The sequence below is a fragment of the Ziziphus jujuba genome, chromosome 6 (assembly GCF_031755915.1).
Source record: "Ziziphus jujuba cultivar Dongzao chromosome 6, ASM3175591v1".
Classification (NCBI taxonomy): domain Eukaryota; kingdom Viridiplantae; phylum Streptophyta; class Magnoliopsida; order Rosales; family Rhamnaceae; genus Ziziphus; species Ziziphus jujuba.
In genome coordinates this window covers 7,434,888-7,506,976 of record NC_083384.1, presented here as the reverse complement: position 1 = coordinate 7,506,976, position 72,089 = coordinate 7,434,888, and the positions used below count along the sequence as shown (strand labels likewise).

At 33.3% G+C, this 72,089-nt stretch overlaps 3 protein-coding genes across 12 annotated transcripts in view; all 3 read left to right on the top strand.

Moving 5' to 3' along the window:
- The first annotated feature begins 37,975 nt into the window (after positions 1-37,975).
- Positions 37,976-48,345, top strand: LOC107434979 (disease resistance-like protein DSC1). The gene is made up of 6 exons (XM_060817848.1): positions 37,976-38,411; positions 43,212-43,276; positions 43,556-43,727; positions 43,865-44,442; positions 47,592-47,648; positions 47,758-48,345. Exons 1-6 carry the CDS (start codon positions 37,976-37,978, stop codon positions 48,343-48,345), a joined length of 1,896 nt encoding a protein of 631 aa, XP_060673831.1.
- Positions 48,346-51,753: 3,408 nt separating this feature from the next.
- LOC107434982 (uncharacterized) lies at positions 51,754-61,024 on the top strand. 4 transcript variants are annotated; one of them, XM_060818009.1, is made up of 9 exons: positions 51,754-52,028; positions 53,212-53,343; positions 54,682-54,939; positions 55,009-55,693; positions 56,665-56,814; positions 56,930-57,055; positions 58,465-58,509; positions 59,113-59,666; positions 60,216-61,024. In XM_060818009.1, the coding sequence occupies exons 3-9, from the start codon at positions 54,910-54,912 to the stop codon at positions 60,855-60,857; spliced, it is 2,232 nt and encodes a 743-aa protein (XP_060673992.1). In that variant the 5' UTR covers positions 51,754-52,028; positions 53,212-53,343; positions 54,682-54,909; the 3' UTR covers positions 60,858-61,024. The 4 variants fall into 4 exon arrangements, with proteins under 4 accessions (XP_060673992.1, XP_060673993.1, XP_060673994.1 ...); XM_060818010.1 differs by lacking the exons at positions 51,754-52,028; positions 54,682-54,939 and having other exon boundaries at positions 53,168-53,343; XM_060818011.1 differs by lacking the exons at positions 51,754-52,028; positions 56,665-56,814 and having other exon boundaries at positions 53,168-53,343.
- Positions 61,025-68,782: 7,758 nt separating this feature from the next.
- Positions 68,783-72,089, top strand: part of LOC112489416 (TMV resistance protein N-like) — a 7,339-nt gene continuing 4,032 nt past the window's right edge. For 6 of the 7 annotated variants that reach the window (XR_007238163.2, XM_048464482.2, XM_048464485.2 and 3 more), the window contains exons 1-5: positions 68,783-68,972; positions 69,060-69,542; positions 70,162-71,275; positions 71,386-71,733; positions 71,914-72,089. The exon at positions 71,914-72,089 is cut by the window's right edge and continues 700 nt beyond it. Coding sequence is in view for 6 of the 7 variants with exons in the window: in XM_048464482.2 (XP_048320439.2) it covers positions 69,067-69,542; positions 70,162-71,275; positions 71,386-71,733; positions 71,914-72,089 (2,114 nt within the window). In the remaining variant the exon portion in view is untranslated. The remainder of the gene's footprint in view (positions 68,973-69,059; positions 69,543-70,161; positions 71,276-71,385; positions 71,734-71,913) is intronic. The other variant, XM_048464486.2, reaches the window with a different exon arrangement.

Sequence of the window (72,089 nt, the reverse complement as noted above, 5' to 3'; positions counted from 1 at the left end):
ATACAGTCTGGGGTGGTTGCCTAAATTGGCCATCCGATCCCCTGGATTCGTAGGCAACATATATATGAGGCTAGCTCTACATGGACCACATCGGATCGTCGTCCCGTACGGTGTGGTATATAAAACATAGTATAGCATGACATACATATGTATATATATATATAAAATACTTGATGCTCATACTATATACCAGTGGCGCCCGAAGGTGCCCAGCGTCCCAAGGGACCGACTGATAGGGGGTTAAAGAGAGAAAACCAGCATCCAGGCCGCCCTGGCGTCCTAGCAGCGCCGATGCTAAAAACTCAATCCCAACCATGGAGGGGGGCGGCTATGGCCAATATCAAACTTGCCTACCCTCGGTCCAATGGCAACCACGGGAGAGTATAAACTTGCGTGCTCATCACTCTACCAGCACGCTAATCACATCCACAACTATAGAACATCGGTACGGGTATGGTGCATCGAAAAACAATAAAATTTTATAATAATATAATATAATATTAGAATATTTGAATTTAATAAAATACATTTAAATTTATGCACTTTCATTAAATCCATAAAATTTCATGCATAAATAAATAATTAAACACATAAGTATAGTTTCGATCACAATAATTCAATATAATCAATTCCTCAAACATTCAAATTAATTCATACTAAATGTCAATAGAACCACATACAATTCCACAAATAATTAAGCATATAAAGATACATTCTATTAGCTGCCATAATTTCACAGTAACATCACAGTAAAGTTAACAATAATTTAACAGCAATTTGAAATCTACAGCTTTCCGAATTTCAGAAACATTAATTCAACTCAATTTCAGAAACATCATCAATATAAATAGCAATTATCTAAACATTAAACATACATTTTTCAAATTACCACATTAAAATAATATTATTTATCCAGAAATGGCATCTTTCAAAATACTCAATCACAGTTCACAAATAAGGTGCCAAATGAAAGCTAAAGAGACGATGAGTGTAAAACCAACCTTCATTCGGCTCAGAACCGTTGGAGTTGACTAGAAAATGGCCAGGAAGTTTTGACCGGACTCCCCCTCCACTCATCTCACCAATGGCTTGGAATTTGGACAAATGGATGTCATTTTTGGAATCAAGGGGTCGAAAACTGGGGGGAGGGATCAACCTCAGGACTCGTGGCCGTCGGAAAATCGGCCACCCACCACCTTGCCAACCGTCGACTTTGGGCGTCGATCCCAGCGAGTCTTCCGGTCAACCGACCAGCGACTCGATGCCTGGGCTCTTCCCTCTGTGGGTCACCAAGTCGTCTGATGCGTGTAGCCGTGCGACGGCGGGAAGAGGTGCAGCAGAGAGAGAGAGAGATCGACGAGAGTGAAAAGGAAGAAAGAAAGAAGAAGGAAGAAGAAGAATCGGGGGGGGGGGGCTGTGTTTTTTCCAATGTGGGGAAAAGAAAAAGAAAAAGAAAAGAAAAAATAAAATAATTAAATGATAATATAATATTTAATTCATACGACATGTGGCAGTTTTCCATTGTGACATGCGGCTCTTTATACATGGTAACTTTCAAGTGGTGACACATAGCGCAACTTTAAAGACTCCCTTAAATATTTTGCTACCCAGTAAAACCTATCTTGGAAAACACAGTCACCATTTTACATACCCATAACTTTCCAACCGTAGGTTCGATTTAAGCGTGCTACCAGTTTACAGAATCGTATTGACGAGCACTTTCATATAATCTATGGGTCAACATCGAAATCCATATAAATAAAAAGTCAACTCCGAGCTCGTCGACCAGTCCGGAGCATATCTTGTTGCACTCATAACTTTCAAACCGCAGCTCCGTTTTCAACGTGCTACTAGTTTACGAACTTGGATTAATGCGTACTCCGCAATGGTACCTTGGTCAGTGCAAAATTCCCTTAGAAGCAAAAAGTCAACATTTGACCCACTTGGTCAACGGTCAAACCTAGTCAACCTTCGGTTAACGTGAAAATTTCTGATATATTTCGGGAATATTCTATATAAGGTCCCCAACAAGGTAAACTTAAGTGTTGCTTGGTAAGGTGGTTGTTTTTAATTTTAGTATTGTTTTTTCCCTACTTAATTTTGTGGAATTAATTTAATTTGTTTATATTAAGTATTAGTTAGTGTTAGTTACAATTTGTTAAATATTTAAGTTCACTACAAGATTTAGGAAGAAAAAAAAGACATAAATACTAAATTGAACACAACTTCAAATTGTATTGGTTTTTGGTTTTTTATTTATTTTATTTTTTTCTTTCCTTCAAATTTATAGTTGTCTAAAACCTTTAACAAACTATAATTACTATTAATTAACACATGACATAATCAAATTACACATTATCAGGTAGAAAAGACTAAACAACAAACACTAAAAACTATTCATGTTATCGAAAGACACCTTAATTAACTTGCTTTTCTTTATTTTAAAGTTAAAACATGCCCAAGTTTGTCTACAATCACCAAAACATTGTTCCTTTTATATGACATTTCGCATAATTTTAGCTGCCATCTTATGTTTTGCTTATCTGACTAAATTGGACAAAATCTTTATTTAGGATCATCCTACATACACTTATATCATATGCGTTAATTGTCCAATTTTCATGCACTAGTACGCACCTTTTAGTGATACCGAATATAAGCAGATCGCGGACTTCCAGGATCATGAACAAGAGAAGATCTCTCTCTCAATTCTGAATTTGCTATACTCAATTATTTATGCTTACATTGTTTACTTTGCTTGTGGGTTTGCAGGTTATAAACTTGGTTGCTTCCTCATCATCATCATCTTCAACTTGTCTAGATAAGTATGAAGTGTTTTGCAGTTTCAGAGGTGAGGACACCCATGATGGTTTTATTGGACATCTTTATGATGCTTTGTGTCAAAAGCATATCCTGACCTTCAAAGATGACGAAAACCTAGAAAGTGGCCATAAGATTTCAAAAATTATGGAGGCCATTAAAGAATCTAAGATTTACATAATAGTTTTCTCCGAAGACTTTGCTTCCTCGACATGGTGTTTGGATGAGGTGGTTCGCATACTTGATTGCAAGAGAGAAGGGAATGACATCATAATATCCATTTTTTATGACATAGAATCATCCATTGTACACAAACAGGATGGGAGTTATGCAGAAGCATTTAATAAACATGAACAATGTTTCAAGGACAATATGTGTAACAGCCTAAACCACCCACATGCGATATTATCCGCTTTGGGTTAAGCCCGCATGGTTTTGTCAAAACGCGTCGTAATGGTTAGGGGTCCCACCCCTTCACCTGCCAGTCCCACTGGCCCGAACCTCCCAGGCCCAATCATGATATTGTTCACTTTGGAAACTACGAGGTGAGCCCAATCCTACCCCTCACGGTTTTACTTTCCCTCATGGGAACGCGTCGCAAGGGAAAGGTATCCATACCACCTTATAAGGTATGCTTCGTTCCCCTTTCCAACCGATGTGGAACTTCACAATCCACCCCCCTTGGGGTCCAGCGTTCTTGCTGGCACACCGATTCGAATCTGGCTCTGATACCAACTGTAACAGCCCAAACCACGCGCATGCTATATTGTCTACTTTGGGCCCAGCCCTCACGGTTTTGTCAAAATGCGCCGTAATGGTTAGGGGTCCCACCCCTTCACCTACCAGTCCCACTAGCCCGGGCCTCCTAGGCCCAATCACGATATTGTCCACTTTGGAAGCTAGGTGTGAGCCCAATCCTACCCCTCACGTGATGCAAACCCGCCAGAGCTCGCACCACAGACAACTCGCTGGGGTACTGATCCGATACAGATGAAGACTGGACCAATCACTAAGGCTCAAGCTAAGAGGTTTAAGGATAACCTTGCTGCCTTTATCCATAGAGTAATTCATTCTCAAAAGGGCTTGTCCATACCTGAAGATAAAAGACCTGTTTTAAGTATCCAAGTGGTGGAGGCTAATACATCGGATACTCATATATCGGACATTTTATATCGGACACCCTTGTTTGGGACATTTTATATCGGACACCCTTGTCTCAGACATTGGAATCTTGCCTCGGACATCTGATCTCTGACTCGAAGCCTTGCCTCGGACATCTGATCTCAGACTTCGGACATCGGATGCAACTTAGCTCGGACAGACATCAGTTAGCTCGGACAGACATCAGTTAGCTCGGCCAGACACAACTTAGCTCGGACAGACATCAGTTAGCTCGGCCAGACACAAGTTAGCTCAGACAGACACAAGTTAGCTCGGACAGACATAAGTTAGCTCGGTTGAAGACATAATTCAGCCTAGATGTCAAAGTCAACTCGTTACCTAATTTGCGTTTGACTTTATTTCTTTTTAGGTTTTTATTTATTTATTTTCTGGACAAACAACTTTAGGAAGGTTTTTATTTTATTGTAAATTAATTAATTCCTAATTTAATATAAAGGAATTAATTAATCAAACTTAGATTAGGAAAGGAAGTATAGTTGCGGCCAACTAGGTTTCTTTATGTGTGTGGCTGGTTTTACCTAGGGTTTTTAGGGTTTATTTTGCTTCTTTCAAAGCCTATTTAAAGGCTTAGTTTTCAATAATAATACAACTTTGATTTGATTAGAAAAATACTTGTGAGATTAATTATCTCTTTGTTCTTTGAGAACACCTAAAACGCCATTAGAGAATTGGTTGTTTTAGCTTGACTTATCAATAGGTTTTCCATCCCCTATTGTGGCGTCTACATTATACCAAGGTTTCTAACCACAGGTTGGTTAGTGGTTGAGGTCCATTCTATTAGAACTTGAACTTAATTGAGATCCGGGCTAATATAATACGAGTTTAGGAGCAGGTCGTCCTAGGTTCGTATCATTTGGTATCAGAGACTAGTTTTGTTCAGGTTTGATCTATCTTTATTTGCTTTATTTGTTTTTGTGTTATTCTGCAATTTTAGCATTAGGTTAAGGTTGCATCCATCCCCTACACGTTCTGCATCTTAAAAAAAAAAAATTCATTCCTAGTTGAATTAGGATTTCCTAGTTTTATCGTATTTTTGTTTCGTACTTTGTTGGTTGTTCTTCATCATTGTTCTTGATAATTTTGGTTTTTGTTGATTTTCCTTTGCTGTTTTAGTCTTAAATATTTGGATTCATATATTAAAAAAAAGAAAAGGAAAAAAAGAAGGGTTTGCAGCAACATATAAAAATAAATAAAAAAAAATCGCACAATTTGAATTTTTGATTGGGAGGTCACGGGTTTGGTGTTTGTTTTGGAGTTGGAATTGCAATTTTGGTAATTATTCTTGCTACTGCAGTTGTTTATGTTCTGTGAGTAAAAAAAAAAAAAAAAAAAAAAAGAAGAGGTAAAGACGAATAAAAAAAGAAAAAAAGAAAAATATTTCGGTTTGTTGGAGTTTGATTTGTTTGCTGGAAATTTGTTTGAGCTGCTGGTTTTTTTGATTATTTATTCAATATTTGAGTTGCTGGGGAATTAAATTTGCTGCTGGATATTTGGATTTTGGGTGCTTAAATTATTTGGATTAAAATTAGTTAAAGGATTTGATACAAAACTTGAATTACAAGAACAACAACCAACAACAATTCTATATTTTTGTTCAATTTTATTCTTGTTCGTATTTGAATTTCTTTTTCAGGAATTTTATTCTTAAACTCATAATCTACTACCATCTGGTGCAGTTTTCAAAAATTCCAACGTTTTCCCATTATTTTGTGTTTTCTTGTCTGGAAAGCCGAAAAAAATTAGGATTTGTTGGATTCTTTCGGTATTGCCTACTTTTTGCTTCTGTTTTGTTGATAAGTTTAATTAAAACATACTAGTGATCTAATTGCTGTTTGTGGGTGTTTTAATTAGAACTTTGAGATAATTCATTAAGTGGAAAAAGGCAAGAGTGTGTGAGCTTAAAAGAGGGTAAAAAGTCGAAACAAGTGTGCAAACACGAGTGTCGAGTCCTTATTTGAGTGAAACACGTAAGGGAGTGAAATTGGTAAGGTCCTATTTTATTTCTATTGCATTATTATACTAACATGGCAGATTCTAGAATAAGAAGAGGAGATCCACCCTTGAGGATCAATGAGGAGGAGTCCGTAGCATTCCATGGTGATGCCCGACCTACCGGGAATGGAGATCAAGTGGACATGAGAGCTGTTTTGGACTCAATACAGCGGGTTGGTGCTCACGTTGAGCATATGAATCAAAGAATGGGGAGGCTAGAAGTTTCCCAAGGAATTCCGAACACAAGAAATAGGCAAGAATTCCATGGAAGGCGAGGCCGAGGACGAGGAGGTTGCGAGAGACCGAGAGAGGAATTTGATGAGGATCCATTCGGTGGAGACTTCCAAGAAGGTATGGACGAAACTTTTGCTGTCCAAGATAGAGCTGGCCATGGAAGATATAGGAGGGAAGATACAGATGATGATTTGGGAAATATCAAGGTTAACATCCCACCTTTTATGGGTAAAAGTGATCCCGAAGCTTATTTGGAGTGGGAAGAAAAAATGGAGATGATTTTTGACTGCCACAACTATTCGGAAGGTAAGAAGGTGAAGTTGGTAGCAATGGAGTTTGGCCATTATGCACTCCAATGGTGGACAAATGAGCAAAGCACCCGAAGGAGAGTTGGTGATGACTTGATTACAACATGGCGACAAATGAATGGAGCCATGAGAAAGTGGTTTGTGCCATCCCATTACCATAGGTTGCATCATCAAAGGTGATGCGATTCTTCCCGATCCCGCTCTACCGATAACCCGCTGGGGTGCTGACTCGACACGGATGAAGACTAGGCCAATCACAAGAGCTCAAATTAAGAGATTTAAGGGCAACCTGAGAGTATTTATACAGAGGGTAATCAATCTCAACAGAGCTTGTCCATACTTGAAGATACAAAGCCTATTCTAAGCATGAAAGTGGTGGAAGCTGATACGGACCCGGGTGACGGTTTTGGTACATTTTTGGAGTCCGGGAAGTATGAAATGGTTCCAATGCTTTATGGGTTCAATACATATGCCTAAGAGGTCATGGAATCAAGTTAAAGCAGCCTCAAATGCAATCAAAAAGGGCTTGTACGGACATCATCAACAATTTGGCCGAATTTGCTGTATTGCTTGCTGGCTTTACTGTATTTTACTGTATTAGCCTTTTCTTATTTTTCCAAGCATGGGCAACGTGTGGGACTTCATATTCAGCTTATTTGGCATCCTACAAAGCATCTAGAAGCTGATTTGAAGCTCAAAGAGGTCAAAGATTGATCAAAGTCAACTTGATCAAAAAGGCTAGCATTTTTAGTTTCCTAATTTGTTTTTACTTTTTGTTTTAGGAAACTACCATTACTTTTTGGCTTTTATTTATTTATTCTCTGGACAAATAACTTTAGGAAGGTTTTTATTTTATTCTTTCCATTGTAAATTAATTAATTCCTAATTTAATATAAAGGAATTAATTAATCAAACTTAGATTAGGAAAGGAAGTATAGTTTCGGCCAACTAGGTTTCTTTATGTGTGGTGGCTGGTTTTCTTTATTTTTAGGGTTGAATTTCGTGGCTTTGTAGCCTATTTAAAGGCTTAGTTATCAATAAGAATAAAAACTTTGATTTGATTAAGAAAATACTTGTGAGATTAATTATCTCTTTGTTCTTTGAGAACACCTAAAACACCATTAGAGAATTGGTTGTTTTAGCTTGACTTATCAATAGGTTTTCCATCCCCTATTGTGGCGTCTACATTATACCAAGGTTTCTAACCACAGGTTGGTTAGGGGTTGAGGTCCATTCCATTAGAACTTGAACTTAATTAAGATCCGGGCTAATATAATACGGGTTTAGGAGCAGGTCGTCCTAGGTTCGTATCAAAAGGCTTCAATCTTTGTCTCAAGGAAGCAGGTCCGTGGAGGATTATTACAAAGAGATGGAGATGTTAATGATGAGGCTAAATATGAATGAGGATAGGGAGGCAACAATGGCGAGATTTCTTGGTGGTTTGAACCGTGACATTGCCAACCAACTTGAATTACAACAATACTTGGAATTGGAGGAGATGTTGCATGTAGCAATTAAGCTTGAGAACCAATTCAAGAGGAGGGGTGTTAGCACACGGTTTGGAGGAGGTTCTAGTAGTGGAAGGGCAAGTTCAAGTGGCTGGAAAAACAATTCCACTTATGAAAGCAAGCTGAAGCCGAAGCTTGGTGAAGAAGCTACTAACCGGCCAAGAAGGGAACTTAAAGCCGAACCTGTAGATACATCTAATGCCGAGTTGAGCTTGGTTTCAAGGAGAGTACTTGCTGTCTACAAAGATGAAGAGCAGATACAAAGAGAAAACATCTTCCACACTCGCTGCGAAATACAAGGTAAAATTTGTAGCATGATTATAGATAGTGGGAGTTGTACTAATGTGATAAGTAATCTTGTAGTTGATAAATTAGGCTTGAAAACAATTAAACATCCAGAGCCCTATAGGTTACAATGGTTAAATGATAGGGTAACTAAACAAGCCAAAGTAAAATTTAGTATAGGTAGATATGAGGATGTAGTCTTGTGTGATATTGTTCCCATGATTGCTGGACATATACTATTAGGTAGACCATGGAAATTTGATAAAGATGCTACTCATTTTGGTCAAGAAAATAGTATTGTTTTCTGGTTTAAAGGGAAGAAGGTCAAGCTGGAACCATTATCTCCTAAAGAGGTTTACAAAGACCAATTACAAATGCAACAAAGGAGAGAAGCCGAAAAGCTCAAGGAAAAAGCAAGTATGGCACCAACGGCGTCACCATCCTTTCAAGAAGGTAAGATTGAGATTGCTGATCAAGGTAAGGTTTCTAAGGCTCATATTGAGTGGAAAGATTAAGGAAAAACCGAAAGAGAGGGGAAAGAAAGCGGCAAACCCTAGAGCTTGGAGAAGGAAGGAAAATCGGAAGGTTTGTGCCAATCCAAGGAAAAAAGAGAAAAAGAAAGAAAAGAAAGGTTAAGTAGAAATTTTTATTTGAGTTTAGGGGATATTAATAAGGTTATTGAGTGCAAGAAACCTTTGCTGTTCATGATTTATAAAGAAAATTATTTTAATGATCAAACTAACTTTGAAGAACTTGAATTGCCAAGTTCAATGATTTATCTTTTGAAGGAATTTGGAGATGTCTTCCCAAATGAAATTCCAAGTGGACTACCACCTATTCGAGGGATAGAATATCAAATTGACTTTGTTCCAGGAGCTGCCATACCAAATAGACCAGCTTATAGGAGCAATCCCGAGGAAACAAAGGAGCTGCAAAAACAGGTAAGTGATTTGCTTGATAAAGGATACATTCGTGAGAGTTTAAGTCCATGTGCTATTCCTGTTTTGTTGGTACCTAAAAAGGATGGTTCTTGGAGAATGTGTGTTGATTGTAGGGCTATAAATAACATTACTATCAAATATAGGCATCCCATTCCTAGATTAGATGATATGCTTTATGAGTTGCATGGTGCTTGCATGTTTACAAAAATTGATCTTAGGAGTGGTTATCATCAAATTAGGATGAAAGAAGGTGATGAATGGAAAACCGCATTCAAAACTAAATATGGGCTGTATGAATGGTTAGTTATGCCTTTTGGATTATCCAATGCACCTAGTACTTTCATGAGGGTTATGAATCATGTAATGCGTCCATTTATTGGTAAATTTGTGGTTGTTTATTTTGATGACATTCTAATATATAGCCAAAATTTAGATGATCATGTGGATCAACTTAGGCAAGTTTTGCAAGTTCTTAGAAAAGAAAGATTGTTTGCTAATATTAAAAAATGTGAATTTTGCGTAGATGAGCTTGTGTTTCTAGGGTTTGTAGTAAGTGCTGCAGGAATCAAAGTTGACCAAGCTAAGGTGAAAGCAATTCAAGAGTGGCCGGTTCCTACTTCTATCACCCAAGTGAGGAGCTTTCATGGCTTGGCGAGCTTTTATAGAAGATTTGTCAAGGATTTTAGTACCATAGCAGCACCATTGAATGAAGTTGTCAAGAAGAATGTTGGCTTCAAATGGGGGGAAGTACAAGAAAAATCTTTTAATTTGTTGAAAGAAAAATTGTGTAATGCACCTTTATTAGTTTTGCCAAATTTTTCTAAGACTTTTGAAATTGAGTGTGATGCTTCGGGTGTAGGTATTGGAGCTGTCTTAATGCAAAAAGGAAGACCCATAGCATACTTTAGTGAAACATTAAATGGAGCTGCCCTAAACTACCCGATTTATGACAAGGAAATGTATGCTTTGGTGAGGGCTTTGGAGACGTGGCAGCATTATCTTATGCCAAAGGAGTTTGTGATTCATCTGGATCATGAGTCTTTGAAGCATATCAAGGGTCAAGGAAAGCTCAACCGAAGGCATGCCAAGTGGATTGAATTTATTGAAACCTTTCCCTATGTGATCCGCTACAAAAAAGGTAAAGAAAATGTGGTTGCCGATGCATTATCCCGAAGGTATGTACTCTTTTCTACATTAGATGCTAGATTGCTTGGATTTGAGCAATTGAAAGAACTTTATGAGCATGATAGTGACTTTGGAGAAATTTTTAGAACCTGTTTGAAACATGGATTTAATAAATTTTACATATTTGAGGGATATTTGTTTAAGGAGAACAAACTTTGTGTGCCTAATTGTAGTATTAGGGAATTATTGGTTCGGGAAGGACATGGGGGTGGTTTGATGGGTCATTTTGGTATTTTGAAAACTTTATCCTTGCTGCAAGAACATTTTTATTGGCCTAACATGAGGAGAGATGTTGATAGAATTTGTGAAAGATGTTTAAAGTGCCAAAAAACAAAATCAACATTGAAACCGCATGGATTGTATAAGCCTTTGCCGATTCCTACCTATCCTTGGGTAGATTTGTCTATGGATTTTATTCTTGGGTTGCCTAGATCAAGGACAGGTAAGGATTCAATATTTGTTGTAGTGGATAGGTTTTCTAAGATGGCACATTTTATTGCATGTAACAAAACTGACGATGCATCCAATATTGCTAATTTATTTTTCAAGGAAATTGTGAGATTGCATGGAATGCCAAGAACTATTGTTTCAGATAGGGATGCTAAGTTCTTAAGCTATTTTTGGAAAATTTTGTGGGCTAAATTAGGTACTAAGCTTTTATTTTCAACTACTTGTCATCCACAAACCGATGGACAAACTGAAGTAGTAAATAGAACCTTATCTGCATTGTTGAGAGCATTAATTAGTAGAAATTTAAGAACTTGGGAAGAATGTTTGCCACATGTTGAATTTGCATATAATAGAACTTTACATTCAGCAACTAAATTTACTCCATTTGAAATTGTTTATGGTTTTAATCCTTTGACTCCATTAGATTTAACACCTTTACCTTTAAGTGAGCGCGCTAATCTAGATGGAAAACAAAAAACTGAATTTGTAAAGCAGATTCATGAGAAGACACGAGCAAATATTGAGAGGAGGACCGAGCAATATGCAAAGGTGGCTAATCAAGGCCGAAAATTAATGGTGTTTGAACCTGGAGATTGGGTGTGGCTGCATTTAAGGAAAGAAAGGTTTTTTGAACAAAGGAAATCCAAACTAATGTCAAGGGGCGATGGACCTTTTCAAGTTTTGGAGAGGATAAACGACAATGCCTACAAACTTGATTTACCGGGTGAGTATAGTGTTAGTGCCACCTTTAATGTTGCTGATTTATCTTCTGTTGCTGCAGGTGATGACTTCGATTTGAGGACAAATCCTTTTCAAGAGGAGGGGAATGATGCAAACCTGCCCGAGCTCGCACCACCGACAACTCGCTGGGGTACTGATCCGATATAGATGAAGATTGGACCGATCACTAGGGCTCAAGCTAAGAGGTTTAAGGATAACCTTGCTGCCTTTATCCAGAGAGTAATTCATTCTCAAAAGGGTTTGTCCATACCTGAAGATAAAAGACCTGTTTTAAGTATCCAAGTGTTGGAGGCTAATACATCGGATACTCATATATCGGACATTTTATATCGGACACCCTTGTCTCGGACATTTTATATCGAACACCCTTGTCTCGAACATTGGAATCTTACCTCAGACATCTGATCTCTGACTCGGAGCCTTGCCTCGGACATCTGATCTCGGACTTCGGACATCGGATGCAACTTAGCTCGGACAGACATCAGTTAGCTCGGCCAGACACAACTTACTCGGACAGACATCAGTTAGCTCGGCCAGACACAAGTTAGCTCGGACAGACATCAGTTATCTCGGCCAGACACAAGTTAGCTCGGACAGACATAAGTTAGCTCGGTTGAAGACATAATTCAGCCTAGATGTCAAAGTCAACTCGTTACCTAATTTGCGATTGACTTTATTTCTTTTTGGGTTTTTATTTATTTATTTTCTAGACAAATAACTTTAGGAAGGTTTTTATTTTATTTTTAATTAATTAATTCCTAATTTAATATAAAGGAATTAATTAATCAAACTTAGATTAGGAAAGGAAGTATAGTTGCGGCCAACTAGGTTTCTTTATATGTGTGGCCGGTTTTACCTAGGGTTTTTAGGGTTTATTTTGTTTCTTTCAAAGCCTATTTAAAGGCTTATTTTTCAATAATAATACAACTTTGATTTGATTAAAAAAATACTTGTGAGATTAATTATCTCTTTGTTCTTTGAGAACACCTAAAACACCATTAGAGAATTGGTTGTTTTAGCTTGACTTATCAATAGGTTTTCCATCCCCTATTGTGGCGTCTACATTATACCAAGGTTTCTAACCATAGGTTGGTTAGGGGTTGAGGTCCATTCTATTAGAACTTGAACTTAATTGAAATCCGGGCTAATATAATACGGGTTTAGGAGCAGGTCGTCCTAGGTTCGTATCATCACGATTTTACTTTTCCTCATAGGAACGCATTGCAAAGGAAAGGTATCCACACCACTTTATAAGGCATGCTTCGTTCTCAAAGCCGTGAGGTGGTGAGCCAAAGCGGACAATATTGTAAGATCTCACATCGATTGGAAAGGATAACGAAGCATGCCTTATAAGAGGGTGTGGATACCTTTCCCTTAAGATGTATTTTGACAAAATCATGCGGGCTGGCCCAAAGTGCACAATATCTCATGCGGGTGGACTGGGCTGTTACAGTTGGTATCAGAGCCAGACCCGGATCGGTGTGCCAGCTAGGACACTGGGCCCCAAGGAAGTGGATTGTGAGATCCCACATCGGTTGAAAAGGGGAACAAAGCATGCCTTATAAGAGGGTGTGGATACCTTTCCCTTGAAACTCGTTTTGACAAAACCGTGTGGGCTGGGCTCAAAGCGGACAATATCTCATACGGGTGGACTGGGTTGTTACAATATGGACAAGATGCAATAGTGGAGGGATGCTCTCAATGAAATGACCAATCTCAGCGGTTATGATTCAAAAAATTTTAAGTAAATTTCTTTCTTATTGATTTTATAATATGTATATTGTAAGTTGTCACTTATTCGCTTAAGAGACTAAATAACAGACTTTAATGTGTTATCAAATCATGCGAAAATATTATAATTCCATACCTTAATTAACCATGATAGATGATATTTTCCCTTTTATATGTTTTACTAAGAAGTGAAGGAAATCACAATTAATAGCACCATTTCTTTTTTAGTCGATCAGTAAGTGCAATATTTTAAAATACTGAATAGAAATTTAAATCATCTGATCAATAAATACCTAATTATTTATTTCTTTTAAATATTCACGAAAATTTATATCAATGATCCTCTATTTCTTTTACCCCCATTTAATTAAAAAATAAATGATCCTCTGTTTCTAATAATTGTATTTGATGATTTCTTATTAATTTGCTAGGCCCGAATACAAGTTTATTGATAAAGTTGTTGAAGATATCTTGTTGAAATTGTCTAAATACCCATCAACGTATGATCATTCCAAGCAGGGCTTGGTTGGAATTAAAAATCGGACCAAAGAAGTTGAAGGATTATTAGGCATTGGCTCAATGGATGTTCGTATCATTGGTCTTTTTCGCATGGGGTGTATTGGAAAGACCACCCTTGCTAAGGCTGTATTTTAAAACTTATACCATGATTTCGAAAGTAATTGCTTTCTTTGCATTGATAGAGAAGAATTTCAATTGAGAGAGAAACATGTTCGTGAATTGTTAAAGGATAAAACAGAAAATCTAAGCATGGAATCGCCAAGTATTCAAGACAGACTCCGACATACAAAGGCCTTTATTGTCTTGGATGATTTGGATGACGCGACATCCCAATTTGACAACTTATTATCCATGTACAAGCTTGGTGGTGGAAGTAGAATCATTATAACATCTAGAGATGTGCAGGTGCTTAGGACAGTGGCTGATCAAGTTTATGAGGTTAAATAACTTTGAAGCTTTTGAGCGCTTCCACTTGCATGCTTTTAAGCAAAATTCTGATATTGCAAGAGATTATGCTACTTATCAAAAAAAATGGCAAATTACACCGATGGTAATCCATTAGCTCTTAAAGTCTTGGGTTCTTCTCTTTACTCCAAGAGCATAAAAGACTGGGAAAGTGCATTGGAGGAGCTACAAAGTGAACCAAACAAAAACATTGAAAAAGTGTTGAGAATAAGTTTTGACCAATTAGGGAAAAAAAAGACAAAAAAGGCTACATAACCATCCAGGATGCATTTCTTGACATTGCATACTATTTTCATGGTGAAGTTGATAGAGAATTTGTTGAAAGCATAATAGATCGAGGTGGTGCTTCCAAAAAAAAAAAAGCGATCTTATTGATAAATGCTTAATAATTGAAGGTCAAAATGGACTGTCCATGCATTCTTTAATACGACAGACGGGTCAGGCTATTGTTTGTGATGAAAGCAAAGAACCTGGAAATCGTACTAGGCTGTGGAAGGCTAAGGATATTTCTAGAGTATTGGCAAAAAATATGGTAACTGCGCAAATTACTGCATTTATTTGTGTGTACTTTTGTACTAGTATAAATTGTATCCTTATCTACATGTTTATTGGTTTGATTTTCACAGAAGCTATAAAATTGAAAGCATATTATTGGATCAGTCTAAACTTGAAAATGATGTACATGTGAAATCTACAACATTCTCAAAAATAAAAAATCTACGATTCCTTAAAATGCATTGCGACAAAAGATTTGGTTGGAAAAGCATACTGTTAAGGAAACTAGGATTGTCTAGGCTGAACAAAAAGGAATCGTGCAAAATTATATATCTCCCTCCTGAAGGTCTTGAGTCATTTGATTCTAATGAGCTAAGATATTTTCAGTGGGATTCATACCGCTTTAAAGATTTGCCATCAGATTTCAGGGTAGAGAATGTTGTTGAGCTTGTAATGTGTGAGAGCCAACTAGTGGAGCTAAATTGGGATGAGGACCAGGTATATGTTATACATGATAAAGTGAATTGAATTATTTATGCACATATATAATATATCATGTTGCATTAGATGTGTATATATATATATAATCATTTTATTTTATTCTTTTTTGGTTTGTTGCAGGTCCCTGTGAAGTTAAAGAAGTTGGATCTTAAATATTCAGAGCACCTTATTCGATTCCCACACTTGAGTGGGGCTATAAATCTTGAATGTATAAATCTTGAAGGTTGTAAAAATTTGGTTGAAATTCCTTCATTTTTCAAGGATCTTCACAAGCTTAAGTATATAAATCTGAGTGATTGTGACAAGCTGAAAGGTGGCATAGAAAACCTTCCATTGAATATAAGGGATTTAAAATTGCATGGGACAGCAATTAAAAGTCTATCGGAAAGCATTTGGAAGATGAAACATCTCAAGGAGCTGGATATTTCTCGTTGCCAAAAGCTGGAAAAGCTTCCAGAAATCCCGGAGGATTGTACAAGTTCATCTCCTGGATATTTGAATATAATTGGTTGTGGGAGATTGAAAACAATACCAGAGCTTCCACCATGTTTATCTCATATCGAAGCAGGGTGTTGCACATCATTGGAGACAATATCAAGTTGGACTTGGAGGACTCCAACTGCAACAAAATAAAGCCATTACATTTATAATTTTAGCCATTGTCTAAAATTGGATACCAACTCATGCAACCATGAAATTTCTGATCACAGTAGAATTTTGGCTGCTCAGGATGTAGTTGTGAAAAAAAGACATTACGTTTACAATTTTAGCTGTTGTCTACAATTGGATAACAACTCACGCAACCAAGTAATTGCTGATCGCAGTAGAACTTTGATTGCTCAGGATATGGATGTATGTATTATAAACTAATATTTTTCTCTCTCCCCGTATACATATATATCTATATAAATATTCGTTTTCTATAAAGTGTATGTAACAAGGTGAACAACAAAATTAGCTATCCAATGTCGTCCAATAGAATACTCTCATATATATATATATATACACATCTATATGCTCTAGCTAGTTTATGAATTGGATCATTTCTACGGTGACTGAGATTAATTTATTGTCTATGTGGTACAGGATATTTCATATCTTGAAATAGTGTATCCAGGAGATGAGATTCCAGAGTGGTTCAACCATAAAACGGACCGTGGGAACTTAGTCGATATCCAGCTTCCTCCAAATTGCTTTAATGTGAATGTTCACTGCTTTTATTTTATCTTTTGCATTGTTTTTGTGTATAGTTGTTCTACAGTAGCTGAGACTCGATTCGAATTAAATTTCAAAACCAACAACATTAACAGTGATGGTGACTGTTTTTATAAGTATGATGGTAGTTTGTTGCCTCATATTGGAAGTACAGATGAAGATCATGTCTTAATTAGGTGCCACGGCTTTGATTTGGAAAGTGCATTTGGGGCAAAGTGGTTCTCTATTTGTAGCAATTTCATCCAAGCTTTTATCGGTATGTTAGTCGAGGGAAAAGATGTGAAATGGGAGATCAAAAAGTGTGGGTTTAAGCTATTAAATGGGCGGGGTTCAAGTAAAAGACGGTTGGATGATGATCCTAACATCAAATTCCAAGAAGAGGTAATTAATTAATTGAAAGTAAATAAAAAAGCATACATTCTATTGATATATCTATTTGGCTTCTTTTTTTTTGGGTTTGACCTGTATGCTATGCAAACTAGTAATTTAGAAGTCATAAAATTCCACTCTTTAGTATTGAAATGCCACTGATTATTCGTATAATGTTTTCCATATGAAGAATCTTGGAACCCAACGGACAGTTAGGCTTGAATTGGATGATATTTTTAGATTTATCTTATTTGTTATGCATGCTCTTGTCAAGCTACTCTCTTTCTCTGTTTCTTCTAGTAAAGCTTTATCGGTAAATTGATATGATTTTGTTTGCTTGTTGTCATCGAATAGATTATGTGAAGTGCATACAAAAACTTCAGCAGACCAAACACATTGATGGCTCCTATTTTAGTTTAGGATTCTCAAAAGGATATGGAAATGGAAATTTCTGTAATATCTATGCTATTGTACAAGTAGAAAATTCATGTGCCGCTTTTGTTCTCATTTTTGTTTTTAGACATTTTAATGGAGTTGGGAGAACAAATATTGCATCTTAATGCTTTCTTATACTATTAGACAAGTAACGACAATGGCCATATGTGAAGTCCCACATCGGTTGGAAAGGGGAACGAAACACTCCATATAAGTGAGTGTGAATACCTTTTCCCTTGAGAGGCCTTTTAAACCTTGAGGGCTGGGTTGTAAGAGGATTCTCCAGGCCCAAAGAGGAAAATATCTCATGCGGGTGGTCTGGGCTGTCACAGATGGTATCAGAGCCGGATCCAAATCGGTGTGCCAACGAGGATCCCATATCGGTTGGAAAGGGAATGAAACACTCCATACAAATGGGTATGGATACATTTCCCTTAAAAGGCCTTTTAAAACCTTGAGGGCTGTGGGCTATGGGGTTTATTGTTTATGCTGAGGTTGCATTTTTCCTGTTATATTTCAAAGTAGGGAATTAACAGGCCTTTAAAAGTTTGACCTGGCATTTTGCATCCGTATGATATCTATTGCATATAGTTTATTTTATTTTCTAAAATCATTTATATATATGTCCACATATTGGGAGAACTTTATATTTGTGTGTTGCTATGAAGAGTACGAAAACCAACCAAAGCCTATAACTGATGTATCAGTCTCATACTCTACAAATATAAATAAAAGGAAAATTAAAGAAAGTTCATAGACAACAACATTATTGCTGTATAAAATTTTCAATGTGTTAATTTGACTTGTTTCATCGCAAAAATTTATTTCATTGTATTTAGTATTTACTTGATAGAATTCTAAAGTTCGAGCCTTAGAAATTAGAACAAATGTAAGAAAAATGTTTTCAAACATGACTTGTATCCTCATGAACAGTTCAAATAATAATGACCATTAGTGATAACCTTCAAGTAAATATGAAAGGAGGTGTGGAGATGCTACCTCATTGGAAAGAAATTATTTTTTCTGATGGGTTTAAAAAAATATTAAGATTTTAGGCCTTGATGATCAATTGATAAACTTGGAAGTATTGAAGTGGAGACAGGAGCTATGGCTTGTCTTGAAGAGCCAATTATCAGCCGCTGTCAGTTTCTGGAGAAGGTACCGTCTGACATTGAGCATCTAACCAAGTTGAAAGTGCTTGTTGTCTGATATGCCCTGTAGATGAAAAATACAATGATTGTTGGAAAGTATCCCTTATCCAAGAAGTTTATTCAACCTATTTGAAAAGTAAACCCTTTGGAAAGTTTGGCAGATGGAGAGAATTGTCACTGCCTAAAGATTTCATTAACAGCTGCAAACTCCATACTCGTTGGAAGTAACATTTTCTACAAGCTGGTGGGTGGTTCACTCTGTTATCATGATGCGTATAAACGAATACATAATTATTGTATGTACTGTACATGATTGAAGAATTATATTTAAAAAGTTACCTCTGGATAGAAGGTAATCTGAAATATTGTAAGATGGTACTAAAAACAAAGATAGTTTGTTGTACAATCAATGCATACGACCTAGTTTGCATAAAAAAGCTAGTTTGCATCTCTGTTACAATGTATATATGAAGTGCTAAAATTGTAATGCATAATACTAGCTCTAATTCTCTTGTAAAGAGCTAGCTTTTCTTGAATGCTTTTATTTTATTTTTCCAGTTTTATTTTTGTTTTTGTATGTGGGACATAAATGCATTTCTAGACTAGTTTTGGAGAAAGAATTTGATTTTCAGTTTGAGTTTAATACAAAATGATATCTCTGCTATGTTGCTGACATTTAGACGACCTAATCGGATCATGAGTTTCACTCAAGTATATTGGTTATTTTGAGAGTTAAGATATAATGTTATGAATGCACTGTTCAAGCTATTTTGAATTTTTTGTTGAGAGTGAAATAAAAATAAAATAAAATTTTAATGAAATTAATTTATCGTAAAACCTTGATCAATTATATCAAAACCGTCGCCCAAAAAAAAAAAAAAAAAAAAAAAAAAACCTTGCCTCCTCCCTTAGCTACTCTCCCTACATTATCTCCCCCATTTCTCTCTGTGCTTTCGCTACTGCCTCCTCTCCCTATGTTGTTCTCCTTACATTCTTTCTCCACATTCTCTTTTCGATTTCTCACTACAAGTCTTCCTCCCTATTTTTTTTTTCTCTTGACTTCTACTTCCCTTCCCCCACCTTCTCTACCTCACTACTCTCTCCTTAATTTTTATTTCTTACTTTCCCTCCGTTCTCTTTCTCCCACTTTGTAACACCCCGTCCCGAACCATGTCGGAATTTTTGCACGTTGACGGAGGGTGAACGAGGTTGACCGTTGACCAAGGGGTCAAAAGTTGACTTTTTGACCCGATTGGAATTCTAGGTTGACTGAGGCACCGTTATGAATTACACATTGGCACGAGTTCGTAGACTAGTAGCACGTTGAAAACGGAGCTACGGTTTGAAAGTTATGAGCAAAACAGGTCGAGGTGCAAACAGTCCAAAAGGTGCCGGAGTTGACTTTTTCTTGTTGTGTAATTTTGTTTTGACTCTTGTATGGTTGTAAATTACTTGTCGATACAAGTTCATATAATAGTGGCACGCTTAAATCGGACATTTGGTTAAAAAGTTATGGACGTTTGAAGTTCCCCGGATACCGTAATATTTTATTATATCTGGCTTAAGTGCACAGTAACGCCACGTGTCATCACCTGATTGGTCCACGTGGATGAACAGTGTCACCATGGTGGCTTTTATTTGACAAAAGTCTCGGGGAAGAGAGAGAAAGAGAGAGAGGAGAGAGAGAGAGAGAGAGAGAGAAACCGACCGGCCGCCGAATTCCGACAAATTTTTCGATCGATTCTCATTACACGTGCCGGCCAGACGGAAGCCTCCACCGCCGTTTGACCCCTTTCCGGCCGTTTTCTGGCCACACACGCCAGCCACCCCTCACCACCTCCTCAAGTCTGGCCTACCCACCAAATTTCACGGCCACCGGACCTCCGACGTGCCGGGATCGGAGCGTTTTCCGGCGAGGGGCCTAAAATCTTCAAACCCCGATTTCTCCGCCGTCCGGCCTCCGTTTGCCTCACCGCCGGTCCCGTTGGAACCCTCTCCCCTCGATCTACAAAACTGCCAAAAATCTCAGCCAATGGCCACCGCACGCGCCGCCGCCGGCGACGGTTGCTAGTGACCGTGGCGGCTCGCCGGAAGTTACTGTTCCGATGAGTACCCAGTCGCACCGCCGGTCCTTGTCCACTGTTTCCGACCTCCTGAATCCAAATCCGGCATCCTTTTCCGCCAATTCGTGACGGTTTGAGAGAATCGAAGAGTTGAATCCCGAAAGCTTTCCGACGAGATTCCGGCCACCACCGGTCTGATCTCCGGGAAGTAAGACCGGATTTGTAATCCTCGTCGCTCAAGCTTCGATTCGGTATATTATTTGACAATTTTGGTTAACGTTTGTGTTCAACCCCTCGGGTACCGGGTATTATTTACTCGAATAAAATATTAATTTATTTGACTGTGTGTGAATTGCGTTCTAAGAGCACCGGTGAGTCGTGGAGTTGATCCCATGGTGGATCATGGTTTAATTGCGTGCTCCAGGTGAGTGACCCACCTTTAAAAATATTTTGGGCAATTAATTATGTTTAATTGGTGTTTAATTGGTATTTAAATTATGCTCATGTGGTACAATTCAATTATGGTTTTATTGTGATTTAATTTATTTATTATGCATGAGCAAAGTATATTTCGATAATAATCGTACGTGGTTTTAAGTATTATTTTTGGGCATAATTGGTTTAAATATTTTATGAAAATATTCGTTTAAATTCGTGGTTTAATTTTATAATTATGCCCACGGTATTTTATCTATTGAACCTCGTATTACGAGAAAATTATGGTTTATTTGTTATCGATGTTTTCATACCGGTTTGTTAAATAAAAATATGTGGGATGGTAAGTGTGAAAATTTAATATATTTCCCACTGTAATTTTGGTAAGAACGGTACGGTTGATTTAATAATTATTTTAGACGCACTCATACAGTATTGGTGTTCTGGTGTATGTACACGTGATTTAGCGCACAAGTATTATGTGGTTTAGCGCGCAAGTATTATGTCTCCCGTGGTTGCCATTGGACCGTGGGCAGGCAAGTTTGATATTGGCCACAGCCGCCCCTCCCTTGGCCGGGATGACGGTTTCAGCAGCGGTACTGTCGGGATGTCGAAGTGCCGTTTGCAAGTTTCTCTCTTTAATCTCCCCGCCAGTCGGTGCTCAGGATGCTGGGTATCGGAGGACATCACTGGTATATGGTGTGGTGCATCAAGTGTAATTTTTCGGATAGAAATTTCAAACCCCAAAGAGTACAAAATTTAATTATTAAAATTTATTACATTTTAATTATATATTGGGGTATTTATTTATTTATTGTTTATCAAATGGTTTGATCCCTTGGTTTTCGGGAAGTACGAATATCGGGTTTTGTGAAATTGTTTTAAAAAGGGAATGTTTCCAACAGAGTGATTAGTGAGAGTTTTGAGGGAAAATTATTATTTCCAACTGTTATTATTATTTATTAATTAATTGTTGGTATTAATTCAATTCCCCTATTTGTTACTATTATTATAAAAGTGTTCAGTAGCTAGGGTCACTCATTGAGATGATTAGCATCTCACGTTTTTAAGTTCTGTTCCCTTAGTTGCAAAGGGGTGGTAGATGTTCTTCCGGGGCGAACAAATTCTCCGCCGCTATCGTGTTTCGAGAAGTACTTTTGTACTCATTCATTTCAGTTGTACTATTTCTTTCATCTTCGTTGTATTTTCTGTTGATTAGCACTTCATGAGGCTCTGTATACTATTCGGACACTTATGTTTTATTTATGCACTGGTTTGCCGTTATTGTTGTGGAGTGCTATAAATTTGTGGAATCAATTTGTAGTAATGTGGGAGGAATAAGGGGACGATTATAGAAGTGTGTTTTCAGTGCAGGTAATTTTTTTGGTTAGTCCTACCCTTAGGGGAGGTGCTGCCGGATTTTCCGTTGGAAGGTTCGGTGGTATTTCCCTGGGATCAGGGCTTGTCTAGGGTTCCAGGGAGGAATCTTGGACGGGTCCTGACACACTTCCTTTGCTTAGAGTTTCTCTCCCTCCACTTTGTTTTCACTCTTTTCTCTCTCTACACTTTCTCTACTACACTCTTTCTAATTTCTCTTTTTAATTTCTCTAATTACAAAATTCTAATTGTCCTCCCTTTAACACTATTGTCATAGGATAAAATGGTTTGTTCCATTAAGCTATCAATACCAAATTTTGTGAAATTCCAATTTACATCCTTATTTATATCCTCAATGAAGAAGTTTAATTATAATTAGTATGCTTTATGGAAAAGTTTCACAACTTTTAAGAATTAAGAAGATTTATTCGATAAATATTGTGAAAATTTTGTAAAAATCACAAGCTTAAAATATAAGTTTTCTTCTTAAAGGTAATTTTGTAAATATGTTACTTTGATTAGTAATAAAATAATGTAATTATTTGAATTAAATAAAAATATCATATCTTTATAACAAAACCGTAAAAAATTAACATTCTTTTTTAATTTTAGTAATATTTTATTTGTGTGTTTTTTTTTTCTTCATATTTTTTTAGGAAAAAGATTCTTAGAATAGTTTTATATTACAGAAAAAACATTATAACTTGTGTTAATACAATGTCTATCTAATAATTATATATTTTACGATCATTTTTTGTTTTTTTCCTTTTCCATAAAAATTCAGTTTTTTTTTTTTTATTCAGTAAAAATTCAGTTGGTACTAAAAAACATTCTTATATTACATAAAAATTTTCATAGTCGTGTTAATAAAAGGTATATCTTATATTTATATATTTCAAGATCATTTTTTGTTTGTTCTTTTCCATAAAAAGGACTCAGTTGCTCATTAGTAGTTTATTCCCAAAAAAAAAAAAGATATATATATATATATGGAAATTCTATGGTGAGGACGGTCCGCATGAGGACCGTAGTATTAGTGACAGTTTTTCATAGTATTAACGATGGTTTTTTAGAAAATCGTCACCAATACTATGAAAAACCGTCACCAATACTGTGGTCCGCACAAGAACCGTCCGCACCATAGACGGACTGTATATATATATATATATATTTAAAAATAACTATTTTTCAAAGAATAAAAATGTGTATATATATATTGAAAATAATAAAAAATAGTTTTTTCTAGATATATTTATATATAGTTGATTACATAATAGCGTATTCTATTTTTATTTATTTATTTTGGTTTCATTTTCAAGGATATAAATGGAATTTCATAAAATATAAAATTGCTGGCCTAAGGAATAAACCATTCTACCACATAACATGAAAAAGGATTACAACTAGAAGTGCAAAAAGAAATCAATTTGAGAAAGTAGAAAAGAATTGCAATAAGAAGAAAATGAAAATATAAAAAGCATTAGAAAGCAGAGAGGGTAACTAACAAAGTCAGTAGAAATAATCGACAGAGAAAAGTAGAGAAAAAGAAAATCAAAGAGAGAAAGTAAAAGAGAAAGCAGAGAGATAAAAGAAAGAGATAGAAAACAGAGAAAAAAATTCAAGAGGGAAAAAGTAATAGAGAAAGAGATGAAGAGAAAGCAGAGACAGCAAGCAAAGAGAAATTGAAGAGGAAGTGAAAGAGAAATAGGAAGAGATACACCACACGCCACACCCACAACAGAGAGAGGAAGAGACTTGGCAATCTTCCTCCCAAATCATTATTGTTAGAGTTGGTAATCCGAATTTTTATTGATCCGATCCGAAAAATTTTCGATGCGACCTGTTTGGTGAAATTTATTTTGTGAAAAATTGGGGCTCTGTGGTAGCAGCAGAGGTCGAGGGCCGATAGGTACCTTCTCAATCACACCATTAAGGTAGTTCTAATGGTTGCTTCTCCTCTAAATACTGTCAAAAAACTATAATTGCAAAGTGTGCAAGCTTGACAAGGTTATGAATTAACTGCATAAGAGCATCCTCAGCCTGCAATTGAAAACCACAAAAAAACAAAAAAAAAAAAGGATAAAATATCATGTGCAGATTGGAAAAAGACATAAAAAAAGATAAGTCCTACTTGCTACAAACTAAAACCACAAAGTGTGCAAAGCTTTTGAGAAGGTTGATTTTTAGTCTCAAAGTCATTGATGTAATTGTAACACAACTGTATTGTATCATCCCCAGCCTGCAATTGAAAAGGAAAAAAATATATATACATATATATAATGTCAGATTCAAATGGGAAGAAAAGACAATATATCTTATTTGCCACTGTATACGTCAAAAACAAGGTGATAACAGTAATATGCATAATTTGGCAACAGAAGAAAAATGCAATTAGTAGAGATCAATTCTAAGCAAAGAAGTTTATATTTGTACTCCCTTTAAATCATTTGCAAGCCATACATCTGGCAAACATTTGGCAATGTGACCAGGAAGCAGATTATGTTATGCTACATTACATTTTACACTACCAGTGAATTCTAGTCTTGTATTCCAAGGCTGAATTTTGAAAGATTTCCCAATTACACTGTGTCTCTCATTTACAGTCCCATCATTGCAGCAATACTCGGGAAAGTAATCCAGAAAATCTTTGATTGCCAGTTGAAATAAACGGTGTGCAAGTTCCAATCAAAAGTATGCAATGTGAACCGTACCATATACTTGTTGAAACCTTTAGAACGAGTTATTACATACATACCTTGCAATAATATGTGAACGCAAAAAAAAAGACATCAGATTATACTGCCTTGAAGTAAATTTGTTCCATAACACAATTGGTATGAAAATTTTTAAGACGCACTTCGTTTGTAATCTTTCCTCCCCAGAGTAAAAGCTGCATGAATTTCATGAAGGACTGAAACAAACATAAAGAAATTACAAGATGAGGTTTAATATTCAATGTGTCAATATTTAAGCCATTGAAGTAATTTCCTCGTATATTTAACTCCAAGGGTAATTAAATCTTTATAGAATTTTTCATTGCAATCTCTTTGACTTAGTATTATATGCAATGGATTAAGATCCCTGCAAATGATCAATCACAGAGATTCCTGTTCGAGCAAACATTAATTACGCAATACAATATTGTCCAAGCTCACAATGTTTACATAATTAGTTTCCACTGCATTTCTGGAAAGTCTTACAGATTCTGTAGAATCTCTCTCTAAGGAAGTATATTTCTCACTTAAGGCTAGAGAGTATACCATTAAAAAAATAAAAAATAAAAGAAGTTTCAGAAAATGATTTAAAAATAAATGAGCAGCAAAAAGGGTTCCAAAATTTAGAGAAAGAAGAAAGCTTACAGCAAAAATTATGAATAGACTAACAGGACAAGACAGTACAGACAATAAGCCTGTATAGAACAGGAATAGTAAAATGCTATCCACAAACAACATACCGTCATCTATGTCATACTGGTTCATCTATTGCATACTGGTATATATATATATACATTGCCATTTCTTGTTTTTTCAAAGTTTTTTGACAATCTCTTATGGTCTTGATTATGATTTAATTGCTAACATTAGCAAAACGAATCTAAAGTCTGACTTTTTAATTCTTTCCCCAAATGAGAAGAAAAACAATTAGAGGAAAAAAAAAAAAAAGAAACCAATAATGCCATTAAACTCAAAAGGCACTCACTCATCAAACGGCAACATTTTCAGATTCACAAAACCCTAACGTCCAAAAAAAAATCACAAAAATTTCAACTCACATACAGCTATACATAGACACACACAATCATACAGAAAGGAAAATTGGCATGGGAAAAGAGACCTCAAAGACAGCAAGAGCTATGAATCCCTGGAGCTTAAATGATACAGAAAGAGAGAGACTTCACTGGTCACTGACGTGTATGAGAAACAACCCTGAAGTTAAATCCAATCGCAGAAATTAGAGCTGCTGACCCCATCGTCTTCTTGTTGTTTGTCGTTTCATTGACGCATTGAAACTGAATCAACGAAGAAATAAAGGGGTTTCTTAGGAAAATTAAAACAGGACAAAAAATTCATCTCCAAGCGATGGAGGAGGTGATCTGAATAAATTGAAAAGGAAAGGCAAAGTAGAATTTTTTTTTTTTTCAATTGGTTATACTCATATACGTAAGGGAACCAAAGTGTTTAAATTCAAATTATTTTACCGTTAGCATTTCAAATTCAAATTTTTTTACCTTTAGAAATTTTCTGCTCTTCAAAATAAAATATGACCCCCTTTTTTCTATTATTACTGTTGATAGAAATCGAATTGGATTCCTTAGACACTAAGCAACCTTTTGTTTATTTTTTTGGCAATAAATATTGTACACTAAACAAAGTTATTTTGCATTTTTGTAGGGTTAAGTGTTGAGTTAAGCTTGACCTTATTTTTAACAAAAGCTTATTCTGTAACAATATGTTACAAACCAGAAAAAAAAAATATATATATATATAGAATTTGAAAATAAAAATAGAAAAAAATACCACATGCCATTTTCAGATTCTTCAATCTTTGGTTTTGTTGTTGTTTAACGCAGCCACGTCAACGTGTAAGGAGGTCTTCTTCTCCATTGAAACTGATTCAAGCTTCAAGAAGGTCGACATCTGTGTTAAAACAAACAAAATATTCATCTGAATATTCAAAAGGCGATGGAGATGAGTAACTATTGGAGGAGGATTTGATTAAATTCAAAAAGAGAAAAGCGAATTACACGTTTTTTTTCCAGCAGAAGAAGCTACAGAGACTAACTACAGTGGTCTCCACATATAAGAGTTTTAGGGTTTAAATTTGAATTTGTGACCGTTGTTCTAGCCGTTGGGATGGTCTTCTCTTCATTTGACGACTAATTGGGCCTCGTTTGGGCTGGCAACATCTCAACAAGTAGTGGTGCTGTCATTCGAAATAATAATAATAATCACATGTATATTTCACAAGACTGCTGAACCAACTCTGTTTTTATTAATTTTGTCTACTTTCACTACACGAAAATAGCGATTTAGCGACGCAAAAAAAAAAGTAAAAAGAAATATACAGAGACGCATTTATACCACGTCGCTTAATGCTCTGTCGCTAAAAATATTAGCTAAACAGCGACGTATGAGAAAAGGTCGCTAAAAATGGAGAAACAGCGACGCTGTAAAACCTATGTCGCTAAATATAGATGAAACAGCGACATTATATATACGTCGCTAAATGTTAGGATTTTTAGGTACATTTAAAAATACTATATCTCTGTTTTGGCAAATATATGCGTCGCTAAATGTTATACTTTTAGCGACAAGTTTAATTGTACGTCGCTGTTGAGGAAATTAATATGTCGCTATATATATTGATGTTTAACCTTTAGCGACCTTTATTTCGCGTCGCTAAATATTATCGTCGCTAAAAGTTGAATTGGCAACATTTATGTTATGCGTCGCTAAATGTGTCATGCGTAGCCCTTTTTGCTTTTTTTTATATTTTTTTATATTTTTATATTTTTTAATTTGTTAGGGTTTAGTTTATTTTATTGTATTATATTTATTTTTTATAATTGTGTGAAAATTGATTAGAAATTATCAATACCAAAAAATTAAAATAATAAAAATGCCAAAATAACTAAAATTATCTTGATCGAAAGTAATTGGAATACAAAAATTGCATAAACAATATTTTCATAACAAAATAATTATCAAATAAATTAAAAATTATTTCATGAACTAGTTTTTGAATTGGTAACTATTGAACTATTGTATATGCGAAAGCAAAAGCAATATTAATTAAATCTCCATGAATGCATACTCGTTGAGATGGAAGTTGACATCCTCTTGTTGAATATATTACACCCTCATAGTACTGCATGAAAAAATTAATAAAATTATAAACACTTATGCAAAATAAAAAATATTAATTATTAAAAAGTAATTTAGTAGATGATATAGAGAATATTACCGTTGTTTCTTAGGAAAGCAAATAAAAAAATTAATTAAATGTCATAAATATTACTTCAACCATAAGTTAATAAATTTACTTACCAATTTATTTAGAAGGTAGTTTTACTTACCATGGAGATCTCCATGAATTGCATACTCATTGAGATGGATTGTGAGTCGTCGTAGTATCGCCAAGAACATCTTCTTTAACCAATTCTTCTTCAACAAAAGTATGATATTGTGTGGAGTTAAAACAACAGACCATCTCGAATCAAAACAATGTTAAGCAATATCACAAACAAAATATCTACAAAAGCAAGATTAAGAAAATTTAACGAAACTAATCTATGGTTAATATGAAAAAAAATTAAAAAAATAAAAAACTCAACCCACCACATGCAACTGCCAACAACAAAGAAAAAAGAAACTCATCTACACGATGGAGACGAAAAAAGAAGAAACCCAACTCACAACGAGGGTGACACAGAGAAACTCGGCTTTTTGACAGCAATGTAGGCAAATGACAAATGAAATCTGAAATATCTCACTCTTTAAGTCCCTTTTAGGTTGTTTCCAAATCTAATATTTATTAGATAGAATACTTGATGTAGCTTTGAAAATAAAAGAGATTCAAAAGCCCGCGTACAAATTTTAAAACGCGCCAAAATTTTCAGAAAAATGGCAAAAAAGGCGTAAATTTTCAAAATGCGCCAAGATTCAAAAGCCCACGTACAAATTTTCAAGTCTTTTAAATTTATTTATTTTTTAAATGAGGGAACAAGAGACGTAATAACCCTCTGATTAGGTCGCTTGTTATTGTTGTTCTCTAATTATTTTGTTTCTTAAACATAGTTTATTTTCTGTTTAAAATTGTAAATTTTTAAATTGTAGATTTGTTTTTTCAAAAAATGGAACAAAATAAAACAAAAAATAATAGGCGATGCAATTTGCTACGACTGCGTCGCCGGTTCCATTTTTTCCTTTTATTTTGTTATTTCATTTTTTTTCTTTTTTCATCAGCAAATAAATACTAAAAATAATTCTAAAAAGTATGAAGCAAATATCTGTTATTTTGTTATTTCATTATTCACATATATGTGTATATACGAAACACAAATATCTAAAGATCTAAGATAGGGTATACCAAATATAGAGTACTAATACAACAAGGACTTATTGATCAATTTATCTAAATAAGTATATTAAATGAGCTATACTTTCAGTCATGTGTTTGTGCTTCAATGATAGTTTATCTGATTTTACAAGATACATTCCTACAAATATGTAAGTCTTTAAATTGTATTTTGGCTTTTTAAAAAAATAGAAAGAAAAAAAAAAAGGCGACGCAATGTCGCCTGATTGCGTTGCGTGTTGCATTCAGTGATTATTTTTATTATCGTTCTCTAATTATTTTATTTATCAAACACATTTTATTTTATATTTAAACTTGCAAGTATGTAAATTGTTTTTTTTTTTACAAAAAAATTGAACAGGTGACGCAAGTACTCCTAATTGCGTCGCCTGTTTCCTATAATATTTATATTTATTGTTATTCTCTTTTTATTTTATTTCTTAAGAAAAAATTATTTTCTATTTCAATTTGCAAGTATATAAACTATATTTTTGTTTTTTTTTTAAAAAGGGCAAATAAAAAAAATGTAATAGGCGACTCACTATTAAAACATTGCGTCGCCTATTCCCTTTTAAATAACAAAAATACTATTTCAAATAATTGAAATTTAATAAGAAAATAATTTGTACTTAAAAAACAAAAAATTAAATAAATAATTAATATATTTAATTCATATTTTTATTAACTCTTTATTAAAATTTTCAAAATAATTAAATTTTTCACAATATTTTTATTTCCTATCTATTAAATATGTATTAACTATTTATTAAATTATTAATTTTAAAATAATAAAATTATTATATAAGTTAATATTTCATTTATTTGAAATATTAGTTTCCTATGCCTATATTTATTTGAAATTTATTTTCTATCAATTATTTTGTATGAATTTATCTATCAAATAATCTTAATTTGATAAAACCAAAAAGCAACTTTCAAATTGGAGGAAACAAAAAAACAAAAAGTCACTAAAGCTGGAATAGGCGACGCATTTCTGTGAGACTATTTCCAGATGCGTCGCTAAAAGTAATAATAGGAGACTTTTTTAAAAATGCGTCGCTAAATTCACTAAACAGCGACGCATTTCTGTGAGAGTAGTTTCCAGATTCGTCACTAAATGTAATAATAGGCGACTGTTTTTAAAAATGCGTCACTAAATGCTTTTTTAAATATAAAAAAGTTTTTAAAATAATTTTTCATTACCTTTTAAACATAAAAAAGATTTTTAAATAATTTTTCAAACCTTTAATGACACAATTATTGAGAAAAAATTTCTTAAAAATAATTATTAATGACACAAATTATTTATTTATTTTTTTTATATTCATGATCATTTTTTTTTCCTAAATGTCAATTAATATTGAAAACACAAATAAATTTGCAAGTTAATTGAAATGTGAATTTCATAAAAAAAACCTTCATATGGGGTGACGCAGAAGACCAAACCCACGTTGCCCCATATCAAATTTTATTTTTTTTTGTTTAGATACATGATCATGTTTTTTCCCTAAATGTCCAATGATCTTGCAAATACTAAATAAATTTGCAAGTTAATTGAAATGTGAATTTGATATAAAAAACTTCATATAGGGCGACGCAGACGACTAAATCCACGTCGCCCCATATCAAATTTTTTTTTTTTATGTACATGATAATTTCTTTCCCCTAAATGTCCAATGATATTGCAAACACTAAATAAATTTGGAGGTTGATTAAAATGCGAATTTCATATAAAAATCATCATATTTTTTGCCCTTTTCCCTATCTTAGTGGGCAACTCATGTAATTAACGTGGGTCGCCGGATACATTTTTCCTTTTTTTATAAACAAAAACACAAAATGAAGAGAAACGAGTAATTTATTTGGATTTCAAATTGTAATATCAACTAAACAAATATTGAAACACACTCAAATAACTAATATCAACTAAACTACCTAATAAGTTTTAAGTCATATTGAACGACGCTGAAAAGCAACGTCGTTTAGTATTGTTTGTAGCAACACTGACTGAGTTTTTGTTTCGTACTGTCGCTAATTGTTTGTCGCTAGATTGCAATTTTTTGGAATATAGCAACGTTATGTGAGGTATGTCGCTAATATTATTATTGAGCGACACGTTATCTCGCATTCTTTATTACGTCGCAATATGAGTGTCGCTACATCTCAATTATGTTGTATGTAGCGACTACGAGTGAGGTTCGTCGCTATTATTATTATTCAGTGACGTGTTATCACATATTTTTGTTTTAGGTCGCCATATTACTGTCGCTAAATTGCTATTTTCGTGTAGTGTTTATAGAACAAATCGAACTTCTTCTTTCTTTCTTTTTTTTTTTTTCTTTTTTCTTTTTTTTTTTTTTTTGATAGTTTAAACCAATTTATTGTAAAAGACGGATATTTTCTCAAAAATGAAATTGCTATTTGAAATTTGTAAAATAATGTGACTAACACTAACACTGCTCATATGTTCCAAAAAGAGATGTTAAGGCGACTTAACACTTAACAGTGGCTTCCTTCACTTGTAAAAATGACTAATGTTTGCTACATACAAATGTACAAAAAATTAAACTGAAAAAAAGGCATAAAAATTTTTATACTTGGACATGGCAAATTTTATACTTGCATAGGCTCTAGAGTATTTAAACCAAAGCCAGTAAAAATATTATCGTCCCTGATTTATATATAATTATGTCTTTGTGTCTTTGTTTACAAGAAATAACACTTAATTGTAAGTTAGTGTTTAATCTTATATTCTTTGGTCCCTAAATTTAGTTGCTAATATTTTATAATCTAATACTAAGGAGTAGTAAATTTTCTTTTACGTTGAAGTAGTGTGTTAAACTTTTCTGCTTTGAAGCTCATATAAATATAGAACTTCTCTTATCAAGGAATTCTGAATAAATTTCTTGTTGTTCGAGTTGTTGCTTTAAAGCTTTGCCTTATATATACATATATATATATATATATATATATATATATTATTTTTAATTGGTTGAGAAAGAGTTTGTTTCAGTTTTTTTTTTTTTAAATTTTCCATTTAAAAATTATATATGTGATACACATATTGATGAGTTCTAGCTAGACCGTTTATTATATCATAAATAAGTTTAATATATATATATATATATATATTAATACTTGTCTTTTTTGTTTAAAATTAATGAAGAAAAAGATAGGAATAAGAGTGTAGTACATAAAAAGAAGAAAAAGAAATAGGGGGAAGGTTTGCCAAGCTTAGTGTGAAAACTAAAATAAAGGTGGTGGTCGAAGATAGAGAAATTGATTGGAGCCCAGCAATTTGAGCTAATCAAAATAGCGTATAATATAAGCTTGGAAACAAAAAAGCAAAAAAGAGAATAGAATAATATAAGCTTTACTTTTTTTTCAAAATGAAAAATATTTCAAACTATTTTTTCCTGAAACATAAACATCAAATTGAAAAAATATTTCAATTTTTTTTAATTTGAAATTAATAAAAAATAGTGAAAACGAAAGGATAAAGAAAAAAAAAGGAACTGAAAAGATTCGAATATGCGTATTTTAATGAGTTTAGCTTTTCATTCAAATTTGATACAAATTTGATAAAAACAAATTTTAATGAAAATTTTTGATATTCCAAAATTAATCTTATTTGTTAAAAAAATAGATTGAAATATTTTATATATGGGATATTTTTGAAAAAAAATAAATTGTATTATTTTTTTTTTCCTTTTATTTTCATTAAACAACAATTATTATCAATATTTTGTTTTTTTTTTTTGCTTTCATTTCCTTTACATTTATTTAATCATTCAAACAAAATATATTTTTTTATCCTTTCTTTATTGGAAAAATCACAGACTCAACCCATAGCCTCTATATTGGGTATATTAAAAAAAAAAAAAAAAAAAAAAAAAAAAAGAGTCATTTAGGAGAGTTTTCAAGTTCGAGACATCCACCACCGAGTCAGCAAGTCTGTTTGTCGATAAGCCATTCTAATGGATGGTCCAGCTCGTTCGAAGCTTCAAACCTCGAAGGATTTGAAAATAGTCATGCCGTGTGCTCCACGCACTCAGGTGGATGGACCACAACAGATTTTTCCGATTCTTCTTCTCCTGCCTGCCACCCCAAAGGCCCGGTCAATGTCGTTAATTTCAGCTTCATGAGAATACTCTGCAAGAACATAGAAGCGAATTATTACCAAAAACAATAAAATAAAATAAAATAAAAAGAACATAAGATGCCACGAAAATGATTCTACCAACGCTATCACCATCTACTATAGCAACATCCGATTGGCAATCTTTTCTAGGCAGCACCAAAATTGATTTTCCATCAGGTATTTGAAGGGGCAAGACCATAATATAGCTTTGGTGAAAAACAACAGGAGCCATCAATTCGTTTATTCTTTGATTCCATGCAAAACAGAAATTTTGCATTTCCATACCCTTTTGAGTAAAATAGGAGCCATCAATGTGTTTGGTCTGCTGAAGTTTTTTTTTCTATGCATTTCACATATTCTGTTTCAGTCGCCCACAGCGAGCATAGAAATGGCATAACAATGTACTCATAAAGCTTTTATTACCAGAAAGAGAGTAGCTTGATAAGAGCATGACTAACAAGGTTGCTCATATTAATTCATGAAATTAAAAAGTAATTCTTTGTTGGGTTCCAAGCATATTATTCTTCTTCTGGAAAACATTATACAAATAAATAATAGTTAGTGACAGTTTAATATTGTCTGTTAATTTAAAACTACCATTCCAAAATCTTAAAAAGCAGATCTTTCAAATGCTGGAGAGTGGAATTTATGACTTCTAAGACAGACTGCATTTATAATAACTAATTCAGAGAAGAAAAAAGGGGCAGTAGTTTATCAATAGCTTTTGGTTTTTGACATGAAAAGTTATTCACTGCTGAAAATTTGATCTTTTAAGATGATCTCATCGATACCCCAGAAAAACACATCTGCTATTAAATTTCCTATAATTTTGTCTACTATAAAAATAATAACACCTCAAAAGTTCAATGCATTTGATAATTGTCCAAATATCAACAACTTAATGCAGATTAAAAAGTACTGTCAATTTGTTGCTTTGCATGAACGAAGGCTTGATCAATGGATTAGTCTCAAAATTTGCTAATTTAACTTGCTACCAGTAGTAAAAGGAGAGCGTATTGGAATGGAGAGTAATGGTCCTCTTGAGTAGTATGAAAGTTGGCTGAAAGTAACAGCAAAAATGTGTCCTCAACAATATTTAGAAATTTCTGGATCATAAATTATATTCAAAATATGTCCACAAGACAAAATTACAATAGAAACTGTTAAACTAATGTAGAATTGTTAAGTTTAGCAGTGAGACCACATATATGTAATCTTTTATTACTCTCTTTTTTTGGCTTATTAAAAAACATTTAAAATGGTAAACAAAAACAAACTGACATTGACTCCAATTGAAAAAAAAAAAGTCTTAATTTTGGAATTTTTTGAAAGATTCTTTGTCATTGCATTGCTCCTTCCAAGAAAAAATTAAAAAAAAAAACTTTATTTTCTTTTCCAAACAAAAACAAACTGGTATTATCTCCATTTGAAAAAAAAAAAAAAGGTCTCAATTTATTTGGAATTATGATGGATGGAATAAAGGTGGTGATCAAAGATAGAGAAATTGTAGCACTCTGTCTTCATTGGCAGATTTATTGCTTAAAAAAAAAAAATGTCTTAATTTATTTTCTTTTCCAAACAAAAACAAACTGATATTATCTCCAATTGAAAAACAAAAAAGTCTTAATTTATTCGGAATTATGATGGATGGAATAAAAGTGGTGGTCGACAATAGAGAAATTGTAACACTTTGTCTTTATTGGCGGAACTGTCACTTTGTGGTCTATCAATCCAAGTGGATGGAGCACACGGCATGAGGCTTTTCAAACCCTTCCAGGTTTGAAGCTTTGAGTGAATCGGACCATTCATTAGAATGCCTTATTGACAAATAGACTTGCTGACTCGGTGGTGGACGTCACGAACGTGAAAACTCTCCTAAATGACTTTTTTTTTTTTTTTTTAAAATATCCACCAATATAGAGGCTATGGGATGAGTCTGTGATTTGTATTCCTCCATTTGAAGTTTCTTTTGGCTTAATGCAATCCTTATTTCCTAAATAAATAAATAAATGTGTACAGGATCAAGAAACTTATATCAACACTATATTTGGATTAAAAGGAGGATAGAAAAAGAGAGGATAAGCTTAATGAGGAAAATAAAGGAAAGGAAAGGAAGAGAAATATTTATTAACAATTATAGTTTGGATGATTAGTAAATGTAAAGGAAATGAAACAAAAAAAATATATATATTTATAATTATTGTTGTTTAATGAAAATAAAAGGAAAAAATAATTAATGCAAGTTATGTTTTTTCCAAAAATATTCCATGTACAAAATATCTCAATCTATTTTTTTTAATAAATAAGGTTAATTTTGGGATATAAAAAAGCTTCATTAATTTTTTTTTTCTTTTCTATCAAATTTGAATGGAAAGCTAGACTCATTAAAATACACATATTCTAATCTTCTCGTTTCCTTTTCTTTCTTTTTTTATCATTTCATTTTCACTAATTTTAACAATGCAGACAAAGAAATTGAATCTTTTCCTTTCTTTTACCTCATATTCCATCAATCCAAAAATAATGCAAAAAACCTTGTTCCAAGGATAATTTGAGGTTAAAAATTGCGAATGTCTGAGCTCTGCATCTGCAATTGTGCTTTCTCATAAAGTATAAGTCGCATTGACTTACAAGCAATTTCAATTTTAATTTTGATCCCCTAGCTAGCTCTTAAATATAAATTAACAGCATTAGAGAAGGATGAGTTTTAACTTATAATTTATGTGTAGTTTGGTAACTTGTTGGTTTTTGACTTTTTTGTGATTTGTTCACTTCAAATATTAGTCTATGTTAGTTAAATGGTTAAAGTTTGTTCTTTTTTTATTATTTATTTTTTCTATTAAAAAAATTCTTTTTTTTATTATTATTATTAATGTTAACTGATAAAATTAACACGGTTTCCGACTCCCTTTTCCCCTGCTTTCCTCTAAAACAGAGTGAGAGAAACACACAGCATTTTGGGTAAGCAGTGAAGATGGTTTTAGAACTGTTGTGGGTAGGCGACTGTTGAAGACACAGTAGAAGAGAGCAAAACGGCATCGGAGAACCTAGCTGCAGCAACGTCGTTGGAGGGCAAGGGTGTGAGGAACAAAGGTACATGTAGTTACCAAGCTTCCATTCAATCTGTTGCTAATTTATAATTGCTTTTGCTTGTGGATTAAGATTTGCTGCAGGTTATAGACATGGCTGCTTCATCATCTTCTTCTCAAGAAAAGTATGAGGTGTTTCTCAATTTTAGGGGCGAGGACACCAGCGATGGTTTTACTTGACATCTTTATAATGCTCTGTGTCAAAAGCATATCAACACATACAAAGATGATGAAAACCTTGAAAGTGGGCATAAGATATCAGAAATTATGGATGCAATTAAGGAATCTAAGATTTGCATAATAGTTTTCTCCAAAGATTTTGCATCTTCCACATGGTGTTTAGATGAAGTGGTTCACATACTCTAATGCAAGAGAGGTGGAAATGATATCATACCCATTTTTTATGGCATAGAACCATCCATTGTACGGAAACAGGAGCAAAGTTATGCAGTATCATTTGGTAAACATGAACAACATTTTAAGGACAACATGGACAAGGTGCAGCATTGGAGGGTTGCTCTTAGTGAAATGGCTACTCTTAGCGGTTATGATTCAAAGAATACAAGGTAGCTCTCTGTATCTTATTATTGATTTTATCATATGTATATTATAAATCATCACATATCTGCTAGCTTTAAGAGACTAAGGAGCGGAGTTTATTGTTTATTAAACCATGGGAAAATATTGGAAATCCATCAATTTTAACTAACCATGTTTGATGACATTTTCTCATTTCATTTTTTTTTTCTTTAATAAAAAGTGAAATCACAATTGATAGCACTATTTCATTTTTAATAGATCGGTAAGTGCAACTATAAAATATTGAATAGAAATTTAAATCATCTAGATATCTAACTAATAAAAAGTATTAAAATTAAAACCATTTATATTTATATTTATTTCTTTTAAACTACAAACATAATATTCCTCTGTTTCTAACAATTCGCGTGTGATGATTTCTTAACTATCTAGGCCTGAATAGAAGTTTATAGATGAAATTGTTGAAGATATTTTGTCGAAGTTGTCTAGATACCCATCAACTTATGATCATTCCAAGCGGGGCTTGATTGGAATTGAAAATCATATCAAAGAAATTGAATGATTATTATGCATTGACTCAATGGATGTTCGCACCATAGGTCTTTATGGCATGGGCGGTATTGGAAAGACCATCCTTGCTCTTGCTGTATTTCAAAAGTTATCTCATCATTTTGAAAGTTGTTACCTTCTTTGCAATGTTAGAGAAGAATATGAAAGCATGGCATAATGGAATTGAGAAATGTACTTCTTTCCCAGCTTTTCTATCATGAAAAAACTATTCCAAGCTTGGAATCAACTCATCCTCAAGAAAGACTCTACCGCACAAAGGTTCTTATAGTTTTAGATGATTTGGACGATGCAATATCCCAATTAAATGAATTGTTACCTAAAGGGTACAAGTTTGGTGCTGGAAGCAGAATTATTGTCACAACTAGGGATGCACAATTGGTTAAATCAAGGACAAATAGAGTTTACGAGGTTGAGAGGTTAAATGATGTTGAAGCTCTTAAGCTCTTCCGCTTACATGCTTTTGAAAATAATTGTGGTCTTAAAGGATATGAAGCTTTATCAAAAAATGTGGCCGATTATGCATATGGCAATCCATTAGGTTTTGAAGGCTTAGGTTCTTCACTTCACTCCAAAAGCATTGAAGAATGGAGAGGTGCGTTGGATGACCTGCAAGTAGAGCCAAACCCAAAAATTGAAAAAGTGTTGAGAATAAGTTTTGATCAATTAGGCAAAAAGGACAAAAAAAGGCTACACTCCCATCCAAGATGTGTTTCTTGACATTGCATGCTTTCATGACAATGGAGTTGATAGAAAATTTGTAGAAAGCATAATACATCAAAGTGGTACAACCAAAAAAATAAGTGATCTCATTGATAAGTGCTTAATGATTGAAGATTACGGCAGATTGTCCATGCATTCTTTAATACGACAGATGGGTCAGGCAATTGTTTGTGATGAGAACAAAAAACCTGAAAATTGTAGCAGGCTATGGAAAGCTAAAGATGTGTGTCATTTATTGGAAAAAAGATACAGTAAGTACATTTATTATTTTGTGTGTATATATATATATATATATGTAAACATCAGTCTTAAATAAAGTTCACGTTACTTTACTAAACTAAAATTCATCCTTAATGATCGTTGGATCATATGAAAGGCTAGAATTTAAAATTCAAAAAGTGATCAAATATAGGTTTAGTGACATACTAAAATCTTATTTAGAAAAAGGTAACCCTACCGAGGTCGGCGATTAGTAAATGTAATTTTAAATCTTAATACTTGATACGATTCAAGAATTAAAGAAGACCTCATTTTGATCCTCATATTAAGGATTTTATTTGAGCATGACTATACATATAAATATACTAGGTAGTAGATTTCCTTTATAAATTGTATCCTTATCTATGACATTTGGTTTAAATTTCAGGGAAGCTCTGAAATTAAAGATGTCAGGACCCGTCCAAAATTCCTCACCGGAATCCTAGACAAGTCCTGATCCCAGGGAAACCCTACCGGATCCTCCAATGGAGAATCCGACAGAACCTCCCCTAAGGGTTGGACTTACCAAAATTTTCCTGCATTGAAAATACACTTCTATATACACCACCTTATTCCTCCCACATTACTACAATTTAAGTTCCACAACTGGCAGCACTTCGATAACAAATTATATAAAAAGGCATATAATGGAATTAATTTAGTAAGTAACCAATTAAAATATACCATCACAGATTCTGGTCCACCCACACTACCCACTTAGTGCTGCACATGTCAATTACACTTTAAATATCGTGTTACAAATATGCCAATGCGTAACATAGAAAGAAAGATAAAACAACATCACATTAACAACAAAATAAAAATGATAACAATGTTTTAATGATAATGGTATTAATGTAACTTGCCTTAGGGCTATGGTATTCCCATACATGCATTAATGTAACTTGCTCGAGGGCTATCACATAACCACATCTGCCCAAGGGCTATCTCACCTACCCAAAGGCTACCATTTGCCCGAGGACTATTATACTTGCCCAATGACTATCTTTCTTGCCCGTAGGCTGTTATACTTATCTGAAGCTATCATATGGTAGTAATAATAATATAATAACATCGATTAAGAATATTGGTAAGAAATTAAATCACAATTAGATAACATAACATAAATACATAAAATCATATCTTAAAATCCATAGCATAAAATGAAATATGCACGCTCGTAATGGAGATACGTACAATACCTTCTGACATGCTACATGATCCATGATTCCAGCTGTCGTCGGCACTTTGCTACCAATACAAACCAGGATGGTTGCCTATATTGGCCGTCCGATCCCCTGGACTCGTAGGCAACATGATTATGGAGCTAGCTCTACATGGACCACATTGGTTCGCCATCTCTGTATGGTGCGGTATATGCAGTATAACATCAAACAAGATAACATACAAATATATGTACGAACATAAAAAAAAAATAAAAAAAAAAAACTTGATGCACCATACTATATACCAGTGGTGGCCGAAGGTACCCAGCATCCCGAGCACCGACTGACAGAAGATTAAAGAGAGAAACTTGCATACGGTTGCTTCGGCGTCCCGACAGTGCCGCTGCTTAAACCGTCATCCCGGCCATGAAGGGGGGCGGCTTATGGCCAATATCAAACTTGCCTGCCCTCGGTCCAATGGCAACTCATGGGAGACATTACAACTTGCGCGCTTATTATAATCACATATATAGTACAGAACACCGGTACGTGTATGGGTGCATCTAAAATAAATAACCATATTTATTATTAAAATATGCAATTTTTCCAAAATTCACCGTAGGAATTATACCATTTTTCAATTTCACCATCTCACATTTTTCTTAAATAACACCAGCATAAATCCACCAATAATAATATACAAATAATTTTTCCCCAAATCATAAAATCAATTAAATAATATTCCAAGGGCATAATTATATAATTTGAAACCACAAAACTTAACCAATATTTTCCTTGAAATATTTAAAGCCAAATCATGCCCTACAATACTATTAAAATCCAAATACACTTAATTAAATGAAAACACCTTGCTCATACATAATGCATACAATTAAATCACAATAATAAAAATCAAGAATTCCTTGATAAACCAAATTTCCATTTAGCAAATAAACATAATAAAATTTAAATCATAATTTCATAAAATTAGTCTCTTCCACAATAATTCAATTCAACACAATTTGGCATTTTCAATATAAATAATAACTTAGATAAATATCCAACACATAAAATTCATTCTTCAAATATTTAATTAACACAAAATATATTTAATTGAACAACCCAAAATATAACTATGAGGCAATATATATACTAAATCAACATAACTTAGCATCACAAATTTAAATAGCAGTTTCTTAAATATTAAACACATATGATCTAATAAATTCTATATAACGAATATATTTAATTCACATTAAAATAACACATTAAAATCAAATAACAATATCTCTTAAAATTTAAAACATATATGATATACTTCAAAATTTTGAATGATATAAAATACATATATATATAAATGTCTTGATGCACACAAGTACATAGATATATATATATTCACACACACACATATATATCCACATATATATAATTATGTATTTTCATATAACATCACACATCTCCATATATATATATATATACATATATATATATATATATATGCTGATAACAATACATATAAATATATTTATATATATATACATACATATATGCATCCTAAGTTTACCGTACATGTGTATATATATATATATATATATCAATCTATACACATGCTAACTATAATTTTTGTATAATAATTCCAATCAACATAACAAGTAAACTCACAAAATCTATAACAATCCTTTTACACCTTCTACTTAATATTATCAACATTGTCCACTCTAATTTGATAGAAAATCATATGAACCCGTATGGCCTAAACTGCAAATTTGGGATTTTTCAATATCTTGACAATTAATTCAAATTAACCATTCCTTTAGCCTCTAACAATCATTAAGAACCCAAATGTAATGGCAATTGGCTAAGGACTTGTCCAATCTCTATCCAATTTCAACATAAACATAACCTAGTCCCATCAATGGCAACTTACTCACTACTCAATTATAATTCACATTCTAGCTACCAACTTGAATCTTATGATGAGAGCATCAAGATGATACCTTCAATTGGTCCAACTGCCATCGGAGGTCACCGGAATCCTGCCGTGAGGTTGCTACCGAAACAGGTCTCTTGTCATATCTCACAAATGAGCCAGATTTGAGCCAATCCAAGCTTGGAAACGGATTCAGGGGGCCCAAATTCATGGGAAAGGACCAGTCACGCCGCCGGTAGTTGCCTGAAAACTGGTCAACAGGGAGGACGCCAGCCGTCGATGTTGGGTGCCTATCCCAGCGCGTCCGTCAGCCAACCAGCCAGAGAATCGACGGCTGAGCTCGCCTGGCCATGGGCCGTCCCATGACCTGGCGCGTGTGGCCGTCCAATGGCCGGAAGAAAAGACGCAGACCCAGAGAGAGGGACCCGTCGGGAGGAAGAAAAAGAAGGATTGTGGGGCTGGGTCCCTTTTTTCCCATGTGGAGGAAGGAAAAAAAAAAGGAAAAAGAAAAAGGAAAAAGGAAAAAAGAAATAAAAAGGAAATAAAATAAAATAATTAAATAATAATAAAATAATATTATTGTATAAAATAATAATAAAATAATATGGTATTTAACCATAGTTGACATGTGGCATCTCACCATTGTGACACATGGCACCTTTTATTAAATCACACGTGGCACACTGTTCATATATTTAAAAATAATATCAAAATAATACTGTATTTGAAAAACTCTACAGGTCCATAACTTTCAAACCACATGTCTAAATCGGACGTGCCGCTACTCTACGGACTCGTGTCGATGAGGGCTTCACAACCATGCATGAGTCAAAGCTCAACTTTACATGAACAAAAAGTCAACTCCGACACCCCTTAGACAGTTTGGACCTCAACTTGTTTTGCTCACAACTTTCAAACCGTAGCTCCTTTTCAACATGCTACTAGTATATGAACCCGTGACAACATGTACTTTTTAATGGTACCTCTTTTCGGTCAACGACGGTCAAACCCTGTCAACCTTGGTCAAATTTGAGAAATTTTCGGTGTAATTCGGGACGGAGTGTTACAGAAGGCATGTCATTGAATCAGTCCAAACTTGAAAAAGATGTAAATGTGAAATCTTCAGTGGTGTTCTAAAAAATGATCAATCTACGATTACTAAGAATTTACTCCAATCATGTATTTTTCTATGGGGAGAAAGAATTGTGCAAAAAAATATATCTTCCTTCGGAAGGTATTGAATATCTTTCTAATGAGTTAAGGTATTTGCGATGGGATTTATACCCTTTAAATTTTTTGCCATCAAATTTTAGTCCAGAGAATCTTGTTGAACTTGTTATGCCTAAGAGCCAACTTGTGGAGCTATATTGGAATGAAGACCAGGTATACTATCCCTAGCTTAATTAATTTATATATATATATATATATATATGTATATACATATATGACTAAGTCACAATGTTCTGATTTCAATAAAATGTGAATGCACATGGTGTAACGTATAACTCCGAATAATACATCTCATCAGGTCTAGTGGAACATGAATCCCCACATTATTATTCAGAATATGATGTCAAAATTACAGGGTATATATATTGTATTAGATTATGTAGTTGCAATTTAATTATTAAACTTTTTTTTTTTTTTTTGGGTCTGTGACAGCCCATTGGGAAGTTGAAGAAAATCAATCTTAGTTACAGTGAAGGTCTTATTCAAATACCAAATATGAGTGGGGCTATGAATCTTCAAAGTATAGATCTTCAAGGTTGTACAAGTTTAATTCAAGTTCCTTCATATTTTAAGAATCTGGACAAGCTTCAGCTTCTAGATTTGGGTAAGTGTGAGAACTGAAAGATGGCATAGAAAATCTTCCATTGTATATAAGGGATTTAACATTGTCTGCGTCAGCAATAGAAGTATTGCCCTCATCATTTGTGTGTCTTTTGGATCTTAGATATTTAGATTTGACAGGCTGTAAGTATCTGAAAGATGGCACTGAAAATCTTCCATTGCATATAAGGGATTTAAAATTGTCAGGGACCGCAATTGAAGTATTGCCCTCATCATTTGTGTGTCTTTTGGATCTTATATATTTAGATTTGGGAGGCTGTAAGGATCTGAAAGATGGCATAGAAAATCTTCCATTGAAGATAAGGAATTTAACATTGGATGGAACAGCAATAGAAGTATTGCCCTTATCATTTGGGTGTCTTCTGGATCTTAAATTTTTAAGTATGAGTGGCTGTAAGAATCTGAAAGATGGCATCGAAAATCTTCCGTTAAATGTAAAGGATTTAAAACTATCTGGGACAGCAATAGAAGAATTGCCCTCATCATTTTGGTGTCTTTTAAATCTTGGAGTTTTAGATTTGAGTGGTTGTAAGAATCTAAAAAATGGCATAGAAAATCTTCCATTAAATATAATTATATTAAGACTGTCAGAGACAACAATAGAAGCATTGCCTTCATCATTTAGGCGACTTTTGAACATTGAATATTTAGATTTGGTTGATTCAGAAATCCGGAAGCTGTACAAAACATTTCGATGGGTATAACAGTTGAGTTAAATTTGTTTGGGACAGCAATTAAAACTCTACAAGAAAGCATTTGGAAGATGAGTCGTCTAAATAGGCTGTTTCTTAATGATTGCTTAAACCTAGAAAAGCTTCCAGAAATCTCGGATAGTTTAACTTCACATCTTGGACCTCTAAGTATAACTGGTTGCACGAGATTGAAATTAATACCAGAGCTTCAGCAAGTTTAATGTAACACCCCGTCCCAAAGTACAACGGAAGTTTTTCAACTTTAACCGTTGACTTTGATCGTTGACTGTTGACCAAGGGGATAAAAGTTGACTTTTTGTTTCAGTTGGAATTCTAGGTTGACTGAGGTACCGTTACGAAGTACACGTTGGCATGAGTTCGTAGAGTAGTAGCACATTGAAAACGGAGCTATGGTTTGAAAGTTATGAGCAAAACAAGTTAAGGTCCAAACTGTCAAAGGGGTGCCCGAGTTGACTTTTTATTCATGCAAAGTTGAGCTTTGACTCATACATGGTTGTGAAGTGCTCATCGATATGATTCCGTAGACTAGTGGCACGTCCGATTTGGACATGTGGTTTGAAAGTTATGGACCTGTAGAATTTTTCAAATACTGTATTATTTTAATATTATTTTTAAACGTGTAACGATGTGCCACGTGTGACTTAATGAATGTGACCATGTGTCACCATGTTGAGATGTCACATGTCAACCATGCTTATTACCAAATTATTTTATTGTTATTTTATGTAATAATATTATTTTTAATATTATTTAATTATTTTTAATTTATTTTCTTTTTCCTTTCTTTTTCTTTTCTTTTTTCTTTTTTTTTTCTTTTCCCCACGTGGGAAAACACCTTTCTCCTCTTTTCTTTTCCTTTCCTTCTCTTCTTCTTCCTCAAGCCCGTCAAAAAACCAGCAAGGAATTCTCTCTCTCTCTCTCTCTCCTTTGACTCTCTCCCCCTCTCTATTTGACAGACCGTTTTGGCCGGATTACAGTGGCCGAACGGCCACACGCGCCAGCCACCGGTGAAGCCCAGTCCCCCGTGACCCCAACCTCCAGTTTTCCTGGCCAGTCGCCGCAGGACGCGCCCAGATCGGGCCGGTGAAGTCGGCGGCGGCGGGTTAAGTTTTTCCGGCGATTCTCTCCGTTTCCGGCCAACCCAGCTCGACCCATACCTTTATTCCACCATTTTCGACACCTCTGAGTCCATTTCCGGGGTTAGATTACCCAAAATCCCCACCGTTTGAGAGATCCCTCAAGTTTAAATTCGGCCGAAGCTTTCCGGCCAAATTCTGGCCACCACCGGCGGAATTGGGGTCGATGGAGACCGGTAATGCGATCCTCACTCCACAAGCTTCGATTCGGAGCACGGGTGAGTCATGGAATTAATCTCATGGTGGATCTTAGGTTAATTGCGTGCTCCAGGTGAGTGACCCACCTTGAAAACTATTTTGGGCAATTAATTATATTTATGTTGTGTTAATTTGATATTTGGAATTTATGCTCATGTGGTGTATTTTAAATATAATCGGGAAAAAATATTATTTTATATATATATTTATCCATTGGTACTAAACGGAAATTTTGGGTCATTAAGAAATTCCCGATTATTATTTTATTATGATTAAATGGTATTTATTACACATGAGCAAGTATTTTCAGTAATTAATTGTGTCTGGATTTTATATTATTTTGGACATAATTGGTTTGAATATTTTAGAAATTATTTGTTTAAATTGGTGGTTTAATTTTCATAATTATGCCCGTGGTATATTATTTGTTGAACCGCGTGTTGCAAGAAAAATTATTTTTATTGGTTATCGATGTTTTCGTACCGAGTTTGTTAAATGGAAATATGTGGGATGGTAAATGTGAAAATTGTTATATTTCCCACGGTAATTTTGGAAAGAACGGTACGGTTATAATTGATTTAATAATTATTTTAGACGCACTCATACAGTATTGGTGTTCTGGTGTATGTGTATGTGGTTTAGCGCGCAAGTATTATGTCTCCCGTGAGTTGCCATTGGACTGTGGGCAGGCAAGTTTGATATTGGCCACAGCCGCCCCCCTCCTTGGCCGGGATGACGGTTTCAGCAGCGGTACTGTCGGGATGCCGAAGTGCCGTTTGCAAGTTTCTCTCTTTAATCTCCCCGCCAGTCGGTGCTCGGGACCCTGGGTATTGGAGGGCATCACTGGTATATGGTGTGGTGCGTCAAGTACAAATTTTTCGGATAGAAATTTCAAACCCCAAAGAGTACAAAAATTATTTATTATAATTTATTACATTTTATTTATATTTGGGGTATTTATTTATTTATTTGTTGTTTATTAAATTATTTGATCCCTTAGTTTTCGGGAAGTACGAATATCGGGTTTTGTGAAAATGTTTTAAAAGGGGAACATTTCCAACGGAGTGAATAGTGAGGATTTTGAGAGAAAATATTACTTCAATTGTTTATTATTATTTATTTATTTAATTGTTGGTATTAATTAAATTCCTTTATTTGTTATATTATTAATATTAAAGGTGTTCAGTAGTTAGGGTCACTCACTGAGATGATTAGCATCTCACGTTTTTAAATTCCATTCCCCTAGGTCCAGGTTGGGAGACGTTGATCGTCCGGGGCGAGCCCGACGTTTCAGTTAGTTGCCGAAAGTCCAAGAAGTATTTCTTCCCTTTTTCCTCTTCATCTTTTATTACTTCTTATCTGCCATTGTATAAATTCCACATTTATTTGTATAATGCTCTGTATACTGTATTGGACATGTAGTTGTTATTTATGCACTGAGTGGCTGTTATCCTTTGAAGTACTGTAAATTTGTGGAATCAATTTGTAGTATCGTGGGAGGAATAAGGGGATGAATATAGAAGTGTGTTTTCAGTGCAGGAAATTTGTGGTAAGTCCTACATTTAGGGGAGGTGCTGCCGGATTTTCCGTTGGAAGGTTCGGTGGTATTTCCCTGGGATCAGGGCTTGTCTAGGGTTCCAGGGAGGAATTCTGGACGGGTCCTGACATTTAACGTATTTGTATGCAAGAGACTGCGCATCTCTTGAGACAATATCAAGTTGGAGGGATCCCAAATATCATGAATTAGATGGATAAATAATTGGATCTTATCATTTTAAAAATTGTCTAAAACTGGATTAGCACACACGGACCAACATAATTGCTAATCGTTTACGCCGTAAAATTCCTTATATTCAGGTTCGTTCGTACTTTTATTTATATATATAGATATACATATAAGCTCTAATAATATTTGAAGTGGATGATTTTTCATTGTCTTGATTAGGTTTTCGTCCATGTTGTATAGGATATAGCATGTCTTGACACGGTGTATCCAGGAGATGAAATCCCAGAGTGGTTCAGCCATCAAATTGATTATGGGAACTCACTCCATTTCCACCTTCCTCCTAATTGGTTTCATGATATTAATCATCCCCGCTTCAAATTTGTTTATTGCATTGTTTTGTTAAATAGAACTGGGCAGAATGCTTTCCTCGGATTTGAATCCAAATTCAAAACCAACATGAACCGTGATGACCGTCCTTATGTTTATCAGGCACCATTAGCAAGCTTAACGTTGGGTACCATTTGTCCAGATCACGTCTTCATGTGTTACTGGGAGATTGATTTGATACGCGTATTTGGGGCAGAGTGGTCCTGTGTTCACATCAATGTCATCGAGGCTTCTTGCCGTGCGGTTATAGAGGGAGAAGGTGTCATCAATTGGGAGACCAAAAAGTTTAGGTTGGAGTTGGGAAATACGTGGGATACTGCAGATAAAAATAAAAAAAGATTTGGTGAATTTAGTGGTCAACCCAATGCATACCAAGACAAAGTTGTGTCACGTGATCCTCAAATCAATTCCAAGAGAATCAAGGCCTCATCAAATGATTAGGTAAATCAGTTTTACACATTATACTCTTTATTAATTAACTCTCATTTGAATCTACACAAATAAGACGTATTTAATTGAAAATAAAGGAAAATCATTGATTCCATTGACATTGGCTTGTCTTTTTGTACCATGATAATCCTTATGTGGGGCATATATCAGTACGAATTCCGTATTATAATTTTTTTTTTTTTGCCATTTTTATTTTTCTTTGTAGGAAAAGCCTTATTGTTAGCATTTATTGACAAGTGAGAAAATCAGACCCAAAAAAAAAAAAAAAAATGTAAACAATGATATTTCTAAATTATTTACGATGCATTTTACATGGTTATACATATCTACATTTCAAAGGACTTTTTCTGGTTGCTAGATGCATATGCTATATAAAATACAAATATAATAGATGTTAATTTTTCATGCTTTTCTCAAAAAATAAAAAAATAGAGGAAAAAAGATTCCTGGTTTTGTGTTATTATCTTCCAAGTGTTTGATAAAATACAGATATGATAATAAATAAATATATATATATATAGTTTTACTTTATTAACAAGACAGCAATGTTGATTTTATAAAATTATGTACATAAATTACGAACAATCTTCCAGACAGTTAAGCACTGTGAAAAAGGCTGCTGGAAAGAATAAGAAAATTACTGATTTAATGACAGATTTATAGTGTCATTACTCGACTTTACAATTCTGTATAGTTTTCTTAATGTTGACTGTTTCTATTATAGTTTTGTTTTGTGAGTATATTTAGCATATAATTTGTATCCGACAAAATTCTAAATTTTGGTGAGAACCCATTTTTGCTGTTGCTTAATTCCTACTTCTCATTTGAACCACTCTCCTGGCCTATACAATCTCCTTTTCTTACTAGCAGCCAAATTTAACAAATGTTCAGAATGATCCATTATGAAGCCTTTGTCCCTGCAAATAAACACATTATTAAGTTGTTATTGATAGCTCTGTTCTTTGGTGTGTGATGGTAGGACAGTTATTAAACGGATTCAACTCTCGAGATATTATGATTTTACAGTATGACAAAATTAAAGCAAGTTTATGTATTTGTTGGTGTAGCAATTACATGGTCTTACAGAGAAAATTTTCAGCACTGAGTATGACTTAGAAGCGTAGAAATACATGATCCAAAGAGCATAATACCTCTGTTTCATTTAATTTTTAACTCTAGTATGGAAAAATAAAACGGCTATATGTGCTGGCCACTCCATATACTTGTCAAATACAGTTCCAAAGATTGAATATAATAGGAAGAGAAAACTCTCTTCATTGAATTAATTCTCAGTATAACTTATTCTAAATGCACTCTGTTTTAGAATCATAGCTTCCACTCTTTAGTATTTGAAAGGTCCGATTTTTAAAAGTGTTCTTTTTAATGGAAATTCTAATAAACAAACACTATTAAACTGTCACCGACAATTCTCTATTTGTATAATATGTTCTAGATAAAGAATAATATGTTTGGAGCCCAACAGACAATTAGAAGCAAGCCCGTAATTAGTCATGCACTTGTCAAACTAGTCTGTTCTCTGTTTCTAATGGTTAGGCTTTATCAGTACATTGTTATGATTTTGTTTTGCTTGCTGTGATCAAACAGATTGTTTGAAATGCAGAGAAGAACTTCGCCAGACCAAGCTCATTGATGGCTCCTATTTTAGTTTAAGATTCTCAAAAGGGTGCGGAAATGCAAATTTTAGTAATATAATGCAATTATGCTAAGCAAAGTAGAAAATTTGGCTGCTTTTGTTGTCATGAAGTTCTTCTCTGCATTTCAAACAATCTGTTTGATCACAGCAAGCAAAACAAAATCATAACAATGTACTGATAAAGCCTAACCATTAGAAACAGAGAACAGACTAGTTTGACAAGTGCATGACTAATTACGGGCTTGCTTCTAATTGTCTGTTGGGCTCCAAACATATTATTCTTTATCTAGAACATATTATACACACTGACAATGGACATATATACTTGAATTCTACCATTGCTTATAATTATGATGGATGGAATAAAGGTGGTGGTCGAAGATAGAGAAATTACGGGGCATTAATTGGAGACCTGCAATACTGGCTAGTCAAAACAGCTTATAAGCCTAGGATTCAAAATTCAAAAAAAAAAAAAAAAAAAAGTGTAAGTTTGATTCTTTTTCTGCCTAATCAGAGCATTAAGCTTGCTTTCAACAGAAAGCTATATTTGGTCTTGTATTTTGTAGGACCGCTGGTCATGATGATAGTGATCTCTTGCATTGACAACATGAACATTAATTTAAAGCTGACTAACGGAAGCATAAAACTTTAAGTTCAACCTTTTTCTTACGTTGGTTTTTATTTGCATTTTTTTTTTTGGGGGGTCAATTCTTTGGCTTTTCGTCTGTAAAACACCAAAAGAAAAATCTAATTTTATTTTTCTATGTAATTTAATCTAATACTTAGGTCTCAGACAATCAAATTAGAAGGAACCACTAAATCGAAGGAAGGAATCTATTAAAAGTGAATGTAAACAAGGAATATATTAAAAGTAAATGTGAACATATCTAAAAGTTGCTAGGGGATTTTGAGGTTTCGGAGTGGCAGGAGAGCTTTTAAAGACAATGTCACAATAAAGGTTGCTGTAGGCCATCTATACTTGCACTGCACGTTTTACCTTTTCATAACCTAAAAGTCGCGTTAATTTACAAGCAATTTCAACTTCGATCCCTAGCCAGCTTGTAAATACTATAAGTAGCTAGCATTATAAAATGATGGATGTTTTACTTGTTGCTTTTATGTATTATTTAATAACACGTAGATTGTTTATTTTTGGTTTTTTGGTTTTTCTATCTAGTTTATTGTTATTTGTTTATTTCAAATATTTGTTAATGTTAGTTGAGGATAGGTTGAGTTTGCTAGATATTTTAAATAATTATAAATTTAAAAGAAAAAGAAAAACATAAATATCAAATTAAAAACTATTTTAAAAATAGTTTTTGTCTTTCCTCCCTTAAGTTTGTAATTGATTAAGATGAGGAATAAACTGTAAACAACACTAAATGACCCTTGAAGTAACAAACTACAAACAATCAAGTAAGTAGAAAAACATAAAAAACCAAAACCTAATGTGTTGCCAAACTAAAGGATACCTTGTTAATTTAGTATGTTTTGATTTACATGCAATTCAATTTTATTTTCATTTCATCATTGGAAACAACAACCAAAAAAAAAAAAAAAAAATAGAAAGAAAGAAAAAGAAATAAAAGTCTTCTTTTTTATTTCTGACATAACCGTCAAAGTGTCGTGATAGGCAATTGACTTGACTAACAAAGTCCTTTTGAAGTCTTTTTCGTACTATTACTACATGTGAACGCGGCTTCCAAGTCCATTTTATGTTTTTCCCCTGTCTCCTCTAAAATACAGAGTGAGAGAAACACAGAGCGTTTTGGGCAACCGATCAGGAAGATGTTTTTGGTGTTGTGAACAATAGGAGAGAGCGAGTCGACATCCGAAAGACCTAGCAGCAGCAACTTCGTTGGGCAGGGCAGAGGCATGGGGAACAAAAGCACATGTAGTTACTAGTTAGCCCCGAGACCAAGCTTCCATTCAGTTTGTTACTATTTTGCTTGTGGATTTGCAGGTTATAAACCTGAATGCTTCTTCTTCTCCTTCTTCTTCTTCCCAAGAAAAGAATGAGGTAACATCTTTTAATCCTTTTATTTCCTCTTCTTTTCTTTTTTATCCTTTCATTTTCACTAATTTGACAATGCACATAAAAATATTGTATCTTTTCCTGTCTTTTACCTCATATTCCACTAGCACCTATATAATGAAAAAAACCTAGCTCCAAGGATAATTTGAAGTTAAATTGGAGATGACAGAGCAACTTTTAAAAGATAAGATATATTTGTAATTTGTATACACTTGAGCTCTGCAGTTGTACTTTCTCATAAAGTATAAAGTACAAGCCGTATTGACTTAAGAGTAATTTTAATTTTAATTTTCATCCCCATGACCAGCTCTTAAATATAAATAAATAAAATTAGAGAAGGATGAAGTTTGCCTTATAATCTATGTATAGTTTGGTAACTTGTTGTGATGAATTTTACCTTATAATTTATGTATAATTTGGTAATTTGTTGTGTTTTTTTATTTTTTTGTGATTTGTTCACTTCAAATATTAGTCTAATATTAATCTATGTTAGTTAATCATGGTTAAAATTTGTTATGAATATCAAATATTTATGAAACCTGAAGGAAAAAAAAAATCTTAAATAACAAATTAAAAACCATTTAAAATTGTTATTAATTTGATGTCATGTATTTAATTTTTTTCTCTTAATTAATTGAGAGAGGTCAAACAAATATTAACAAATACTAACTAAGCAAATTAAAGAACACGCAAATAAATACAAAAGCACATAATTTTTTATTTTATTTTATTAACAAGCAGTTAAGTTCTCTGTTTCTTTCTTTGCAAAAAGAGAGAGAGAGAGAGAGAGAGAGTTAAAAAAAGAAAAGAAAGGTCTTGCTTTTTTATTTCTCAGAAGTGCAATGTAACAATAAAAACCGTTTCCAAATAAACTAAAAAATAATATTTTTCTTGGGAAATTCTGATATGAACATCAAATTCATAGTGCATTGACTCGGCTAAAAGAGTCTTTTACGTTTTTTTTTCAAAAAATAATGTCATTTTCATTATGACCTGTATATGTTGATATATCATTATTACTAGTATATGTTGACTAAAAATTAAAAATAAAAATAACGTTGACGCGGCTTGACTTTTGATGATTACTAGACTATGTTGGCTGGAAATGAAAATAAACTTAGGGCGGTTAACAAACTCCTTTATAGGTCTCTTGTTCTCTTCCAAACAGTAAACACATCGTTTTGGGGCAACCCAGAAATAGGGTATTGGTGAGTTGTGTCAGCGACCTGTCGTAGAAACAACAGAAGAGTGCGCAACGGCATCTGAAACCCAACTGCAGCAACGTCGTTGGAGAACCAAGGTGTGTGAAGCAGAGGCACGTACAAAGTTTGTATTAAATTTCCATTATTTATTTTATTTTCTTATTTTTTGAATAAGGTTTTATTAAAACATAAAAACAGTTAATAACACTCACAATTATGTGAGTAGAAAAACGTAACATAAAAATGATAGAGCATTATACAAGTAATTCCAAACAAAAACCGTTTAAAATTGTTATTAATTTGGTGTCATGTATATAATATTTTTCTCTTAATTAATTGAGAGAGGTAAAACAAGTATTAACAAATACTAACTAAGCAAATTAAAGAACACCCAAATAAATACAAAAGCACATAATTTATTTTTTTTGATTAACATGCAATTAAGTTCTCTTTTTGTTTCTTTGCCACAAAAAAAAAAAAAAAAAGGGGGAGAGAAAGAGTTAAAAAAAAAAGGTCTTTCTTTTTTATTTCTTAAAAGTGCAGTGTAACAATAAAAACAGTTTCCAAATAAACTAAAAAATAATTTTTAGTTTATTTTTTTAAAAAATAAAAATAACTAACACAGAACGTGACAACTCCTTCCCTGCTGTTGGAAAATCAAATGATGGCACAAAATGCTCTTGAGTTGCTTTCTGTTCCTTTATCCTCTTTAATTATTTGTAAACTGCCACAACCCACGCTGTGGTGCAGGTTCGATCCCTGGGAGGAGGGGTGCCCGGGGGCCAGCCACACTAGCAATCAAAAAAAAAAAAAAAAAAAAAAAGAAACCACTACCCTACACATATGGATTATAAAAAGGTTGAGTGTGAGTTTGATATTCGTTTCTTGACATTTTAAAAAGCAAGATCTAAACAAGACCCATTAAAGGTAGAATATTGACCATCACATGCAAAACTTGACGAATAGAGAAAGGAGCGGAAAGAAATTTATGATTTTATTTTGGAATACATATTACTTAAATCCAACCGAAATGCATAAAGAAATAAATACTTTACTTTTGTTGCAAATAATTCGTTTCTTTCTTTTTGCGTTGTTATTGGAGATGCTGTCATAAGTCGATAAATATTTTTTTTTGAAAATGTGCCAAGTCAATTGAACAAATATTAACTAATTAGTATTTACATATATATTCGTGTTTAACAAGCAACTACCTATTCTGTTTTTTTCTTTTGTTTTTTTGAAAATTTGCCAAGTCAATTGAACAAATATTAACTAATTAGGTACAAACAGGGGAAGAGGGTACATAAGAGAGATTAGAAGTTGCTTGTTAAACATAGCATAAAAAATGATAGAGCATTTTACAAGTAATTCCTAATAAATTAATAAATTAATTTTTTTGGGGAAATTCTGACGTAACAGTCAAAGTGTCGTGATAGGCTATTGACTAATAAAGTCTTGGTCACTACGTGTCGACTAATCAAGTTAACGCGGCTTCCAAGTCCTTCTTCCCCTGTTCCCCTTCATAATAGAGAGTGAGAAACGCGGCGTTTTGGGCAACTAATCAGGAAGACGGTTTTGGGGTTGTGAGTAGACGACTTGTCGGAGAAACAACCGGAGAGAGCGAAACGGCATTGGAGAATCTAGCTGCAGTAACTTTGTTGGGGATGGCAGAGGCATGGGGAACAGAGGCACATGTAATTACTAGTTAGCCCCAAGACCAAGCTTCCATTCAATTTGTTACTAATTTGCTTGTGGATTTGCAGGTTATAAACATGAATGCTTCTTCTTCTTCTTCTTCTTCTCAAGAAAAGAATGAGGTGTTTCTGGCTTTTAGAGGTAAGGAAACCCACGATGGTTTTACTGGATATCTTTGCAATGCTTCGTGTCAAAAGCATATTCTCACCTACAAGGATGATGAGCAAGCTACGGTAGAGGATCTAGAGGTGGAGAGATTAGAGATGGGAAGGGCTCCAGAACTAGTTCCAGAGCCATATCTAGCAGCCTTAGAAGGAGATTGGGAAAGAATGAAGAGATTCTATGAAAAAAACAGAGAAGCATTGTTTTATCCTCTCACTGTCACTAATGACACCCCATTTAATATAGCTGTTTATAGTAGAACTAAGAGCCCGATTGAAGAATTGATTCAGATGGTACCAAACCCGCCAATTGATAAAGCCGATGATAAGAAATGCACACCTCTTCATGAGGCTGGTGCTATTGGAAATGTGGAAGCGGCTCAAGTGTTGGTGCGTTGCTCTCCGAAGCAGCTTGAGGCTAGAAATGCTGTAGGAGAAACTCCAATGTATAGAGCTGCTGCATTTGGTATGACAGAAGTAGTCAAGTATTTGGCTTCCGAAGTCCGAAGCCGCAACTTGGATATGCCTTTTCAGCGCATCAGATATGATCATACCTCCATTCTTCAAAGTGCCATCCATGGCCAACACTTCGGTCAATCTCTCTCTCTCTTTTAAATTAGCTTTTAATCTCAAACCAAAAAAAAGTATTTTATTTTTTTTATTTTTTATTTTTTTACCTTGTGTGTTGGTCCAAAAGTAAATAGGAAGTATCATATAATTTTTTAATACTCTGCCACAATCATCATAGTACGCTGCATGTTAAGATCGAAGTGCTTCTTTTAATTTTAATCTTCTAAACTATATGCATTAACTACATGATCTTCTTAATTTGAGTTTTGTTTATTTGCCTTTTCTCTTGTTTGTTTTTTAGAGCCATGTCTTGAACCTCATGGTGTGTGGTAGATATGGTCCCAGAATTTCTTGACTCGAAGCCAGGGTCTCATGTGGGTGTGAAGGGTCCACCATTGAACCAAACTCTCTAGTTATTTCCTATGAGTTGCATAACTATATATTTACTTGATAAGACTAGATGTAGTTGTGTGGCACAAATTAATAGCATCCAACTTTCTACCAAAACCAAAGGTCACAATTCCATTATGTGGCTACAGCTATTCGAAATCCCCATTTAGTTTTTCCATCATCGATGGGTTCTACTTTAGGCATGGGAAAGTTTGGATGCCAATTCCATTCCTTTCCACTAGTATCACTTTTCCTACCTAACCATAATGGAAGATATACATATGCAATGCCTTTCAGAATTAGCTAGGCCTTCAAAACTCCAAAGCTTAATTAGGTCGTTCTATCCCCTTCTCTGCTCTCTCTATCAAAGTCTAAATAAACAAAATGCATTTTGATTTCTATCCTCATAACTATTATTGTACTTTCTTTTCTGTTTGGGAATTTATGTTTTAATTTTAAAAAAAATAATAATCTTACCCAAAATAACTATTATGGTTTGGGATGCTTCTCTCCAAATTATATATTCTATGTATATTAATGTTTAGTAACTAATATGTATGCATTGTAGTATATGTTGAATTAATAAATGGATTTCTAAAACAGAGACAGCATTGTGGTTACTTAAAAATGATGAAATACTGGGAGATCTGTTGGATAAGAAAGGCAGATCATGTCTTCAATTATTGGCAAATATGCCATCGGCTTTCAAGAGTGGTTACCCCATGAGCAAACTTGAATCATTTATTTACTTCTGTAAGTTTAAAGCTTATAATAATTCTCATTTTTTTAATATTTTAGTTATGTATTAATTTTTTTAAAAAAAATAATAATCTAAAATTTTCAATGCTTTTATATTTATATATAACAGGTCTGCCAAGTAATGAATACGATGATGACAATGGTGATCAAATGAATTTGAGGAAATGCAACGATTTGGAAAGTGGACCGGGTAGAAATCACCTCCATGCATCTTGCTTTTTAAGCTTCAATAGAGGTAATTAATAGAAAGCACGTATATTGCCACACACATAGTTATTGTTTTGAATAAAAATTTCATTTACATTTTTTTAGTTTTGTTATTATTACTTCAATTTTATAGTTTTGAAAAATTATTATTTATCTTTTTTAATTTTTTAAATTTATCAAAATAGACTCATCTATTATCTTTATATTTTTTTTTGCTGGTTTTTATCAGTTTTTATTAATTAATTTTAATAATTAATCATCAAAATTATATTTTTAAAATATTATACAATTAAAAAATATTAATTTTTAACTTGTTTAATAAAATTAATAAAAACTACCAAATTGATCTATTTTTATAAATAAATAAAAAATTAATAATAATTTTTAAAAAATATATAATGTAAATGAAATGATAACAAAACTAAAATTAAAAAGTTGCATATTTCATTTGTCTTTTTTTTTTTTTTTTTGTGGGTCCCCTCTTCCCTGGACAAGTGCCTTTATACATCAAAAAGGCAAATTACAGTTACAACCTTGAGTATGCTTACTTATTGCTTCCATGATTTTGAAAACTCATCAAAAATATTAGCCAAGCCGTTACTTCAGATCGGTTACTTAGAAAAGTATTTCCACATATTATTATTATTATTAAAAAAAAATTAGAAAAAAAGAAAGAAAGAAAAAAATATCAGATGTTTGGGGTAGCTGGGGAAGGGTAGGTCTTGTTGAACCCTTTGCAAGTCCTCGGTCCTCCCGCTTTCTGCAAAATTCACCAACACCAGCCCCCATCTTCTTCTACGGTAGTACTTACAACCCACCATCCTCGTAGCAAGCAGATGGCGAACCAATTTGCGGCAGCGGCGTCGTACCACCCGTTTTCCAACCTTGGGTCTACATGATTGTCCAAGGGAGTATCAGATCCGCACCACCTTTCGTATCCCCGTACTTTGAACTGAAAAAGTTTTGAGTTCACAAAGTTTGGTCCTCCTTTCTGTTCAGCACGCATTCTGAGCTTGATGCCTTCTTCAACATAATAAGGGCCTTTATTTTTTAAAAAAAATTATTTGCCCCTTTTATAAGTAATTCCTATAAAATTATTATCGTTAGCATATACAAATAATTATTAATTTCTCCGTACATTGTTTTTTTTTTCTTTTTTTAATTTCCACATGTTTTATAATTTTGGTATTGTCACGCAAGAGAGGGATACTTTGGTCCTTTAAATATTAAATTGACTTAGTAAAAGGATAAAATTGACGCTTCTATGGTCAAACCATTCAAAGGCAATTTGATAAGTTTTTCAAAATAATATGGCGAAATGTAAGTATCTCAGACCTAAAGGGCCTAAAGGCTATCCAAAGAATTTCCGCTGCGTCAAAATTATTTTATATATCTACAACAAACTGTATCTTTTGATCGTGTTACCCATAATTGCAGCAATAACCAGGTTGTACTTTGGCTTATGGACGTTCTTATGTGCTGGTATGTCTCTTAATTTATCTTTAATTTCGTCTCTCTATCTGTGTGTATATATATATATATATATATAATAAGGTTCAAATTAAGAAGGTTTTTTTTTCTTTTATTATTTTTTAATTACATTAAAAAGTTTAAATAGGATTTGTTTTATTGTATAAGATTTTACTAAATTATTAAATCTATATTTTTTTATCATTAATCGAATTTTAATCTCTTTTATGCTATCTAGGATCTAATAAAAGAAAACTTATGTTAACACAAGTTTTTAATATATATATATATATATATCAATTTGCATAGGTGTATATATTTGCATTTCTCATTAACATTTCTTTCATACTTTTTTTTACAACATTTATTTCATACTTAATTCCACCCAATAAAGTGAAGACAATAAATATTTTTGGATACTTGCTATCCCTTTGCGTATAGTCATTTATTTGGAAGTTGATAATCATTGTAATTAATTTTGAATACATTATGTGTTAATTAATTATAAATTACTTCTTGAAATGCCTTAAATAGCCCTTAATTGGAAAGTTTAAGTGCATTTCTATCTAACTATTAATTAATTCTTTTTTAAAAAAATTGTATTAAAATGGATAGGATGGCCAATGATAGGCAACATTCAAAAGGAGAAAAAGAAGCACGACTCATCTTGGAAACTTGCTAAGCTGCTCATAAAGAAAGACAAATCATGGGAAAAAACTGATGTAAAACCAGATATAGGAATCATTTCGTTTGGAGAAAGAGAAGGAAGTGGATCGAAGAAAACAATTGTATTAGAAAAGGAAGAAGATGAAGAGGAAAAAGAGGATAATATTCCTCCACCATTAATTCTTACAAATACAACACCATTGCTTATAGCAACTAGCACAGGTATAGAAGAGATCGTTAATGGGATACTTGATGAGTATCCTCAAGCAGTAGAGCATGTTAGTGATCAAGGACTTAGTATTATGCATGTTGCCATTAGGCACCGCCAGAGGAATATCTTTGAACGTGTGAAGAAGATGAAGATTCCGATGGCGAGGCTAGTTCGGAGAATTGATGACAATGGCTATACCTTATTGCACCATGTTGCCGATATGACCTATTATTCTAGTCGAAATTTGGCTAACCCTGCTCTTCAGTTGCAAGATGAATTGAAATGGTTTGAGGTATGGTTATATGTATGGCTAATTACATTTTACTCCCTGTATTGTATAGTATATTTGACACTTATGCCTTAAATTAAAAGGAATAATAGTAGTTATCATGTCCTAGTACTTTATTAATGTTAATTAAGTCCAATTATACATGTTTAATAGATAAATTTGATAAAATTAATCATATAAATACATACATCTAGCTTATATGTAACTTCTTTAGAAATTGTTTTATTCTATTGTATTTAATATTTTATCATTATTTCATGGTTTGTTAAAAACATCAAATTTGTTTGTAAATGTAGGCTTGTGATCATGAACTAACACACATATTATGTATTTTTATCACTTTAAAAGATAAATTTTATTTTACAAACTAAAGATTATTTTAACTAAATTTTTTATATCAAACAACTTGGCTTTAATCTAGATTTATCTTTCATGATTTTAGGAGGTTATCAATTTGTCAACTATTAATATACTGTCACCATATATTATTTGATATGTGTAGCAAGCATTGTCCAATGTTTAGTTAATATATTGTGAAATGATGGTTTGCAGCGCGTACGGAAATTAATTCCATCCCATTATGTCATGAACCATAGCAAAGGTGGTCAAACCGCCCCTGACTTTTTCGAAAAGTCTCATGCATATCTTCTCCAAGAGGCACAGAACTGGCTAAAGCGGACATCAGAATCCTGCTCAGTAATCGCAGTGCTAATAGCCACTGTCGCCTTCACGGTGGCGTATACTGTTCCGGGAGGTTCCGATCAGTCCACAGGCCTTCCGATATTGCGTCACCACCCTTTCTTTGCGGTTTTCACAGTCACGGACGTTCTGTCCCTCGTCAGCGCTCTCACATCGGTGGTGATGTTCATCTCTATCCTCACCTCTCCCTTCAGGCTTCAAGATTTCCGCAAGTCTCTTCCCCGAAAGCTTACGCTGGCATTCACCTTCCTGTTCCTCGCAGTGGCAGTGACCATGATGGCTTTCTCCGCCACTGTAATTCTGATCGTCCGTATGAAGAAGCGGTGGACCACCACTCTTGTCTATGGCGTGGCTTTTGTTCCGGTGACGGTGTTCGCACTCTTGCAATTCCCTCTCTACGTTGCGTTTATGGGCACCGTGAAGCACACTCTAAGATTCATGAAGAATGCTCTACCTTGGAATTTTCTTAGGCAGTTCGTTTGCAAGAATCAATGAAGTTTCGTAATAGAACAAGAATAAGCATTGAACTCGGTTAAATAATGTGTATATTTAGATAGCAATAGCACTGAAGCTGGACTGCCTCTGCCTGCCTTTATCAATTGGATATTTAACGAATTGGTTGGTTTCTAATTTCAATTTGAGGGAAGTATTTTAAATTTTAATTATGCGAGCAGTATTAATTATATGTCAATTACATAAATCTTTCCGTTAATTTTTCCTTTTCTTTTTATTTGATTGGTTATAAAACTTGAATCTATATTTCTTTTTATACATTATTTTTATTTCTTCGAATCAAATAATAAAATAAAATGTTTGATATGTTTCTTTTTCTCCCTTTTTGTAATTAATTAAAATCTAAACGTAATAACCAAAAAAAAAATAAAAAATAAAAATTCCCTTTTTATCACAAATTTGGCTGCCACCGACAAAAATAAAAAATAAAAAAAATGGCAGGGCTGCAACCGACATTTTCTCCTTTTTCTTCACCCTAGAATTGCCACTTCAAACAATCACAAGACTGCAAAGCTAGTACTAAATTAAACAAACACTTTGCTCCTGAAAGAGGTAAAAAAAAAAAAAAAAAAAAAAAGGGTTATTTTAAGATATTTTCAAATTTTTTTTTCTTTAAATTTATAGTTAATTGAAAAAAAATAAAAATAAAAATAAAAGTCTTCTGATTAATGCAATGATAAAGCATTTTACAAGGAATTCCAAATATATCAATAAATTATTATTATTATTATTATTTTGGGGAAATTCTGATATGATCGTCAAAGTGCTGTGATAGGCTGTTGACTAATAAAGTCTTTTTACTACATGTTGACCAATAAAGTGAACGCGGATTCCAATGCTTTTTTCCCCTGCTCTCCTCCATATTACAGAGTGAAAGAAACGCAGCGTTTTGGGCAACTTACGAAGAGGGTTTCGATGTCGTGGATAGGCAACCCGTCGGAGAACAATAGAAGATGGCAAAACGGCGTCGGAGAACCTAGATGCAGCAACTTCGTTGGAGAGCCAAGGTGTGGTCTGGGAAACAGAGGCATGTAGTGGTTAGAATTTGTATTATTTATTTATTTCAATAATGTTTTATGATTCTGAGCGTATAACACCTGGCCATGGCCAGAAATCGTATATATAAACGGCTATTAGATATTAAAGTGAAATTAAAGAGAACGATGCTGAGTTGTGGTTGTGAGCCTGTATGGAGGAGTAGAGCAGAGGGATTAAATGAAGGAGCTTTTTAATTATATTTATATTATATATATGTGATTAGGATATAGTTCTAATTTTCACTAATTTTAAACTTTGCTTATGGATTTTGTAGGTTATCAACATATGGCTGCTTCTTCTTCTCGAGAAAATTATGAGGTGTTTCTCAGTTTCAGAGGAGAGGAGATCGGAGATGGTTTTATTGGATATCTTCATAATGCTTTGTCAAAAGCATATGCTGATCTACAAGGATGATGAAAACCTTGAAGATGTTTTATTGAAAATGTCCAAGTATGGATCAACAAATGATCATTTCAAGAGGCACTTGATTGGAATTGAAAAGCCTATGAAGGAAATTAAAGGATTGTGATGCATTGGCTCAGCGGATATTCGCATCATAGGTCTTTATGCTATGGGGATATTGGAAAGACCACTCTTGCTCAAGCTATATTTCAAAAGCGTATTTGGGGCAGAGAGGTCCTCTGTTTGTAGCAATGTAACCGAGGCTTCTTGCCGTGTGTTTATGGAGGGAGAAGGAGTCGTCAATTGTGAGATCAAAAAGTGTGGGTTGGAGTAGTTAAATAAGACAATTTGGTGAACGTTGTGGTCAATCCTCACATCAATTCGAAGAGAATCAATGCCCAGTCAGATGATAAAATCGTTTTTACATTATTCTCTTTATTGGTTAAGACTATCGTTTATTGACCAAAAAAAAAATGAAACTGAAGAAACACAATCGTTTGAATATACACAAATAAGACCTAATTAATTGAAAAGAAAGGAAAATGGTTCATTCTATTGATATTTAATTGGTTTTATGTTTTTTTATCATCAATATGAATTTTTCCATGTTATTGTTACCTTTTTGCTTTTTTGTTTTCTTGTACAAAAAGCCTTATTATGTTTGAATTGATAGAATAAAAGCATTCTAGGAAGGAAAATATTTAAATCCCTTGTTTGGATAGTTAAAATGAGGTGGAAAAGAAAGAAAAAAAAAAGTAGGAAATGGAAGAAATTGATTCGTTTATTTTATCATGCTTTGTTGCTCTGTTTTCCTTTCAAAATTCTGTTTTCCTTTCAAAATTGACGAAAAATGAATGGAAAAGAAAAGCTTTTAATGAATTTTTTAAATATTCCAAAATTACTTTTATTATTATTGTATGAAAATATTTATTATTTTTTATAATTTTTTTCCCTTTCCGTTTACTAATTATCCAATCAAAATCTTTTAATAAAAAATATTCATTTTTTTCCTCATGAAACTTATCCTTTTACTTTCCTCCTTTCAATTCAAACATGGTGTTATTGTTCCTTTTGTTTGACCAGTCAGAAAAGTATACAACAAAAGAGTATACAAAAAGTGTGGGTTGGAGCATTTAAATAAGACAATTTGGTGAACGTTGTGGTGAATCCTCACATCAATTCCGAGAGACTCAATGCCCAATCAAGTAAATCGTTTTTTTTTTTTTTTTTTTTTTTTTCTGAAATGAGTAAATCGTTTTTACGTTATTCTATTTATTGATTAACAATACGTTTATTGACGAAAAAAAAAAAAAAACACGTACAATCGTTTGAATATACACAAATAAGACCTAATTAATTGAAAGGAAAGGAAAATGTTCATTGTATTGATATTTAATTGGTTTTATTTTTTTACCATCAGTGTGAATTTTTCCATATTATTATTGCTTTTTTGCTTTATTGTACAAAAAGCCTTATTATATTTGGATTGATGGAATTAGAGAATTCTAGATAGGCTTGATAACGTGTCGTGTTAAATTGTATTCATGTAGTGTTGTGTCGTATTCATGTGGAATTAAGTTAACCGAAACACAATTCATTAAATTTTCGTGTGAAAATTGATAAATTCGAATTCATTTGATAAATTATCGTATAATTCATCACTCAACCTGTTAATCTATAAATACAAATTTAAAAATTTAAATTTCATTTGGTTTTGAAATAATAAAATAATAATTTAAAAAACATTCTTGTTTATTTTTAGATTTTTTAAAAATTAAACTAAAAAAGAACGAATTAATATATATTTAATGATAAATTAAATAATTTTAATATTATAAAACTTATGTAATTACCAAAATATCTCTATTTAATAGGTCTAATGGGTTTATCGTGTTTCACCTATAAAAACTCATTAATTTATTGGGTCTTATTAGGTGATATTGATACGGATCCGATACAATATCGCCAGTCCAAATCTATAAATTATCATATAGATTTATGTCGTATTATCATGTCGTATGAGATTTTACCAGGCCTAATTCGAGGAAAGAAAATATTTAAATCCCTTATTTGAATAGTTAAAATGAGATGGAAAGGAAAGGAAAAAGCAGGAAGGGGAAGAAATTGATTTTTTATTTTGGCATGCTTTATTGCTTTGTTTTTCTTTCAAAATTGGCAAAAAATAAATTGAAAAGAAAAGCTTTAAATGAATTTTTTTAATATCTCAATTACTTTTATTATTATTGCATGAAAATATTCACTATCTTTCATACTTTTTTTTTCCTTTCTGTCCAACCAAAATTTTTGGACAAAGAATATTCTTTTTTTTTTTTTTCCTCATTAAATCTTTTACTTTCCTTCTTTCAATTCAAACATGGTGTTATTGTTACTTTTGTTTGACTGATCAGAAAATTATACAACAAAAGAGTATATATATCACGATATTTCTGAATCATTTATATGGTTTTACATATGTACATCTAGTTGAGCATCCTGACTAAAATCTCTCAAATATTTGTGTATTTCAAAGGGCTTTTGCTTGGTTGCTAGGAGCATAAACTATATAGAATACAAATTTAATATATGTTAATTTTCCTTTTTTTGTGTTATTATCTGCAAGTATTTGATAAACTATAAATAGAATTGAATGAATATGATAATAACAAAAAATACCAAATTACTTTATTAACAAGACTATAACGTTGATTTTATAAATTAATATACATAAATTAAAAATAGTATTCCAGACGCTTTAAGTAATGTTAAAAAGGACTACTAGAAAAAATCAGAAGTTTACATGTACATGGTGTCATTGCTCAACTTCACAATTCTATATGGTTTTCATCATGCTAGCAGTTTCTATCGTAGTTTTGTTGTGTGAATACATTTTTGCATATAATTTGTATCTGACGAATTTCTAAATATTGGTGCATTCTTGAAATTGCTTTCAGCCAAGTTTGATTTGAACTTCTTATATGGACCGCTATCCTTTGGTGTACATTCTTCTTTTCCTACTAGCAGCAAAGCTTAACAAATGTTAAGAATAATCCCATATGCAACCTTTGTCCCTGCAAATTAACAAATTCGCACTAGTTGTTAATCTGCATTAAGTTGTTGTTGATAGCCCTGTTTTTGGCATGTAATGGTTGGAAAATTATCAAATGAATTCGAATTTAATAGTGGACAAAATTATAGGAAGTTTAATAGCTGATGTGTTTGTTAGTGTAGCAATCAGATGGTCTTAAATAGAAAATATTCAGCAATGAGTATGATTTAGAACGTAGAAATGTCGAACGTAGAAGTGCAGAAGATACATTATGTATAATACCTCTGTTCCATCTAATAACTCTAGTATGGAAAAAGAAATGGATGTGTGTTACCCTCCATATACTTGTCAAATAGAGTTTTAAACATTAAATATAAATAGGAGTAAACTCTTTTCATTGAATAAAGTACTATCTTTTTCTCTTCGCGGAATAAATTATTATAAAATAAACTCTGTTTTTGATGTCATAAATATCATTTTTTAAATAAATAAAAGGTCTGTTTTCCAAAATTGTGGTTTTGTTTTAAAATAGAATGATGATTTTAATAAACAAAGCACAATTGAACTATCACTGACTTTTTCTCTATTTGTATAATGATTTTAGGCTGAAGAAAAAATATGCTGGGAGTCCAGCAGAGAATAGAAGCAAGCTGGTTAGTCATGCGCTTGTAGAGCTAGTCTATTTCTATGTTTTTGGTGGTAAAGCTTTATCAGTACATTGTTATGAACTTGTTTTGCTTGTTTTGCTTGCTGTGATCGAACAGACATTGTGAAATGCAGACAAGTCCTAACCACAACAATCAACTATTTAGAAATAACAATAAGCAAATAAATATAAAAAGTAAAGAGTAAAAAAGAATTACACCAAAAAATACATGGTTGGACCGTTGTGGTCTACGATCACAGGACTAGCAAGGAAAAGGTTCTCATTTACATTTTGAAAATATACAAGCTGCCTTGGTCTCTAATAATTGCTTCCGAAGACATATAAAATATGGAGAACACTTTTTCTCCCTCTAAACTGGGTTTCTCTCACTTCATATGACCCCAGCTAGAGTTCTAATACAAAAAAAAAAAAAAAAAAATCACCAATGAGGGGGCGTAAATGCTGCATACCCACTAAAGAAATGCTAAAAAAATTTCATCTTGTGACCAGATGCTTGAACTTGAAAATGGCAGCACATGGGCTTTTGTTTTCTACGAACCCTTGTCTCATCTATTCACTCATGCCACCTCATATGTGTCCTTTTTGCCTTGTCAAATCAAAAGACAAGACCAATACAGCTTGCACTAATTTTGTCATTATTCATCAACTTCATTTGAGCCCAAGCAAATTTATGACTCCGAATTTACTTCAGGATTGTCAAGGATTTGGAAATGCAAATTTCAGCAATATGCAATTGTACTGATACAAGTAGAAAATTGTGCTGACAATTTTATCATTGGCTATTTTAATGGAGTTGGGAGTAGAAACATACTTCCCAATGCTTTCTTATACTATCAAATTAATTAATGACAGTGGCCATTTATATTTTTGTTCTAGTTTTTGCTGGGATAACGTTTATGCTGTCTTTGCATTTTTTTTCTTTTTATACATTTATTTACTTGCTATTACATTTTTAATTGGTTGATTGTTTTCAGGTTTTCTATCACATTTTTATTGTTATTTGCTATTACATTTTTAATTGGTTGATTGTTTTCAGGTTTTCTATCAAATTTTTATTGGTACTTGCTATTAAAAAGTTTTCATTTAAAAATTATATATATGTGATACGCATAATGGTGAGTTCAAGCTAGGCCGTATATTATATCATGTATAATTTTTATATATTATTATTTTAGAAAAAAAGAAGAAGAAGAAGAAAAAGATATGAATGAATTCATAGTACACATAGTGCACGGACAGACAGTACGTGTGAGAAGAAAGAGTAAATAGTAATAGAGGAGAAAGTTTGCCAAATTTTGTGAAATTAATTAAAACCAGTGCTCTAAAATTTTTTATAATTATGATGAATGGAATAAAGCTGGTGACCGCAGATAGCTAGAGAAATTAATATATAAAAAAAAAGAAAAAAGAAAAAAGAAAAAAGAAAAAAGAGAAGGTAGCTAGAGAAACTAAGGAGCATTAATATTGGCTAATCAAAACAGCATAAGCTTTGGAAGCAAAAAGGAAAAAGAAAAAATTTATGCAACATCTAAGCTTGGTTCTTTTTCTGCCTAAATTTAATAAAAGCACATAAGCATGCTTATCAAGTTATATATGGTGTTGTATTTTGTAGAAGTAGGACCACCGACCATCGTGATATTTTAAAGCTGATGGCTTAAAACTTCAAAAGGGTAAATATAAACGAGAAATCTGGCAGTCAAAAAAGTTGCAAGGAGATTTTGAGATTTGGAAGTGGCAGGACAGCCTTGAAAGGTCCTGAAAGATATCGTAGCCAATCTATGACTGCGCTCCAAGTTCTGCTTTTTAATAGATCCATAAAAACCGCTTTAAATTGCAAGCAATTTCAATTTCTATAATGACGCATAGGTAGCATTACAGAAGATGGGTATTTTACTTTATAATTTACGTATAGTCTATAATAACGCATAGGTTGTTTATTTCTGGTTTTTAGTGTTTTTTTTTCTTGTTTGTAATTTGTTTGTTTTATATATTTCAAATAACTATAAATTAAAAAAAAAGTATAAACATCGAATTAAAAATTTATTTTTAACTTAGTTTTTTCTTTATTATTTAAGGTTGTAATTAATTGGGATGATTAATAAATTTTAATGCTAACTAATTAAGGTAAGTAAATTAATAATAATTAATTAAGTAGAAAAACATAAAGAAACAAAAACCTAATGTGTTACCAAATTAAACGACAGGTTGTTAATATATTTTTTGATTAACTTGCAATTTAGTCTTCTTTTCATTTAGGTGGATAAAGAAAAAGAAAAAGAAAAAGAAAAAAAAAAAGTCTTGTTTATGCTAGTTGGAATGTGCAGTGAATGATAAAGAATCTTTCGAATAATTGAAAATAAACTTTTTTTCTTTTTTTTTATTAATGAAATTAATGTAAAAGTTAAAAGTGTCATGATAGTCAATGCGATGATAAAGCATTTTCCAAGTGGGAAACGCTGACGTAACCCGTCAAAGTTAGGTGATAGGTCATTGTCTAATAAAGTCTTTTTAAAGTTATTTTTATTTACTTTTTAAAAATTATTTTAAACATAATTTAATTTTTATAGTTTTAAAAATGTTATCCACTCCTTTTTTTTCAAATAATTTTTATTTTTTAATTATTTCATTCATATTTAAAAAAAAAAAATTATTTGCATCACATAATTATAATTTTTAAAATTTAAAAAACTAAATTAAAATTAGTATAAATTTTAAAAAATCTAGATGGAATATTTCCTATCACATATTGACAAATAGACTTAACGCGACACTGCTTCCAAGTCCTTTTTCCCCTGTTCTCCTCCATGCTACAGAGTGAGACACACAGCGTTTTGGGCAACCGATCTGGAAGACGGTTTGGTGTTTTAGGTAGATGATCTGTGGGAAAAAAATAATAATTTATAAAAAAACCAATAGGAGAGAGCCACGTCGTTGGAGGACAAAGGTATGGGTAACAGAGGCTCAAGATCAAGTTTCCATTCAATTTGTAGTCTATTTATAATTAGTTTTGCTCGTGGATTCATATTTGCAGGTTATACATGGCTTCTTCTTCTTCTTCTTCTCAAGAAAAATATGATGTATTTCTCAGTTTCAGGGGTGAGGATACCCGCGATGGTTTTACTGGACATCTTTATAATGCTCTGTGTCAAAAGCATATCAACACATACAAGGATGATGAAAACCTTGAAAGCGGCCATAGAATTTCTGAAATCATGGAGGCGATTAGGGAATCTAAGATTTGCATAATAGTTTTCTCCAAAGACTTTGCATCTTCCACATGGTGTTTGGATGAAGTGGTCCGCATAATCGAATGCAAGAGAGGTGGAAATGATGTTATAATACCCATTTTTTATGGCATTGAACCATCCACCGTACGGAAACAGGAGCAGAGTTATGCTGAAGCATTCGCTAGACATGAACAACGTTTTAAGGACAGTATCTATAAGGTGCACCGGTGGAGCAATTCTCTCAAGGAAGTGGCTGGTATCAGAGGTTATAATTCAACGAAAGGAAGGTAACTTTCTATCTTATCAATTTTATAATATATACACAACAAATAATCACATATTTGCTAAAGAGATTACTACTGTTTACTGTTTAATTTCCGGGTGTTAAATGATGATTTTTCAAATGGTGTTGGTGATGATTTCTTAAACTTTGAAGTTCTAATGTATTTAGGTCAAACCTTCTAGAGGTTGATATTTTCTATTTTATACATTTTAACAAAAAGTGAAAACAGTTTTAATAACAACATTCTTTTATTAATCGGAAGAAAATGATTGAAAAATAAGTTTGATATATTATTGGATATGTTTATTATAAGTGGATCAGTGGTAATTTAACATGATATGATAGCCTTGGTGGGCAAGAAGCTTTCTGTTGAATCCTTGGTGCCCTAATTTATATTTGTATTTGTGTGATGCCCTAATTTATATTTGTATTTGTGTTTGTGTTTGTATGTGTTAGATTTATTATTGTTTGGGTTGGTGGAATTGTTATGTGCATTATTTAGCATGTGCAAGTCTAATTTCTTTTCAATCTTAATAGGCTTAAATATGAAGAGGTGTATTGAAAAATAATACATTGTTGGGCCCTATTTCTCACAATATGTGTTTGATTTATTCATTTGTTAGGCCGGACTACATGCTAATTCAAAAAATTGTGGAAGACGTTTTATTAAAATTGCGTAAATATCAATTAACAAATGATCATTTCAAGGGCAGCCTCGTTGGGATGACCGAACGTATCAAGGAAATTGAATCATTGTTATCCATTGGCTTAATGGGTGTCCGCATCATAGGTATTTGGGGCATGGGAGGAATTGGTAAAACCACCTTGGCTAGTGTTATTTATCAAAGATTTTCATATTCTCATTTTGAAGGTTATTGCTTTCTTAAGGATGTTAGAGGAGAATTCGAAAGATATGGAATAAATCATTTAAGAAAGAATCTTCTTTCCATGTTGTTAAAGGATGAAGCTATTCTAAACATGGACACCCCATTTGTAGTATCAATCTTTATTCAAGACAGATTCCATCGTAAAAAGGTCCTTGTCGTTTTAGATGATGTGGATGCAATATCCACATTACAATATTTAATTGAAGGTTTTGACCAGTTTGCTGATGGAAGTAGAATCATTGTCACTACTAGAGATGTGCAGTTGCTTAGGTTAGTGGCTGATAAAATTTATGAGGTTAAGAAGTTAAATCACTTTGAAGCCCTTCAACTCTTTAGCTTGCATGCTTGTGGACAAAATTCTGATCTTGCAACGAATTATGAAAATTTACCAGAAAAAGTGGCAAATTATGCGGATGGCAATCCATTAGCTCTTAAAGTCTTGGGCTCTTCCCTTCACTCCAAAAGCAAGAAAAAATGGGAAAGTGCATTGGGTAAGCTGCAAATAGATCCTCACCAGGACATTCAAAAAGTGTTGAAAATAAGTTATGATGGATTAAGCGACAAAGGCATCCAGGATATATTTCTTGACATTGCATGCTTCTTTGATGATGGAACTGATAGAGAATATGGAGAAAACATACTACATCGTAGTGAGCATTTTGATGCAACGATAGGAATAAGCATTCTCATTGATAAGTGCTTAGTTATCAAATGTCAAAGAAAGTTGTACATGCATGCTTTAGTACGACAGATGGGCAAGGCGATTGTTTGTGATGAAAACAAAGAACCTGGTAAACGTGGTAGACTATGGAAGACTAAGGATGTTTGCCATGTATTGGAAAGAAATACGGTAAATGAAAATCAATTAATACATTTATTTGTGTATATATACTAGTTAATACATTTCCCTTTATATATTGTATCGTTATAATTAATCTATCACATCGGTTTGATTTTCAGGGAAGCTCTACAATTGAAGGCATATTATTGAATCAGTCTGAACTTCAAAAAGATGTAAAAGTGATGCCTACAGCATTCTCAAAAATGTACCATCTTCGATTTCTTAGAATGCATTTTGATGATAGATTTGCCTTTAAAAGCATAGTCTCAGAGAAATCAGGATGGGCTCCTTACAATAAAATGATTCTTCCTTTTGAAGGTATTGAGTATCTTTCTAATGAGCTAAGATATTTTCAATGGGATTTATACCCTTCAAAATATTTGCCATCAAATTTTAGTCCTAAGAATCTTGTAGAACTTGTTATGCGTGAGAGCCAACTTGTGGAGCTACCTTGGAATGAAGATCAGGTATACTATCCTTAGCCTTAATCAATATATATATATATATATATAATTATGACTAAGTCACAATATTCTGAGTTTAATAAAATATGGATACACACAGTGGGATGTATAACCCCGAATTATGCATCTCACCAGATCTAGTTTAATTATTAAAGTATGTTTTTGTTTTTTGGTTTGTGACAGCCCATTGGGAAGTTAAAGAAAATCGATCTTAGTTATTCTGAGCACCTTATTCAAATACCAAATTTGTGTAGGGCTATAAATATTGAAAGTATATATCTTCGAAGTTGTAAAAGTTTGGCTCAAGTTCCTTCATGTTTTAAGAATCTGGATAAGCTTCAGCTACTAGACTTGACTGA

What these genes read in the sequence shown, in the direction of transcription:
- LOC107434979 (XM_060817848.1), top strand. Translation starts at nt 37,976, where the DNA reads ATGGAATTGAGAAATGTACTTCTTTCCCAGCTTTTCTATCATGAAAAA. An exon ending in TGTACAAAACATTTCGATGG is followed by an intron (nt 44,443 to 47,591) that starts GTATAACAGTTG and finishes AAACTGGATTAG; the next exon opens with CACACACGGACCAACATAAT. An exon ending in GTAAAATTCCTTATATTCAG is followed by an intron (nt 47,649 to 47,757) that starts GTTCGTTCGTAC and finishes CATGTTGTATAG; the next exon opens with GATATAGCATGTCTTGACAC.
- LOC107434982 (XM_060818009.1), top strand. Translation starts at nt 54,910, where the DNA reads ATGGCAGAGGCATGGGGAACAGAGGCACAT. An exon ending in CATGGGGAACAGAGGCACAT is followed by an intron (nt 54,940 to 55,008) that starts GTAATTACTAGT and finishes GTGGATTTGCAG; the next exon opens with GTTATAAACATGAATGCTTC. An exon ending in TGAATCATTTATTTACTTCT is followed by an intron (nt 56,815 to 56,929) that starts GTAAGTTTAAAG and finishes TATATATAACAG; the next exon opens with GTCTGCCAAGTAATGAATAC.